Raw genomic sequence first — 70,754 nt, forward strand, 5'->3', positions numbered from 1 at the left:
GGCCTGGAAAAACTGAAGAAGACCAAGTGGTTGGGCCCCTCACCCGAGTGCTGTCCTCAGAGAAGCTCCTGACTTGTGGCATGGGACCAGTGCACCTCCAGCCACTGTGGCCATTTGGGGAGTCAAGCAGCAGACGGAAGACCCCTCTCTCAGTCTCTCGCTCTCTCAGTAACTCTGACTCAAATATATAAATAAATACATCATTTAAAGAAAGAAATGAGGTTTTTGTGTGTATCGCTCCGAGCAGACGGCATGTGATTTATTTGTTTCAACAAGCACCCTTTTCAGAGCACACACATGATGTGGCTGATGATTACAGCAGCACCGCAGCCTCACACGGATGCATCTTCCCTATCCAGCCCAGTAGCTTCCCCTGAGAGTGGACTTGCAGAATCCAAGAACAACTTGGTAAATCCTGTTTACTCAGGAATGCATCAGAGATGTTAATGCCTATGATGACCTTGGCCAGGATCTGATTAGGATTAGGCACTGTTTTTTTTCTGTTTTTACTCTCTAATACATTTTGTTTTTAAGGTTGAGCTGGGAAACTGAGTGTCTAGTTTAAATGGCAGTAGGTTTCCTACTTCGAGTTACAAAACTTTGAATTGTGTACTCAGAAATGTTAAGGGTGCCTAATGACAGAACATGAAAATAGGGATGATGAAGGTTCTGCTTGATTGGCTTAGGTGTAGGCAGCACATGCCTTAGGGTGGGGCCCTGTGGGTGGAGCCTGTGTCCTGAGCACTATAAAAGGCCAGAGACTCAGAGCTCCAAGTCCCTTCAGGGAGGAGCCCAGAGCAGGAGAGGTGAGGGATCTGGCAGGGGCCTCTCAGACCTCCAAGCAAGTCTCCAGCTCAAGGTGAGTTGTCTGTCTTCTGGGCCAGATCCGCAGCCCATTTCTCTTTGGCGACCACTTGTTTTCCCAACTCTCTTGCCTTTGGATGTTAGGAAGGGAAGAGCCAGTCTGTCCTAGTCCACAGAGCTCTGCTCAGACAGGCAGTGTGGACAGTGAGAGAGAGACAGAGAGAAAGGTATTCCTTTTCAGTTGGTTCATCCCCCAAATGAAGCTAGGACCGGCTTGCTTCTGTTGCCACACCGAGCTGATCTGAAGGCTGGAGCCAGGTGCTTCTCCTGGTCTCCCATGCAGATGCAGGGCCCAAGCACTTGGGCCATCCTCCATTGCCTTCCCAGGCCACAGCAGAGATTGGACTGGGAGAGGAGCAACCAGGACAGAATCCGGTGCCCCAACCGGGACTAGAACCCAGGATGACCGCCCTGCAGGCAGAGGATTAGCCAAGTGAGCCATGGCACCAGCCAACACTTTATTTTTTAAGTTTTAGTTATTTATTTGAGGGGTGGAGTTACAGACAGCGAGAGGGAGAGACAGCGAGACAGGTCTTCCTTCTGCTGGTTCACTCCCCAGTGGACGCAATGGCCGGAGCTATGGGGATCCAAAGCCAGGATCCAGGTGCTTCTTCCTGGTCTTCTGTGCGGGTATGGGGCCCAGGAACTTGGGCCATCTTCCACTGCATTCCCAGGCCCCAGCAGAGAGCTGAATTGGAAGAGGAGCATCCTGGACTAGAACCAGAGCCCATATAGGATGCAGGCAAGCAGGCAGAGGGTTAAGTTATTGACACATGATGCATCACTCATAAAAATTGTCCAAGTTTTCACTTAAAACCTAAAGTAAAGGCACGTACTATTTTTACTAACTTCATGATACCTAACTAAAACATTTTTCATTGATGGATAATTAGATTCTGATCATAACACCATAAAACAACTGGCTATGCATGGTCAGGTTTCAACTCAGCTTTTTTGAATGTGTCCCATGATGAGTTAGGCAAGCTCTTTCAGACTGTGAAAATATACCATGATAAATTTGCCTTAAAAAGAAGGATGCAGTTGTGTGTGTCTGTGGGATTTTTGTTGTTGTTGCTGCTGTTGATTAAAATTATTTGCATTATTATCATATTTTAAAAACATTTCAAAGGTGTTTAAAACAGTGATTATGCACACTCTAGGATAGTGTGGCATTTTCAACACATTTGAAAGGAAAGAGTCATTTTTTTAAAGTCATAGAAACCGTGAGGGATAGAGAGAGAAAGAGATCTCCCCTCAATGGGTTCAGTTCCCCTGATGACCTCAGCCCCTGGGCTTAGGCCAGGCTGAAGCCACGACCCAGGAACTCCATGCAGGTCTACCACCGGGGTGGCAGGAACCCAGGTATTTGAGCCATCTTCTGCTGCTTTCCTAGGCTCATTAGCAGGGAGCTGGATCAGAAGTGGAGCAGATAAGCCTCCAACGGCTGCTCCAATTAGGATGCCAATGACATGCAGCCCCCTTGCATCAGGTTTATACACAGTGTGCTGCTCAGGGGACAGTGCTGTGGCCTACTGGGGAAAACTGCCGCCTGCAGTGCCAGCATCACATATGGGTGCCAGTTTGAGTCCCAGCCGCTCTTGTTCTAATCCAGCTCTCTGCTGTGGCCCAGGAAAGCAAATTCTTGGGACCCTGTACCATGGGGGAGACCCAAAAGAAGCTCCAGGTTCCTTTCTTTGGATTGGCCCAGCTCCAGTGGTTGTGGCTTTTGGGGAGTGAAACAATAGACTGAAGACCTTTCTTTCACTCTCTGTAGATAAATAAATATTTATTTGTATTGATCGATTCTTGATATTTAATGTTTCCCTTTCTTTGTCTTTACTTGGAATAAGATAATGCTATATAAGGAAGCTTACATGTTTTGTGACTTCCAATTCTCTATGTTCCCTGTCTGCATTTGCAGAGTTTAGTGGAATCACTGAGCATGGGAACCTCTGAAATGTGTCATTGGCTGGAGCTGAGAGAAGATGCTGAAGGCTCCCTGGTGGTTCTTGTCCTCCTTTTCAACAGTGTGGCCTTGGTTGCATCCATGGCTTAATCCTTGGACTGTGATAGTGACTGGTCTTTCTTGTGTGATTCGATTATCCAACCACAACAGAATGTGGGATTTGTGAAGTCTTGGTGGGAGCTCTGCCAGTTATTCATGCAGGTCCTTTTGCAGGGAGATCTTCAGGATTTGACGCTCACAGGGGCTGGGCAGACTTCAGTGCTGGTTCTGATCATGGGGCTTTCCCTCCTCCAGTCAGCCATGCCCAGCTGTCAGAGTTAATCCATCCAGAGAATGCTAACCATGGACAGAAGGCCAGGGAGGAGGCTCTAGGTGAACTGGAGGTTCTGAAACTGTGGGAGCAGCTGGAGGGACTGGGGGCATCTTCTGGGTCAGGAGCGTATTCTTGGCTGGTGCTCAGCTTCTTCTTATAGAGGAGTTGATGGCAATGATGATATTTTTATTCAAATTCACTCAAGGATTAGATTTTTTAGAATTTTTCAGCATTTCTTCTGATGCTGCTTTGTCAGTAGAATTAATTCAACCACGACATTCATCTTGCAGTGGATTTTGCTGTGAAGATGTTACATGATTTTCTGTACATTCTGGTTGCATTTCGATGAGGAAATTCTTTCTTCTGGACTGCAGGTGACCAGCGCCATACTGACTGGGGTGGAGACTGCATCCTATCAAGGTCTCATGGAACACCCACCTGGGCTCAGTTCCCACACAGAGACGCACTAGTCAGAGCAGACAGCTCCTTCTGGGAGAGACCCCAAACAAGAACCCACACAAGGTAAGCTGCCTTGTGGCAATGACAATCTCTTCTGTCCTCTTTCTCTTGTCATCACTTGGACTTTGGGGCGTTTTTGAGTGTTTCCATTACAAGTGATTCCATTACTAGGACTCTCTGGACTGGATGTCACCTCCATGTTTCTGCATCCATTTATGTTCTTTAATTTGCATTGATTTAGATACGTCCTGATCACTGCAGAGCAGACGGTGCACTGAGGGCTCCTGACCAACTCCAGAAGCTGCTAAAGGGAACTGCCACCAGGTCACTGCCAAGGCCTGCTCCCCCGCTCCCCTGGGACCATGGCTAAGAACCTGCTAACAGCGACCACCTGTCCAATTTGCCTGGGATATTTCTCATGTCCCGTCTCTCTCTCCTGTGGACATGTCTTCTGCTTAGATTGCCTTCACGTCTGGGGGTTAGGAAGAGAGGATTTCGTGCTGGTTTGCCCCACATGTCGCTCAGTCAGCGAGAGGGCACCTGTGGAAGAGTGGCACATCGGAAAGCTGACCAATCTAACCCGGCATCACGGTGGTCTCCTGGAGCAGAGTCTGCTCCTTACTGAGGAGGTTCTGAGGTTCCAGGAGGATGAGGTCCTGGACACCGCTACTGCCCTCTCCTTCATTGAACTCTCCAGCAATCAGAGGAGTGTTGAATGTGGGAAGACCTGCCACAACCCGCTGGAAGACCCAATTAGGCTCAGTTCCCTGGTCTGTGTCCTGGGAAACACCTGCTTCTCCTGGGGCCGCCATTACTGGGAGGTTGAAGTAGGAGAAGCCAAAGAGTGGACCCTGGGTGTCTGGCAAGAGTCAGACAACACAAAGAGAAATGGTGATTTAACCTCCGACCAAGGTTTCTGGATCATCTGCGTAGAGGCAGGACTCATTCACCCCAGCACCAACATAGAGGTAATGGTTCCTGCAAGCCCTAGTCTTCACCGCGTAGGAGTTTTCCTGGATGTGGATTTGGGAGAGATCAAGTTTTTTGATGTTGGAAATAAAGCTCTCATCTACATGCACAGGTTCCTCTCCACCGTGGAGCCTTTTCGTCCATTCTACTGTTTTGTACATTTTTGAATGTGCCACTGGTGCCCCACGGAGGATCTGCCTAGAACGTTCAGCCCATCTGCAAGATCTCAACTGAGAAAGACCTTTGGCCCTTGGTCAGGATGGCCAGGAAGACACAATGTTAGCAAATACTGTCAACATTTGGTAGACAGTTTATAAATTGTAGATTCTTGTGGAGCAATAATTGTATAGCATTTTTGAACTAGTCAGTAGATTTGCAACTAAATGACCTCTGTATTTTGAGTAGGTTTCCTCACTAACTAAGGAAATATTTGGGGACACTAGGCACTGAGACCTCTGTTTGCTCACCTCTGAATGGGAATGAAGATCTCTAAGAGCCAAAACGTTTTGACGATTGTGAGACAACGCTATACGCTTTTTTCATAGTCGATAGAAACAAAGAATATTAGTTTTAAGTCAATTGTACATTTTATGGGTAGAAATGTTTCTTCATGAATGTATTCTCTTTTCTACATAATTCCCAATAATAATAGTTCTCAGGAGATAAAGTATGAAGCTTCCCATTTGTATATTCTCAAAACACAGCTGCACAGGAATTCCTGAAAGATGAAAACTGTTCTAAGTTATATTGGTGCTGCCTCATGCTTATTCTCCTGGAATTGCCCTGGGCCCCCTTCAAGGAGTAACTTAGTGTGTGGTTGTCAAAAGGGCACTGAAGTGGCCGGCTCTGAGGCACAGCGTAGAAAGCCTCCACCTGCATTGCAGACATCCCACATGGGCACCAGTTCAAGTCCGGCTGCCAGGCCTTGGAAAGCAGAAGATGGCCCAATTCCTTGAGCCCCTTCACCCACGTGGGAAACCCGGAAGAAGCTCTTGGCTCATGGCTTCCGATCGGCTCAGTTCTGGCTTTAGCGTCCAACTGGGGAGAAAATCAGCGGATGGAAGACCTCCCTCTCCCTCTCTCATTCTCAGTCTCTCTGCCTCTCCTTCTCTCCCTGTGTAACCCTGAATTTCAAATAAATAAATAAATCTTTAAAAAATAAATGGCACTGTCATGTGACAGGTAATGTGGTGGCCATGTGCTCATCAGAATGTCAAGGTGGGGAAATGGCAGAGCATTCTGGGCCTTCTGACACTGTTGCACAGGGAGAAATGGGTGCTCTGACCTTGGATCCCTGAACCCCTGCCCATGGGTGTGCTTTCACCTGCAGAAACACCTGCCCCCTCTGAGGTCAAAGAGCATCTCCCAGCCAGTTCCAGCCTCAGGACACTGCTGCTCATGCTCCACTGTAAGAATTCTTGTCACTCATGTTAACTCTTTTGTTGTTGTTGTTGTTGACAGGCAGAGTTAGAGAGAGAGAGCGAATGTCAGAGAGAAAGGTCTTCCTTCCATTGGTTCACCCACCAGATTGCCACTACAGCTCACATGCTGGGCCGATCCAAAGCCAAGAGCCAAGTGCTTCCTCCTGGCCTCCCATGTGGGTGCAGGGCCCATCCTCCATTGCCCTCGGGACCACAGCAGAGAGCTGGACTGGAAGAGGACAGAATCCAGTGCCCCGACCTGAACTAAACCCAGGTGTCCGCAGCACAGGTACAGGATTATCCTAGTGAGCCAAGGCGCCGGCCCTCGTGTTAACTCTTTAACATCTATACATCAAAAATGCTTTTTGAGGTTGCTTTTGCACTTACGGTTTACTACTATCATTTATAGAATTGAAGATTTTTGTTTGCAATAAAACATATAAAACGCCGGCTGTAGCGGCCATTTGGGGAGTGAACCATCAAATGGAAGATCTCCCTCTCTGTCTCTACCTCTCTCTGTAACTTGCTTTTCTAATAAATAAAATATATCTTTTAAAAGTTTTAAAAATTGGATGTATGAGCATTAAAAATAAATCTTAAAAACAGTCTTATTTGAAAATCTCATGGTCTGCAGTCAACCTGTGTTTACTTCCAATCCAGCTCTCTGCTGTGCCCTGGGCAAGCACAGAAATGGCCCAAGTCCTTGGTCCCCTGCACTATGTGAGAGATACCGAAGAAGCTCCTGCCCCTGCCTTCAAATCAGCACAGCTCTGGCCGTTTTGGACAATTGGGGAGTGAACTCATGTGAACTCTTTGACATCTATACTCCAAAAATGGTTTTGGAGGTTGCTTTTGCACTTGTGATTTTATTTTCATTTGTACAATTGATGTTTTTGTTTGCAATAAAACATAGAAAACACCTGGTGTTTTTCTTGGTTATTCTATTTCATGTCCTTCCCACACCCAGTTTAAAGTTGGGCCCCTGGTACCCTACCTCACCTGCATTTGGAATCCTTAGACCCAGTGAAGCCTCTCATTGATCTGTCCATCTTTTGTCTTGTGTTTTTCTGATCCTGAGTTAAATACTTCTCAGTTGATATCTGCCCAAACTGGGCAGGTTTGCCGGCATGTTCTAGAATCTTTCATTGACTTCCTTCCCAAAGAGACTTAGAATTGCAGCTCAAGTAATTACATTCCTACCTGAAAAGAGATGCAGCCTTTGATCCTGACCCAGGGGAAAAACCAGTTGATGGGAGATTCTATTGCTCTTTCTCCAAATAAATTCACAAAGAATTTGTTAAAAGTAGAAAAAAGGGGCTGGTGCCATGGCTCACTTGGTTAATCCCCCGCCTGTTGTGCTGGCATCCCATATGGCCATCGGGTTCTAGTCCCGGCTGCTCCTCGTCCAGTCCAGTTCTCTGCTGTGGCCCAGGAGGGCAGTGGAGGAAGGCCCAAAGTGCTTGCGCCCCTGCACCTGCATGTGAGTACAGGAGGAAGCACCTGGCACCTGGGAGTGAACCAATGGAAGGAACACCTTTCTCTGTCTCACTCTCTCACTGTCTAACTCTATCAGTCATAAAAAAAAAAAAAAAAAGTAAAATCAACCAGGGCTCTCCTCACCTGCAGCCCCTCTATTCTCTCCCTACACTCTGCCTCTATACTATGCTAAAATCTTGTGAAAAAGAAAAATCTTAGACTAATAAATTCAGCTTTCACTTTTACAATCACAAACAAGACAGAACGAAACAGAACCAAACAAAATGATTCTTGAATCTGGATGTCTACAGAGTGAAGCAACTTCACAAAACTTCCACCAAAACGTGTTCCGGCGGCACTTACAGGAAACTCACAGGTGGGTTAAAGACAGCATCGCTGCTAACAGCTTAACTGGCTAACTGGCTCCAAGCCTCCTGCAGTTAACGAAGGCACAGCCACTGCAGCTCAGCTCCCCATGGGCTTGCAGTGTCTGAGTCCACATCAATGGCCTCCTGCCAATTTCCTCTCACGCCTGCCCGGGCCAGGAGTCCTCCGCACTGACTAGGGGGCCCATGTTCAGAGGCACTGATGGTCTCCAAGCTTCAGTCTGAGCCTCGGTCTAGCAGCAGGTTCTGCACATTCTGAGCAGCAGGGCAGTCCCCGGCCTCCTGGCTCGGCTCTGGCACAGCACTCCCTCAGAGGGCTTCTGTATCTTGAGGAGTTTCCTCAGTCCCCAGGGAGTCTGCTCTGGGCTCCTGGTCAGTCTGCTCCTCTGCGGGCCTGTTGTCTCTCAGCGTGGGGTGATCATCGGGCTTGCTCCCACAAGGAGAGGAACCATCCTTTTCAGAAGGGGCTGCATTGTAGAGATCACAGATGTGTAGTAACTTTCCAAACCAATAGCAAGGTGAAAATGAATACATACTCCTTTGGAGAGCTGCTTAGTGTCAAAGGGGAAGTGAGCCCTTGGAAAACTCAGAATATTTGTTGCCCAGAGCATCCTGTGTATGGCCTTGCTGCCAAAGCTGACCAGAAATTAGAATGGGAGTTTTGTAATATCACGTTACAAAATCATTTGATTTCTCTGCTTGGGTGAAGAATCGTGCTTATTTGCTATGATTTCCCGATATTTGTTTTATGTATGCGGCGACTGCAAACACTGGGCAGAAATTGTATTTAAAAGATAAATTTATTTTGGTGAAGAAAAGTTGAAATCCATACATATGTGAGTTCTTAAAAACTCATGGAAAATAAATATGAAAAATCTGTGTTTGGATTCCAGTTTTTTGCATCAAAATAAGCACCTTTAAATAATATTTTCCATGACCTTTTGAAGTACCCTCATATAATGTATATTACACTAATTTTAATTAATATGTACATTTTAAGGTGATGTCCCAAACAAAATTTTTTATCATTTTTTCTATGGAAAAAGTTTCTCATTAACACAAATTGTACTTTGATAAATATTTAGGATGGTTTCTGTAGTGTATACATAGTTTGAGTTGTTATGCCTTATTTAAGATTTATTCATATTGAAAGCCACAGTTACAGAGAGAGGGTGAGAGGAGAGGTACAGAAGGAGAGAGAGAGAAAGAAGCTTCTAACTTCTGGTTTTCACCCCAGATGGCCACAACCACCACTGGTTGGCCAGGGCAACTCCAAAAGCTTCATCCTGGCCTCTCACCTGGGTGGCAGGGTCCCAAACACTTGGGCCATTTTCTGCTGCTTTCTCAGGCTCATTAGCTGCAGCTGAATGGGAAGTGGAGCAGCTGGGACAGGATCCGGTGCCTATATGAGATGCCACCATCATAGGTGATAGCTCCAATACCTCACATTTTTATTTATTTCTTTAATTTCTTCCTCCAAACAGCTTTAGTGGAGATACATAAATGGTAGTTGTATAGCTTCCCCATTTCGGATTTTATGTTTTGTTTATATAAAGGGAACACATTTCATAGACTGTCAAAAGAGCATAATACCTTCTTCCCTCCTACCTTTCTTTTCTTTTCGTTTTTACAATGACATGCTTTCAAATTGTTTTATAATGACAAGCTTAACCATCACTTACATTTTTAAATGAGACAATACATGCACAGGATACATACTGAAGTTTTTCACTTGGGGCCCGCACTGTGGCACAGTGCATAAAGCCACCGCCTGTGTGCCAACATTCCATATAGGCACCGGTTCCAGTCTCAACTGCTCCACTTCCAATCGAGCTCCCTGCTACCGCCTGAATGCAGGAGAAGATGGCACAAATACTTGGGCCCTTGCACCGGTGTGAGAGACCCAGAAGAAGCTCCTGGTTCCTGGCTTCAGATTGGCACAGCTCTGCCTCTTGCTCCAATTGCGGAGTGAGCCAGCAGATGGAAGACCTCTCTACCTAATATCATATAAATATATAATATAAAATACATAATATAAATGAATATTACCAAGCGAAAAAAGCAAGGTAGAAAGCAATACCTGAACTAAATTAACATTTAGGTAACATACATACATAATCACATAGAACACCTCTCCATGAATCCCAAGCAATTGGTACCAGAACGAGGTGAATGCAGACAAGTCGCAGCTTCTTTTCCTTTCTTTACTTTTCTTCTCTTTTCTTTTCTTTTTCAAAGATGTATTTACTTGAAAGTCAGAGTTTCACAGAAAGCGAAACAGAGGCAGAGGGAGAGAGAGACACAGAGAGGTCTTCCATTCATTGGTTCACTACCAAATTGTCAAGAAGGGCTGGAGCTGTCCCGATTTGAAGCCCAGATCCAGGAGCTTCTTCCAGATCTCCCATGTAGTGCAGGGGCCCAAGGACTTGGGCTATTTCTGTGCTTTCTCGGGCCTCAGCAGGGAGCTGGATGGGAATGGGAGCAGCCGGGACTGGAACCTGCACCCATATGGGATGCCGGCACTGCAGGCATTAACCTACTGCACCATGGTGCCGGCCCCTCACCTGTAGCTCTTAAACCACAGAGAATAAAGCCCCACAGGAGGCGGAGGGTATCAAGTGCGTCCTAGTTGCTGACAGACTCACCCAAGTGGATTTACACTGTGCCCTTGGGCCTCTGCCCAGGGCCTAGAAAAGGATGAACCCAATTGCAGTGACTAAGGCTACCTGATTACTTGATGGTGGCAAACATAGGCTCAGCAACAGCAGGTGAAGGTACATTCAGGCCACACCAAGAGCTGGCAAAAGATGTAAAACTCAAGGAGAACCATGGTTTTGCCGTTGTTAACACTTTGAGAGCCCATTAGTTATACTGTGGTAGAGAACACTCTGATTTGAAATAATTTTGCCAACAAAAAATTAAATGGAAACAGCGAAGATAATCTCACTTTATTTGGAAGAGGAAGAAGAATGTTTCATATTAAGCCACAGCATGTGCATTAGTTTTGAGATGGCAGAACCCATACAAATGATGGCTGGCTTCATCCTTAGGGACCTTTGTTGCCCAGAAACCAAGACTTGCTGCTGCTGGGAGGAATTATGGAACTTGGTGTGGAGCAGGGGTCCTTGACAAGCAGTCAGAGGGACCCTGGGATGCAGAGACCCTCTGAGAGAAGATCTGCAAGGTCCTCCATTTTCCCCCTAAATGCCTGTGGCCAGTAAGCTTCTCTTCACTAAAGCCAATCCAAGCACCATCTCAACAGATCCAGCCACAGAAAATGTAGGATTTCAGTCATCTTATAACACACAGTAATCATAGATTTTTTTGTGATCACGTTTTCTATTGCATGATGATAGCCTGAAATCACAGAAGCTTGAGTGGTGCCTTAACAACACTACGTTTGTTGCCAAAGTCAGAAATCCTTTGAGTATGAAAGACAAGCAAGCAGTACATAACAGAGACTTTTAGCCAATAATGGCATTAGAGGGGAGCCTAGATTGATCAGCACAGGCTTTGAGGATTCGCTCTAGATTCCGGGGCATGGGTTTATGAAACAGCCAGTATCTGCTGATAGACCACAGTGTCCAGCCTCAGATCCTGCTCCTAAGGTGCACCTGCTCCCGAATCTGAGAACTGGAGACTCACATTTACAGTGTAACAGGTAGAGCGGTGCAACCTTCCACAATTATATAGAAGCCAGAAAGAAAAACTAAGCGGTCACTCGGTGTCACTTTTGCTTTTTTAATAATGCCTAGTTTTCAGTCATAGATTAATTTTTCCAAGGTCCATGGAGCCAATCAAAGGCCTTTGGATGTCCTTCTTTTTAGCACTCTTCTTCTTCTTCTTCTTTTTTTTTTTTTTGAGAAACTAGTTAACTTTAAAGAAGAACCCAAGAATGATAGATTTTTTGCGAGCACTTAGACATAACTATAAATTATGAGACATAAGAATATCTCCTACTTAATACACTAAAATGAAATAAAAGTTTGAGAACAAATTTTACTGTTACTCTCATAATACAACTCATTGAAGTCATAGGTCCTGCATTGGAGGTTAATGCACGGGGACTCCTGTTGTGTATCTAAAAATGCGTTCCTGATTTCAAGATAACTTATGCAAGATCATGTGTCATGATATTGCATCAAAGGAGCTTTTGGGCCTGGTGTTGTGTAGATGGGAAGGCTGCCACCTGCAATGCTGGCATCCCAGATGGGTGCCAGTTTGTGTCCCGGGTGCTCCACTTCTGATCCAGCTCCCTGCTGATGGCCTGAGAAAAGCAGCCAAAGATGGCTCAAGCATTTGGGTCCTTGCCACACATGTGGGAGATCTGGAAGAAGCTCTTGGCTCTTGGCATTTGGTGTGAACCAACTGATGGAAGATCTGTCTCCCTCTCTCTGTATCTGACTTTCAATTAAATACATAAATATCTTTTAAAAAGGAAAAAAATAAGATCAGAGTGTTATTTAAAACAATTGTCATTCTATGAGCCACTGTATGGACTGGTTATCATGTTGGAGAAGTCGCTCCTTTTAAATATTATGTACTATTATTCTTACCAAACCTTACTCCTATTTATATGATCACTTCAACACTTAATTCTATCTATATGATTATATCTATATGATCATTTAATCCTATCCATAGGATTACTTTAACACTTAAAGTTCTATTTTTACCACCTAACTAAAGGGGACTTGGGGTCCCATGGCAAGGTTTTAAACTGTACCCTTAGAAGTAATGACATTGGAATGTCTTCAGAACTATACAGTTTTACAGTTACAAACGTCATACATAATTACAACTTTAGAAACATGGTAGAAATCAGACCTTTGTCAAATAGAAATTATAAATGTTTTAGGGTTAAAATAAAATGATGAAACTTTCTGCTGTAGGTATTTAAGGTATAGAAACTCACCAAGTTAAAAAAAAATCATTGTGGGACCAGTGCTGTGTCATAGCAGGGAAAGCCGCTGCCTGTGGCAGTGGCATCTCATCTGGGCACTGGTTCATGTCCTGGCTGCTCCTCCTCTGATTCAGATCCCTGCTAATGCACCCTTCTAAGCAGCAGAAAAATATCCCACCTTCTTGGGGTTTTGCACACATGTGGGAAACCTGGAAGAAGTTCCTGGCTCCTAGCTTTGATCTGGCCAACTCTGGCCATTGTGGCCATTTAGGGGTGTGAACCAGCAGTTGCAAGATCTCTCTCCACTTCTCCCTCCCTCTCTTTCTCTGTCTAACTCTGCTGCCCAATAACATACATACATTTAACTGCATAAGGCATCCTCTGCTGCATTCACAGTTCTGTGCTGACTCTGCTAATTAGTCATTAGCTATGGCTTTGCAATGATGCCACTCTAAGGAAAGCACTCTTAGATTTTTTACAAAACCAGGGAGAGACTGAAATTTCTTTTTAAGATTTATTGTATTTATTTGAAAGACAGAGTTACAGAGAAGTATAGACAGAAAGCAAGGTCTTGCATCAGCTGGTTCACAACCCAAATGATTACAACAGCTGGTGCTGGGCCAGGCTCAAGCCAGGGTCCAGGACCCTCTTCCCCTTGTCCCACATGGTGGTAGGGGCCCAAGGACATGGACCAGCCTCCGTTGCTTTCCCAGGCACATTAGCAGGTGGCAGGACTGGAAATGGAGCAGCCAGGACTCAAATAGGAACCCATATGTTATGCCGGCACCAGAGGCCTGTGCTTTAACCCACTGTGCCACTTTGCCCGCACCTAGTGTCCCCAGATTATCTAAATGACATGTGTACTCTTTTTTAATCATGAAAGCAAGGAAACAAATTTCATTTGAGATTTAATCTTCATCATGGAACAATTAATGATAATTAAAAATTATTCTAAAGTTTAAAAAAGATAATGCATTTTGATACGCTGTTCTAAGGCTATTAAGGTATCAGAGATAAGTGGCTCCATATATTTCCAAAACGTTAACATAATAATGAGATTTCTCCCTAAATTCAGTGTTACTGCAGTAATGAGGAATTTGGAAATTAATGTGAATATTTCTGGAAAGATAATTCTCCTGGCAAACATAGGCTCCACAACAGCATGTGAGGGTACACACAGGCCACACCAAGCGTGGGCTGAAAATGTAAAACTCAAGGAGAACCATGGTTTTGCCATTGTTGACACTTTGAGGGCCTATTGTTATGCAATGGTTGAACACAATCTGATCTGAAATAATCTTGAAAACAAAATAAATGGAAACAGTGAAGATAATCTCACCTGATTTGGAAAAGGAAAAAAAAAAGTTTCATATTAAGCCACATCATGTGCATTAGTTTTGAGATGGCAGAAGCCATATAAATGATGGCTGGCTTCGTCCTTAGAGTCTCTGGTTGCCCAGAAACCAAGACTTGCTGCTGCTGGGAGGAATTATGGAACTTGGTGTGGAGCAGGGGTCCTTGACAAGCAGTCAGAGGGACCCTGGGATGCAGAGACCCTCTGAGAGAAGATCTGCAAGGTCCTCCATTTTCCCCCTAAATGCCTGTGGCCAGTAAGCTTTTCTTCACTAAAGTCAATCCTAACACCATCTCAACAGATCCAGCTACAGAAAATGTATGATTTCAGGCATCTTCTCGTATGCAGGAATTACAAGGTTTTGTAAAACAAAAATTATAAAGCATATTGAGGTTAAAATAAAAACAATAATTTGAGACATTCTGCGGTAGATATTAATGTATGGAAATTCACCAGGTTAAAAAAAAAAAAAAACATTGCTGTGGGAACAGCACAGTGGTTTAGCAGGCTAAACTGCCGCCTGAGGCAAGGGCATTCCATAGGGACACTGGTTCCTAATCCGACTGCCTCCCCTTCTGATCTAGATCCCATCTAAGGCAACTGGGAAAGCAGCAGAAGATGGCCCAAGTCCTTGGGCCCCTTCTCCCAAGCAGGAGACCTGGAAGAAGCTGCTGGCTCCTGGCTTTGGTCAGTCCTACTCCAGCCATTGTGGTCATTTAGGGGGTGACTTCATCTGGGGGGTGATTTCAGGCATTTTCTAGTACATAGGAATCACAGAGTTTGCAAAACAAAAATTATAAGTTTCTGAGGGTAAAATTTAAAAACAAACATTTGAGACTTTCTGTTGAAGGTATATAATGTAAGGAAATTCACCAGGCTAAAAACATTTGCTGTGGGACTGGTGATGTGTCATAGCAGGATGAGCCACTGCCTTTGGCAATGGCTTCCAACATAGATGCTGGCTCAAGTCCTAGCTGCTCCACTTCTGACCCAGCTCCCTGCTAAATTCACCTGGGACAGCAGTGGAAAATGGCCCAAGTGCTTGGGTTTTTACACCCAAGTGGCAGATGTGGAAGAAGCTCCTGGCTCCTGGCCTTGCTCTTGCCCATCTCTGGCCTTTTCAGCCATTTGGTGAGTCAACCAGTGGATAGAAGATCTCTCTCTCTCTCTCTCTCTCTCTCTCTCTCTCTTTCCTTCTGTCTCTCTGTCCCTCTCTCTGTAACTCCTAGTTCATAGAAAATAAATACATCTTTTAAAAGCATTGCTGTGTGTTTGGTGTCATAGAAAAAACAGGAACCCTAAGTCATTCAGGTTATTGGAACCGGTGCTGTGATATAGCAGGTAAAGCCTCTGCCTGAGGTGCAGGCATCCTATAGTGCACTGGCTCAAGTTAGGCCCCCCACTTCCATCCAGCTCCCTCCTGCTGGCCTGGAAAAACTGAAGAAGACCAAGTGGTTGGGCCCCTCACCCGAGTGCTGTCCTCAGAGAAGCTCCTGACTTGTGGCATGGGACCAGTGCACCTCCAGCCACTGTGGCCATTTGGGGAGTCAAGCAGCAGATGGAAGACCCGTCTCTCAGTCTCTCGCTCTCTCAGTAACTCTGACTCAAATAAATAAATAAATGCATCATTTAAAGAAAGAAATAAGGTTTTTGTGTGTATCGCTCCGAGCAGACGGCATGTGATTTATTTGTTTCAACAAGCACCCTTTTCAGAGCACACACATGATGTGGCTGATGATTACAGCAGCACCGCAGCCTCACACGGATGCATCTTCCCTATCCAGCCCAGTAGCTTCCCCTGAGAGTGGACTTGCAGAATCCAAGAACAACTTGGTAAATCCTGTTTACTCAGGAATGCATCAGAGATGTTAATGCCTATGATGACCTTGGCCAGGATCTGATTAGGATTAGGCACTGTTTTTTTTCTGTTTTTACTCTCTAATACATTTTGTTTTTAAGGTTGAGCTGGGAAACTGAGTGTCTAGTTTAAATGGCAGTAGGTTTCCTACTTCGAGTTACAAAACTTTGAATTGTGTACTCAGAAATGTTAAGGGTGCTTAATGACAGAACATGAAAATAGGGATGATGAAGGTTCTGCTTGATTGGCTTAGGTGTAGGCAGCACATGCCTTAGGGTGGGGCCCTGTGGGTGGAGCCTGTGTCCTGAGCACTATAAAAGGCCAGAGACTCAGAGCTCCAAGTCCCTTCAGGGAGGAGCCCAGAGCAGGAGAGGTGAGGGATCTGGCAGGGGCCTCTCAGACCTCCAAGCAAGTCTCCAGCTCAAGGTGAGTTGTCTGTCTTCTGGGCCAGATCCGCAGCCCATTTCTCTTTGGCAACCACTTGTTTTCCCAACTCTCTTCCCTTTGGATGTTAGGAAGGGAAGAGCCAGTCTGTCCTAGTTCACAGAGCTCTGCTCAGACAGGCAGTGTGGACAGTGAGAGAGAGACAGAGAGAAAGGTATTCCTTTTCAGTTGGTTCATCCCCCAAATGAAGCTAGGACCGGCTTGTTTCTGTTGCCACACCGAGCTGATCTGAAGGCTGGAGCCAGGTTCTTCTCCTGGTCTCTCATGCGGGTGCAGGGCCCAAGCTCTTGGGCCATACTCCATTGCCTTCCCAGGCCACAGCAGAGATTGGACTGGGAGAGGAGCAACCGGGACAGAATCCGGTGCCCCAACCGGGACTAGAACCCAGGATGACCGCCCTGCAGGCAGAGGATTAGCCAAGTGAGCCATGGCACCAGCCAACACTTTAATTTTTAAGTTTTAGTTATTTATTTGAGGGGTGGAGTTACAGACAGTGAGAGGGAGAGACAGCGAGACAGGTCTTCCTTCTGCTGGTTCACTCCCCAGAGACGCAATGGCCAGAATTGTGGGGATCCAAAGCCAGGATCCAGGTGCCTCTTCCTTGTCTTCTGTGTGGGTACGGGGCCCAGGAACTTGGGCCATCTTCCACTGCATTCCCAGGCCCTGGCAGAGAGCTGAATTGGAAGAGGAGCATCCTGGACTAGAACCAGAGCCCATATGGGATGCAGGCAAGCAGGCAGAGGGTTAAGTTAATGACACATGATGCTGGCCCCATTCAGCTCACTTTTCATGTGAAAATGCATTTTTATTCAAGAGGAGGGGAGGATGAGGATAAGTGTGTGCAGCACGAATCCCATCTTCCTTTTCTAGCATCACTCATAAAATTTGTCCAGGTTTTCACTTAAAACCTAAAGTAAAGGCACGTACTATTTTTACTAACTTCATGATACCTAACTAAAACATTTTTCATTGATGGATAATTAGATTCTGATCATAACACCATAAAACAACTGGCTATGCTTGGTCAGATTTCTACTCAGCTTTTTTGAAAGTGTCCCATGATGAGTTAGGCAAGCTCTTTCAGACTGTGAAAATATACCATGATAAATTTGCCTTAAAAAGAAGGATGCAGTTGTGTGTGTCTGTGGGATTTTTGTTGTTGTTGCTGCTGTTGATTAAAATTATTTGCATTATTATCATATTTTAAAAACACTTCAAAGGTGTTTAAAACAGTGATTATGCACACTCTAGGATAGTATGGCATTTTCAACACATTTGAAAGGAAAGAGTCATTTTTTTAAAGTCATAGAAACAGTGAGGGATAGAGAGAGAAAGAGATCTCCCCTCAATGGGTTCAGTTCCCCTGTTGACCTCAGCCCCTGGGCTTAGGCCAGGCTGAAGCCACGACCCAGGAACTCCATGCAGGTCTTCCACCGGGGTGGCAGGAACCCAGGTGTTTGAGCCATCTTCTGCTGCTTCCTAGGCTCATTAGCAGGGAGCTGGATCAGAAGTGGAGCAGATAAGCCTCCAACGGCTGCTCCAATTAGGATGCCAATGACATGCAGCCCCCTTGCATCAGGTTTATACACAGTGTGCTACTCAGGGGACAGTGCTGTGGCATACTGGGGAAAACTGCCGCCTGCAGTGCCAGCATCACATATGGGTGCCAGTTTGAGTCCCAGCCGCTCTTGTTCTAATCCAGCTCTCAGCTGTGGCCCAGGAAAGCAAATTCTTGGGACCCTGTACCACGTGGGAGACCAGAGGAAGCTCAAGGTTCCTTTTTTGGATTGGCCCAGCTCCAGTGGTTGAAGAATTTGGGGAGGGAAACAGTGGACTGAAGACTTTCTTTTTCTCTCTGTTGATAAATAAATATTTATTTGTACTGATCGATTCTGGATAATTAATGTTTCCCTTTCTTTGTCTTTACTTGGAATAAGATAATGCTATATATATATATATATATAGGAAGCTTACATGTTTTGTAACTTCCAATTCTCTATGTTCCCTGTCTGCATTTGCAGAGTTTAGTGGAATCAATGAGCATGGGAACCTCTGAAATGTGTCATTGGCTGGAGCTGAGAGAAGATGCTGAAGGCTCCCTGGTGGTTCTTGTCCTCCTTTTCAACAGTCTGGCCTTGGTTGCATCCATGGCTTAATCCTTGGACTATGATAGTGACTGCTCTTTCTTGTGTGATTCCATTATCCAACCACAACAGAATGTGGGATTTGTGAAGTCTTGGTGGGAGCTCTGCCAGTTATTCATGCAGGTCCTTTTGCAGGGAGATCTTCAGGATTTGACGCTCACAGGGGCTGGGCAGACTTCAGTGCTGGTTCTGATCATGGGGCTTTCCCTCCTCCAGTCAGCCATGCCCAGCTGTCAGAGTTAATCCATCCAGAGAATGCTAACCATGGACAGAAGGCCAGGGAGGAGGCTCTAGGTGAACTGGAGGTTCTGAAACTGTGGGAGCAGCTGGAGGGACAGGGGGGCATCTTCTTGGTCAGGAGCATCTTCTTGGCTTCTTCTTATAGAGGAGTTGATGGCAATGATGATATTTTTATTCAAATTCACTCAAGGATTAGATTTTTTAGAATTTTTCAGCATTTCTTCTGATGCTGCTTTGTCAGTAGAATTAATTCAACCAAGACATTCATCTTGCGGTGGATTTTGCTGTGAAGATGTTACATGATTTTCTGTACATTCTGGTTGCATTTCGATGAGGAAATTCTTTCTTCTGGACTGCAGGTGACCAGCGCCATACTGACTGGGGTGGAGACTGCATCCTATCAAGGTCTCATGGAACACCCAACTGGGCTCAGTTCCCACACAGAGAAGCTCTAGTCAGAGCAGACAGCTACTCCTGGGAGAGACCCCAAACAAGACCCCACACAAGGTAAGCTGCCTTGTGGCAATGACAATCTCTCCTGTCCTCATTCTCTTGTCATCACTTGGGTTTTGGTGAGTTTTTGAGTGTTTCCATTACAAGTGATTCCATTACTAGGACTCTCTGGACTGGATGTCACCTCCATGTTTCTGCATCCATTTATGTTCTTTAATTTGCATTGATTTAGATACGTCCTGATCACTGCAGAGCAGACGGTGCACTGAGGGCTCCTGACCAACTCCAGAAGCTGCTAAAGGGAACTGCCACCAGGTCACTGCCAAGGCCTGCTCCCCCGCTCCCCTGGGACCATGGCTAAGAACCTGCTAGCAGCAATCACCTGTCCAATTTGCCTGGAATACTTCTCATGTCCTGTCTCTCTCTCCTGTGGACATGTCTTCTGCTTAGAATGCTTCGAAAACTACAATTCAGAAAGAGAGCAGGTCTGCCACATCTGTCGCTCAATCAACGGGAAGCCACTTGTGCAAGAGTGCAGAATCAAAGCTCTGACCAATAACTTCAGGCAGCATGGTCCTGTCCTGGAGCAGCATCTGCACCTCAGTGAAGAGCTGAGGTTCCAGGAGGACGTGACCCTGGACGCAGCTACCGCCCACTCCGATCTTGTGCTCTCCAGCGATCTGAGGAGCGTCCAGTGTGGGAAGACCCGCCACAACCAGCTGGAAGACACCAGGAGGTTCACTCACCTGGTCTGCGTCCTGGGCAACCCCTGCTTCTCCTGGGGCCGCCATTACTGGGAGGTTGAAGTAGGAGAAGCCAGGGAGTGGGCCCTGGGTGTCTGCCAGGAGTCAGTCGACAGGAAGTGGAAGGGTGATTTAACCTCCGACCACGGTTTCTGGATCATCTGCATGAAGGCAGGACTCATTCACCCCTGCTCTGTCCCAGATGTAATCGTTCCTGCAAGCCCTAGTCTTCACTGCGTAGGAGTTTTCCTGGATGTCGATTTGGGAGAGATCAAGTTTTTTGATGTTGGAAATAAAGCTCTCATCTACATGCACAGGTTCCTCCCCACCTTGGAGCCTTTGCGTCCGTTCTTCTGTCTGGAACTTCCAAGAGAAGGTGCCACTGGTGCCCCACTGAGCATCTGCCTAGAAGTTTCAGCCCTTCCGCAAGCTCTCAAGTGAAAAAGACCTTTGGCCCTTGGTCAGGATGGCCAGGAAGACACAATGTTAGCATATACTGTCAACATTTGGTGGACAGTTTATAGATTGTAGATTCTTGTGGTGCAACAATTGCATAGCATTTTTGAACAAGTCGGTAGTTTTGCAACTAAACGACCTCCGTATTTTGAGTAGATTTCCTCACTAAATAGCTATGTAGCCTATGGGGACACTAGGCACTGAGACCTCTGTTTGCTTGTCTCTGAACGGGAATCTAGATCTCTAAGAGCCAAAACTTTGTGATAATTGCAAGATGTGTGTTTCATAGTCGATAGCAAAGAGGGAATATTAGTTTTAAGTAGATTGCACATTTTGTGGGTAGAAATGTTTTTTCATGGATCTATTCTTCTTTCTACATAATTTCTGATAATGATAGTTCTCAAGAGATAAAGTATTAAGCTTCCCATTTGTATATTCTCAAAACACAGCTCCATAAAATTTCTTGAAAGATGAAAACCGTGACTGAGTTATATCAGTGCTGCCTCATGCTTATTCTCATGGAGTTGCCCTGGGCCCCCTTCAAGGAATAACTTAGTGTGTGGTTGTCAAAGTGGCACTGTCATGTGACAGGTAATGTGGTAGCCGTGTGCTCATCAGAATGTCAAGGTGGGGAAATGGCAGAGCATTCTGGGCCTTCTGCCATTGTTGCACAGGGAGAAATGGGTGCTCTGACCTTGGATCCCTGAACCCCTGCCCATGGGTGTGCTTTCACCTGCAGAAATGCCTGCCCCCTCTGAGATCAAAGAGCATCTCCCAGCCAGTTCCAGCCTCAGGACACTGCTGCTCATGCTCCACTATAAGAATTCTTGTCACTCATGTTAACTCTTAGACATGTATAAACAAAATGGTTTTTGAGGTTGATTTTGCATGTATGATTTTATTTCCATTTGTACAATTGACGTTTTAGTTTGCAATAAAACATAGAAAATGCCTGGTGTTTCTTGGTTATTCTATTTCATGTCCTTCCCACACCCAGTTTAAAGTTGGGCCCCTGGTACCCTACCTCACCTGCATTTTGAATCCTTAGACCCAATGAAGCCTCTCATTGATTTGTCCAAGTCTTCTGTCTTGTATTTTTCTGATCCTGAGTCAACCACTTCTCAGCTGATTTCTGCCTCAAAGTAAGCTGGTTTTTCAGTATGTTCTAGAATCTTTCTAGAAATCCTTCCCAAAAGACTTAGCATTGCAGCTCAAGTAATGATATTCCTACACCCGCAAGGGAGACCTGGATAGAATTCCAGCCTTTGATCCTGACCCAGGGGAATGAACCAGTTAATGGGAGATTCTATTGTTCTCTCTCCAAACAAATTCACAAAGAATTTATTAAAGGTGGAGAAAGAGGGGTCGGCACCGTGGCTCACTTGGTTATTGCTCCCCTTATTCCAGCGTCATCCCATATGGGCACCGGGTTCTAGCCCCGGCTACACCTCTTCCAGTCAAGCTCTCTGCTGTGGCCCAGGAGGACAGTGGAGGATGGTCCAAGTGCTTGGGAACCTACACTACGTGAAGATACCGAAGAAGCTCCTGTCCCCTGGCTTCAAATCAGCACAGCTCTGGCCATTTTGGACAATTGGGGAGTGAACTCATGTGAACTCTTTGACATCTATACTCCAAAAATGGTTTTGGAAGTTGCTTTTACACTTGTGATTTTATTTTCATTTGTACAATTGATGTTTTTCTTTGCAATAAAACGCCTGATGTTTTACTTTGTTATTCTATTTCTTGTCCTTCTGCACACAGTTTTAAGTTGTGGCCCCTGGTACCCTACCTACCTGGGATTTCCTATTGCTCTCTCTCCAAATAAATTCAGAAAGAATTTGTTAAAAGTAGAAAAACAGGGGCTGGTGCCATGGCTCACTTGGTTATTGCTCCCCTTATGCCAGCGTCATCCCATATGGGCGCCGGGGTCTAGCCCCAGCTGCTCCTCTTCCAGTCCAGCTCACTGCTGTGGCCCAGGGGGGCAGTGGAGGATGGTCCAAGAGCTTGGGAACCTGCACCTGCATGGGAGAACAGGAGGAAGCACCTGGCTCCTGGCTTCAAATCCAAACAGCACCGGCCGTAGCTTTCTTTTAGGGAGTGAACCAATGGAAGGAACACCTTTCTGTCTGTCTCACTCTCTCACTGTCTAACTCTTATCTGCAAAAAAAAAAAAAAAAAAAAAAAAAAAAGTAAAATCAACCAGGGCTCTCCTCACCTGCAGCCCCTCTATTCTCTCCCTACACTCTGCCCCTATACTATGCTAAAATCTTGTGAAAAAGAAAAATCTTAGACTAATAAATTCAGCTTTCACTTTTACAATCACAAACAAGACAGAACCAATCAGAACCAAACAAAATGATTCTTGAATCTGGATGTCCACAGAAGTGAAGCAGCTTCACAAAACTTCCACCAAAACGTGTTCCGGCAGCACTTACAGGAAACTCACATGTGGGTTAAAGACAGCATCGCTGCTAACAGCTTAACTGGCTAACTGGGTCCAAGCCTCCTGCAGTTAACGAAGGCGCAGCCACTGCAGCTCAGCTCCCCATGGGCTTGCAGTGTCTGAGTCCACATCAATGGCCTCCTGCCAATTTCCTCTCACGCCTGCCCGGGCCGGGAGTCCTCCGCACTGACTAGGGGGCCCATGTTCAGAGGCACTGATGGTCTCCAAGCTTCAGTCTGAGCCTCGGTCTAGCAGCAGGTTCTGCACATTCTGAGCAGCAGGGCAGTCCCCGGCCTCCTGGCTCGGCTCTGGCACAGCACTCCCTCAGAGGGCTTCTGTATCTTGATGAGTTTCCTCAGTCCCCAGGGAGTCTGCTCTGGGCTCCTGTCAGTCTGCTCCTCTGCGGGCCTGTTGTCTCTCAGCGTGGGGAGATCATCGGGCTTGCTCCCACAAGGAGAGGAACCATCCTTTTCAGAAGGGGCTGCATTGTAGAGATCACAGATGTGTAGTAACTTTCCAAACCAATAGCAAGGTGAAAATGAATACATACTCCTTTGGAGAGCTGCTTAGTGTCAAAGGGGAAGTGAGCCCTTGGAAAACTCGGAAGATTTGTTGCCCAGAGCATCCTGTGTATGGCCTTGCTGCCAAAGCTGACCAGAAATTAGAATGGGAGTTTTGTAATATCACGTTAGAAAAATCATTTGATCTATCTGCTTGGGTGAAGAAGCGTGCTTATTTGCTATGCTTACCTGATGTTTGTATTATGTATGCGGCTACTCCAAACACTGGGCAGAAATTGCATTTAAAAGATAAATTTATTTTGGTGAAGAAAAGTTGAAATCCATACATATATGAGTTCTTAAAAACTCATGGAAAATAAATATGAAAAATCTGTGTTTGGATTCCAGTTTTTTGCATCAAAATAAGCACCTTTAAATAATATTTTCCATGACCTTTTGAAGTACCCTCATATAATGTGATATTACACTAATTTTAATTACTATGTACATTTTCAAGGTGATGTCCCAAACAAAATTTTTTATCATTTTTTCTATGGAAAAAGTTTCTCTTTAACACAAATTGTACTTTGATAAATATTTAGGATGGTTTCTGTAGTGTATACATAGTTTGAGTTGTTATGCCTTATTTAAGATTTATTCATATTGAAAGCCACAGTTACAGAGAGAGGGTGAGAGGAGAGGTACAGAAGGAGAGAGAGAGAAAGAAGCTTCTAACTTCTGGTTTTCACCCCAGATGGCCACAACCACCACTGGTTGGCCAGGGCAACTCCAAAAGCTTCATCCTGGCCTCTCACCTGGGTGGCAGGGTCCCAAACACTTGGGCCATTTTCTGCTGCTTTCTCAGGCTCATTAGCTGCAGCTGAATGGGAAGTGGAGCAGCTGGGACAGGATCCGGTGCCTATATGAGATGCCACCATCATAGGTGATAGCTCCAATACCTCACATTTTTATTTATTTCTTTAATTTCTTCCTCCAAACAGCTTTAGTGGAGATACATAAATGTTAGTTGGATAGCATCCCCATTTCATATTTTTTTTGTTTATATAAAGGGAACACATTTCATAGGCTGTTTTAAGAGCATAATACCCTTCCTCCCTCCTACCTTTCTTTTCTTTTCGTTTTTACAATGACATGCTTTCAAATTGTTTTATAATGACAAGCTTAACCATCACTTACATTTTTAAATGAGACAATACATGCACAGGATACATACTGAAACAGTCATTTGGGACTGGCACTGTGGCGTAGTACATAAAGCCACTGCCTGCAGTGCCAACATCCCATATGGGCACCAGTTCAAGTCTCAACTGCTCCACTTCCAATCCAGCTCCCTCCTCCACCTGAAGGCAGGAGAAGATGGAACAAGTCCTTGGGACCCTGCACTAGCGTCTTCCGGATCTCCCACGTAGTGCAGGGGCCCAAGGACATGGGCCATTTCTGTGCTTTCCCAGGCCACAGCAGAGAGCTGGAAGGGAAGTGGAGCAGCCAAGACTGGAACCCGTGCCCGCATGGGATGCCCAGATGCTGGCACTGCAAGTGGTGGTTTTACCCATGAGCCACTGTGCCGGCCCCATTTGGTAGTATTTAGAGACTGACTTTAAATGGCCTTTCCCTGCAACTTAAATAATTCAGATGTCCTTTACTGTTGTTTTGTCGTTCATCAGTTAATTGTGCAAAAAAACTCTCAATCACACTTATACATGTAAATTTTCTCTGAAGTTTTGCAAGGAAGTCATTAGCACCTCCCTGAAACTGTGTGACGCCATGACTGCCATCAAAGAACCCCTGGAAGTTCTACTGATTACAAAACAAAAGTAATCACAGGTTGACCACAGACCATGAGTCTTTCAAATAAGACTTTTCTTAAGATTTATTTTTAATGCTCATAAATCCAATCGCTTTAATTTCTTAAAGATTTATTGACTGATTGATTTTAAAAAACCAGAGTTGCACAGAGAAAGAAGGAGAGGCATAGAAAGAGAGAGTCATAGAGAGAAAGAGAGAGAGAGAGAGAGAGGGCTTCCATCCACTGGTTCTCTCCCCAATTGGATGCCAAAGCCAGAGCTGTGCTGATCCAAAGCCAGGAGGCAGAAGCTTCTTCCAGGTATCCCACGTGGGTGAAGAAGACCAAGAAATTGGGCCATCTTCTACTGCTTTCCCAGGACTAGCAGCCAGGACTTGAACCAGCGCCCACATGGGATGTCTGCACTGCTCACGGAGGCTTTACATGCTGTGCCACAGAGCCGGCCACTTCAGTGCCCTTTGACAACAACACACTAAGTTATTCGTTGAAGGGGGCCCAGGGCAACTCCAGGAGAATAAGCATGAGTCAGCACCAATATAACTTAGTCACAGTTTTCATCTTTCAGGAATCCTTGTGCAGCTGTGTTTTGAGAATTACAAATGGGAAGCTTCATACGTTATCTCCTGACAACTATCATTTTTGGGAATTGTGCAGAAAAGAGAATACATTCATGAAAAACATGTCTACCCATAAAATGTACAATCAACGTAAAACTAATATTCTCTGTCTCTATCTACTAAGAAACAAGTGTACGGTGTTGTCTCGCCATTGTCACAACGTTTTGGCTCTTAGAGATCCTTACTCCCATTCAGAGACGTGCAAACATAGGTCCCAGTGCCTAGTGTCCCCTAAGACTACAGAGCTATTTAGTGAGGAAATCTACTCAAAATACAGACGTCAGTTAGTTGCATATCTACCGCCTTGTTCAAAAATGCTATGCAATTATTCCACCACAAGAATCTACAATCTATAAACTGTCTATCAAATGTTGACAGTATATGCTAACATTGTGTCTTCCTGGTCATCCTGACCAAGGGCCAAAGGTCTTTTTCACTTGAGATCTTGCAGATGGGCTGAACGTTCTAGGCAGATGCTCAGGGGGGCACCAGTGGCACATTAAAAAGGTACAAAACAGAAGAACGGATGAAAAGGCTCCACGGTGGAGAGGAACCTGTGCATGTAGATGAGAGCTTTATTTCCAACATCAAAAAACTTGATCTCTCCCAAATCCACATCCAGGAAAACTCCTACGCGGTGAAGACTAGGGCTTGCAGGAACGATTACTTCTGTGTTGGTGCTGGGGTGAATGAGTCCTCCCTCTACAAAGATGATCCAGAAACCGTGGTCGGAGGTTAAATCACCATTTCTCTTTGTGTCAGCTGACACTTGCCAGACACCCAGGGACCACTCCTTGGCTTCTCCTACTTCAACCTCCCAGTAATGGCGGCCCCAGGAGAAGCAGGTGTTTCCCTGGATGCAGACCAGGTGAGGGAAACTACTGGGGTCTTCCAGCAGGTTGTGGCAGGTCTTCCCACATTCAACGCTCCTCAGGTCGCTGGAGAGCTCAAGGAGGGAGTGTGCGGTAGCTGTGTCCAGGACCTCGTCCTCCTGGAACCTCAGAACCTCCTCACTAAGGAGCAGACTCTGCTCCAGGAGACCAGCATGATGCCTGGTTAGCAAGGTCAGGTTTCTGATTTGCCACTCTTCCATAGGTACTCTCTCGCTGACTGAGCGACATGTGGGGCAAACCAGCACGAAATCCTCTCTTCCTGACACCCAGACTCGAAGGCAATCTAAGCAGAAGACATGTCCACAGGAGAGAGAGACGGGACATGAGAAATATCCCAGGCAAATTGGACAGGTGGTCGCTGCTAGCAGGTTCTTAGCCATGGTCCTGGAGGAGCGGAGGAGCAGGCCTTGGCAGTGACCTGGTGGCAGTTCCCTTTAGCAGCTTCTGGAGTTGGTCAGGAGCCCTCAGTGCACCGTCTGCTCTGCAGTGATCAGGACGTATCTAAATCAATGCAAATTAAAGAACATAAATGGATGCAGAAACATGGAGGTGACATCCAGTCCACAGAGAGTCCTAGTAATGGAATCACTTGTAATGCAAACAAAAATGCCCCAAAGCCCTAGTGATGACAAGAGAATGAGGACAGGAGAGATTGTCATTGCCACAAGGCAGCTTACCTTGTGTGGAGTCTTGTTTGGGGTCTCTCTCAGGAGTAGCTGTCTGCTCTGACTAGAGCTTCTCTGTGTGGGAACTGAGCCCAGGTGGGTGTTCCATGAGACCTTGATAGGATGCAGTCTCCACCCCAGTCAGTATGGCGCTGGTCACCTGCAGTCCAGAAGAAAGAATTTCCTCATCGAAATGCAACCAGAATGTACAGAAAATCATGTAACATCTTCACAGCAAAATCCACTGCAAGATGAATGTCTTGGTTGAATTAATTCTACTGACAAAGCAGCATCAGAAGAAATGCTGAAAAATTCTAAAAAATCTAATCCTTGAGTGAATTTGAATAAAAATATCATCATTGCCATCAACTCCTCAATAAAATAAGCTGAGCACCAACCAAGAAGACGCTCCTGACCAAGAAGATGCCCCCAGTCCCTCCAGCTGCTCCCACAGTTTCAGAACCTCCAGTTCACCTAGAGCCTCCTCCCTGGCCTTCTGTCCATGGTTAGCATTCTCTGGATGGATTAACTCTGACAGCTGGGCATGGCTGACTGGAGGAGGGAAAGCCCCATGATCAGAACCAGCACTGAAGTCTGCACAGCCTCTGTGAGCATCAAATCCTGAAGATCTCCCTGCAAAAGGACCTGCATGAATAACTGGCAGAGCTCCCACCAAGACTTCACAAATCCCACATTCTGTTGTGGTTGGATAATCGAATCACACAAGAAAGACCAGTCACTATCACAGTCCAAGGATTAAGCCATGGATGCAACCAAGGCCACACTGTTGAAAAGGAGGACAAGAACCACCAGGGAGCCTTCAGCATCTTCTCTCAGCTCCAGCCAATGACACATTTCAGAGGTTCCCATGCTCAGTGATTCCACTAAACTCTGCAAATGCAGACAGGTAAAATAATAGAATATGTTCCCACATGGAACTTAAAGACTTTGGAAGCTATAACACATATAAGTTTCCTGACATCGCATTATCCTATTCCAAGTAAAGACACAGAAAGGGAAACATTAATTATCCAGAATCGATCAGTACAAATAAATATTTATTTATCTACAAAGAGAGTGAAAGAAAGGTCTTCAGTCTATTGTTTCACTCCCCAAATGCCACAACCGCGGGAGCTGGGCCAATCCAAAGAAAGGAACCTGGAGCTTCCTCTGGTCTCCCACGTGGTGCAGGGTCCCAAGAATTTGCTTTCCTGGGCCACAGCTGAGAGCTGGATAAGAAGAAGAGCAGCCGGGACTCAAACTGGCACCCATATGTGATGCTGGCACTGCAGGCGGCAGTTTTCCCCAGTATGCCACAGCACTGTCCCCTGAGCAGCACACTGTGTATAAACCTGATGCAAGGGGCCTGCATGTCATTGGCATCCTAATTGGAGCAGCCGTTGGAGGCTTATCTGCTCCACTTCTGATCCAGCTCCCTGCTAATGAGCCTAGGAAAGCAGCAGAAGATGGCTCAAACACCTGGGTTCCTGCCACCCCGGTGGATGACCTGCATGGAGTTCCTGGGTCGTGGCTTCAGCCTGGCCTAAGCCCAGGGGCTGAGGTCATCGGGGGAACTGAACCCATTGAGGGGAGATCTCTCTCTCTATCCCTCACGTTTTCTCTGACTTTAAAAAATAACTCTTTCCTTTCAAATGTGTTAAAAAATGCCACATTATCCAGAGAGTGCTTAATCACTGTTTTAAACACCTTTGAAGTATTTTTTAAAATTTGATAAAAATGCAAATAATTTTAATCAACAACAACAAACCAACAGACACACACAACATGCATCCTTCTTTTTCAAACAAATTGACCACGGTGTTTTTTCAGTCTGAAAGAGCTTGCCTGTCTTACCATGGGATACATCCAAAAAACCTGAGAAAACTAACCATGCACAGCCAGTTGTTTTATGGTATTATGATCAGAATCTAATTATCTATCAATGAAAAATGTTTTAGTTAGGTATCATGAAATTAGTAAAAATAGTACACGCATTTACTTTAGGATTTAAGTAAAAACCTAGAAAATTTTTATGATTTAATGCTAGAAAAGGAAGATGGGATTCATGCTGCACACATACTTATGCTGCACACACTTATCCTCCTCCTCCCCCTCCTCCTAAAGAAAAATGCATTCACATATGAAAAGTGACCTGAATGGGGCCAGCATCATGGCCCAGTAATTCAATCCTCTGCCTGGTTGCCTGCATCCTATTTGGGCTCTGGTTCTAGTCCAGGATGCTCCTCTACCAATCCAGCTCTCTGCTGTGGCCGGGGAAAGGAGTGTTAGATGGTCCAAGTTCCTGAGCCCCTGCACCCGTACAAGAGTCCAGGAAGAGGTTCCTGGCTCCTGGCTTCAGATTGGCACAGCTGCGGCTGTTACGCCCTTTTGGGGAGTGAAGCAGTAGAAGGAAGACCTTCCTCTCTGTCTCTCCCTCAAACTGTCTGTAAATCTACCTCTCAAATACATAAATAAAATATTTAAAAAAAAAAAGTGACCTGAAGTGAAACTAAACTTTTAAATGATGTTGGAGTGGAAGCTGAGCAGAGCTCTGTGAACTAGGACAGACTGGCTCTTCCCTTCCTAACATCCAAAGGCAAGAGAGTTGGGAAAACAAGTGGTCGCCAAAGAGAAATGGGCTGTGGATCTGGCCCAGAAGACAGACAACTCACCTTGAGCTGGAGACTTGCTTGGAGGTCTGAGAGGCCCCTGCCAGATCCTTCACCTCTCCTGCTCTGGGCTCCTCCCTGAAGGGACTTGGAGCTCTGAGTCTCTGGCCTTTTATAGTGCTCAGGACACAGGCTCCACCCACAGGGCCCCACCCTAAGGCATGTGCTGCCTACACCTAAGCCAATCAAGCAGAACCTTCATCATCCCTATTTTCATGTTCTGTCATTAAGCACCTTTAACAAATTTTGAGTACACAATTCAAAATAGCAAACCTACTGCCATTTAAACTAGGCACTCTTGTTTCACAGCTCAACCTTAAAAACAAAATATATAAGAACGTAAACACACACACACACACAAGTGCCTAAACATATCAGAAACAGGCCAAGGTCAACATAGGCATTAGCAACTCTGATGCATTCCTGAGGAAACAGGATTTACAAAGTTGTTCTTGGATTCTGCAAGTCCACTCTTCGGGGGAGCTACTGGGCTGGATAGGAAAGATGCATCCGGATGAGGCTGCTGTGTTGCTGTAATCATTAGCCACATCACGTTTGTGCTCTCAAAAGGGTGCTTGTTGATACAAATAAATCACATGCCGTCTGCTCTTAGCAATACCCTCAAAAACATCATTAAAGCACATGGTGTGGCTTACTATGAAACATTTCTCTTCCTCTTCCAAATAAAGTGAGAGTATCTTCACTGTTTCCATTTAATTTTTTTGTTGACACAATTATTTCAAATCAGAGTGTTCTCAACCACACTATAACTAATGGGCTCTCAACGTGTCAACAATGGCAAAGCCGTGGGTCTTCTTGAGTTTTACATTTTCAGCCCGCTCTTGGTGTGGCGTGAGGGTACCTACTCCGGCTGTTTCTGAGCCTACGTTTGCCAAGAGAAAGATGTTTCCAGAAATGTTCACTTTAATTCCCAAATCCCCATTACTGCAGTAACACTGAAGTTAGGGAGAAATCTCATTTTATTATGTTCCTGCTTTGGAAATATGTGGAGCCACTGGTCTTGTCAGTGACACACTAATATCCTCATAACAACACATCAAAAAAGCATGATTTTTTAAAATTAGAATAATTTTTAATTATCATTAGTGGTTACATGAGATAAGGTTAAAAATCAAATGAAATTTGTCTCCAGAGATTCTTCATTAAACTAGAAAGCAGCTTGCACGTATATCAGTTAGGCAAGGTGCAGCTGGGGTTGATGGCGGTGAGGCGGAGACTAACCAGCGTGGCAGGAGTCTGGGATCCTGAAAGGAATGATATCCCTGCAAAACCCAGTTCACACAAGGCAGCCGCTCCTGGGGGCGGCTTGTCACAAGCAGCTTCCATCCCCATTGTGGGGCAGCCAAGGGCACGCGACCTCCTGTGCCTCCAGGCTGAGTCCTCACTTCCCCTCTGCTGCCCATCACACAATCAAGACAGAAGACAGAGGGCACCTCTGAGTTACTAGCACCAAACGCCTGCTGATGCCCTCCCTCGCTGTCCTTAGGAAGCGCTGCTGTTAGGGTGCAGTGGGTGAAGAAGCCACAGGCATCCCGCTCTGAGCACCGGTTTGAGTCCCAGCTGCTCCACTTCTCACCCAGCCCCCTGAGAATGCGCCTGGGAAGCAATGGAAGCTGACTCCAGTGCTTGGGCCCCTGCCTCCCGTGAGGGAGACCCAGATGCAGCTCCAGTCTCCTGGCTTCATCCAGGCCCTGCTCCATCCATTGTGGTCATTTGGAGAATGAACCAGAGAACGGACAATCTCTCTTTCCCTGTCTCTCCTTCCCAGTCGCTCTGACTTTCAAATAAATAAGACTTTTTAAAAACTGTTAGGAAAAATATTGACTATGTCTGTGTGCTTTATGTACAAGGTGTGCTCCAATGTGTGTAGGATCTGCAAACACATTTCCTCGTCTTCCGCGTGTAAAAATGACAGGCTCGGCGCCGCAGCTCACTAGGCTAATCCTCCGCCTAGCGGCACTGGCACACCGGGTTCTAGTCCCGGTTGGGGCGCCAGGTTCTGTCCCGCTTGCCCCTCTTCCAGGCCAGCCCTCTGCTGTGGCCAGGGAGTGCAGTGGAGGATGGTAGGTGCTTGGGCCCTGCACCCCATGGGAGACCAGGAAAAAGCAGCCCGCCAGCCGCGGTGGCCACTGGAGGGTGAACCAACGGCAAAGGAAGACCTTTCTCTCTGTATCTCTCTCTCACTGTCCACTCTGCCTGTCAAAAAAAAAAAAAAAAAATGAGAGGCTCTAGCCTGAGTCCCTGTATCAGTTTCCTTGACCTTGGGCCACCATCAAGTAATCAGCTAGCCTGAGTCACCACAGTTGGGTTCATCCTTTTCCAACCCTGGGCAGAGGCCCGAGGGCATGGTGTAAATCCACTCGGGTGAGTCTGTCAGCAACTAGGACACAGAGGGAGACCCCCGCTCCCCAGCAGTCAGTTTACAGGAAGTGGAAGGGTGATTTAACCTCCGACCACGGTTTCTGGATCATCTGCATGAAGGCAGGACTCATTCACCCCTGCTCCATCCCAGAGGTAATGGTTCCTGCAAGCCCTAGTCTTCACTGCGTAGTTTTCCTGGATGTCGATTTGGGAGAGATCAAGTTTTTTGATGTTGGAAATAAAGCTCTCATCTACATGCACAGGTTCCTCCCCACCTTGGAGCCTTTGTGTCCGTTCTTCGGTCCGGAACTTCCAAGAGAAGGTACCACTGGTGCCCCACTGAGCATCTGCCTAGAACGTTCAGCCCATCTGCAAGCTCTAAGTGAAAAACACCTTTGGCCCTTGGTCAGGATGATCAGGAAGACACAATGTTAGCATATACTGTCAACATTTGGTAGACAGTTTATAAATTGTAGATTCTTGTGGAGCAATAATTGTATAGCATTTTTGAGCAATTGGTAGATTTGCAACTGAATGACCTCTGTATTTTGAGTAGATTTCCTCACTAAATAAGGAAATATTTGGGGACATTAGGCACTGAGACCTCTGTTTGCTCACCTCTGAATGGGAATAATGATCTCTAAGAGCCAAAACGTTATGACGATTGTGAGACAACACCGTACATTTGTTTCATAGTCGATAGAAATACAGAATGTTAGTTTTAAATAGATTGTATATGTTGTTGGTAGAAATGTTTTTTCATGAATGTATTCTCCTTTCTACATAATTCCCAATAATGATAGTTGTCAGGAGATAAAGAATTAAGATTCCCATTTGTATATTCTCTAAACACAGCTGCATAAAGTTTCTTGAAAGACAAAAACTGACAAAGTTATGTTGGTGCTGCCTCATGCTTATTCTCATGGAATTCTCTGGGCCCTCTTCAAAGAGTAACTTAGTGTGTGGTTGTCAAAAGGGTACTGAAGGGGCCGGCTCTGTGGCACAGCGTGGAAAGCCTCCGCCTGCATTGCAGACATCCCATATGGGCACAAGTTCGAGTCCCAGCTGCTAGGCCTGGGAAAGCAGAAGATGCCCCAGTTCCTTGAGCCCCTTCACCCACGTGGGAAACATAGAGAAAACTCTTGCTCATTGCTTCTGATCCACTCAGCTCTGGATTTGGCATCCAATTGGGGAGAAAACCAGCAGATGGAAGACCTCCCTTTCTGTTTCTCTGACTCTCTTTCTCTCTCTCTCTCTCTCTCATTCTCACTCTCTCTGCCTCTCCTTCTCTCCCTGTGTAACCCTGAATTTCAAATAAATAAATAAACCTTTAAAAAATAAATGCCACTGTCATGTGACAGGTAATGTGGTGGCCGTGTGCTCATCAGAATGTCAAGGTGGGGAAATGGCAGAGCATTCTGGGCCTTCTGACACTGTTGCACAGGGAGAAATGGGTGCTCTGACCTTGGATCCCTGAACCCCTGCCCATGGGTGTGCTTTCACCTGCAGAAACACCTGCCCCCTCTGAGGTCAAAGAGCATCTCCCAGCCAGTTCCAGCCTCAGGACACTGCTGCTCATGCTTCCACTGTAAGAATTCTTGTCACTCATGTTAACTCTTTGACATGAATAAACAAAATGGTTTTTGAGGTTGCCTTTGCACTTGTGATTTTATTTTCATTTATACAATTGACGTTTTTGTTTGCAATAAAACATAGAAAACACCTGGTGTTTTTCTTGGTTATTCTATTTCATGTCCTTCCCACACCCAGTTTAAAGTTGGGCCCCTGGTACCCTACCTCACCTGCATTTGGAATCCTTAGACCCAGTGAAGCCTCTCATTGATCTGTCCATCTTTTGTCTCGTGTTTTTCTGATCCTGAGTTCAATACTTCTCAGTTGATATCTGCCCCAAAGAAAATGGTTTAATGGGCATGTTCTAGAATCTTTCTAGAAACCCTTCCCAAAAGACTTAAAATTGCAGCTCAAGTAATGATATTCCCACACCCGCAAGGGAGACCTGGATAGAGCTCCATCCTTTGATCTTACCCAGGTGAATGAACCAGTTGACGGGAGATTCTATTGCTCTCTCTCCAAATAAATTCGGAAAGAATATTTTTAAAGTAGAAAAACAGGGGCCAGCAACATGGCTTACTTCTTTAATACTCCACCTTTTGCGCCGGCATCCAATATGGCCATCAGGTTCCAGTCCCAGTTGCTCCTCTTCCAGCCCAGCTCTCTGCTGTGGCCCAGAGAGGCAGTAGAGGATGGCCCAAAATGCTTGGGCCCTGCACCCTCATAGGAGACCAGGAAGAAGCACCTGGTTCCTGGCTTCAGATCCAAACAGTGCCAGCCATAGCTGCCTGTTGCGGAATGAACCAACGGAAGGAAGACCTTTCTCTCTCTCTCTCTCTCTCTCTCTCTCTCTGTCTAACTCTATCTGTCAAATAAAAAAAAAAAAAAGTAGAAAAACAACCAGGGCCCTCCAAACCTCCTATCCCTCTATTCTCTCCCTACACTCTGCTCCTATAATATGCTAACATCTTGTGAAAAAGAAAAATCTTAGACTAATTAAATTCAGCTTTCATTTTTACAATCACAAACAAGACAGAACAAAACAGAACCAAACAAAATGATTCTTGAATCTGGATGTCCACAGAAGTGAAGCAGCTTCACAAAACTTCCACCAAATTGTGTTCACATCAATGGCCTCCTGCCAATTTCCTCTCATGCCTGCCCGGGCCAGGAGTCCTCCGCACTGACTAGGGGGCCCATGTTCAGAGGCACTGATGGTCTCCACACTTCAGTCTGAGCCTCGGTCTAGCAGCAGGTTCTGCACATTCTGAGCAGCAGGGCAATCCCCGGCCTCCTGGCTCGGCTCTGGCACAGCACTCCCTCAGAGGGCTTCTGTATCTTGATGAGTTTCCTCAGTCCCCAGGGAGTCTGCTCTGGGCTCCTGGTCAGTCTGCTCCTCTGCGGGCCTGTTGTCTCTCAGCGTGGGGAGATCATCGGGCTTGCTCCCACAAGGAGAGGAACCATCCTTTTCAGAAGGGGCTGCATTGTAGAGAACACAGACGTGTAGTAACTTTCCAAACCAATAGCAAGGTGAAAATGAATACATACTCCTTTGGAGAGCTGCTTAGTGTCAAAGGGGAAGTGAGCCCTTGGAAAACTCGGAAGATTTGTTACCCAAGCATCCTGTGTATGGCCTTGCTGCCAAAGCTGACCAGAAATTAGAATGGGAGTTTTTATAAAATCACGTTAGAAAAATCATTTGATCTATCTGCTTGGGTGAAGAATCGTGCTTATTTGCTGTGATCACCTGATGTTTGTATTATGTATGCGGCGACTGCAAACACTGGGCAGAAATTGTATTTAAAAGATAAATTTATTTTGGTGAAGAAAAGTTGAAATCCATACATATGTGAGTTCTTAAAAACTCATGGAAAATAAATATGAAAAATCTGTGTTTGGATTCCAGTTTCTTTGCATCAAAATAAGCACCTTTAAATAATATTTTCCATGACCTTTTGAAGTACCCTCATATAATGTGATATTACACTAATTGTAATTAATATGTACATTTTAAGGTGATGTCCCAAACAAAATTTTTTATCATTTTTTCTATGGAAAAAGTTTCTCTTTAACACAAATTGTACTTTGATAAATATTTAGGATGGTTTCTGTAGTGTATACATAGTTTGAGTTGTTATGCCTTATTTAAGAATTATTTATATTGAAAGCCACAGTTACAGAGAGACGGCGAGAGGGGAGATACAGAAGGAGAGAGAGAGAGAGAGAGAGAATCTTCCATCTTCTGGTTTTCTCCCCAGATGGCCACAACCACCACTGGTTGGCCAGGGCAACTCCAAAAGCTTCATCCTGGCCTCTCACCTGGGTGGCAGGGTCCCAAACACTTGGGCCATTTTCTGCTGCTTCCTCAGGCTCATTAGCTGCAGCTGAATGGGAAGTGGAGCAGCTGGGACAGGATCCGGTGCCTATATGAGATGCCACCATCATAGGTGATAGCTCCAATACCTCACATTTTTATTTTATTTCTTTAATTTCTTCCTCCAAACAGCTTTAGTGGAGATACATAAATGGTAGTTGTATAGCTTCACCATTTCGGAATTTATTTTTTATTTATATAAAGGGAACACATTTCATAGGCTGTTTTAAGAGCATAATACCCTTCCTCCCTCCTACCTTTCTTTTCTTTTCATTTTTACAATGACATGCTTTCAATTTCTTTTATACTCTCAAGCTTAACCATCACTTACATTTTTAAATGAGACAATACATGCACAGCATACACACTGAAATTTTCACTTGGGCCAATGCTGTGGTGTAGTGCATAAAGCCCGCCTGCAGTTCCAACATCCCATATGGGCACTAGTTCAAGTCCCGACTGCTCCACTTCCAAACTGGTTCCATGCTTGGCCAGGCAAATTAGTAGAAGATGGCCCAAGTCCTTGGGCCCCTGCACCAGCCTGTTTGATCCAGAGGAAGCTCCTGGTTCCTGGCTTCAGATTGGCACAGATCTGAACTTTGGGGCCAAATGGGGAGTGAACCAGCAGATGGAAGACCTCTCTACCTAATATCATATAAATATATGATATATAATATAAATAAATATTACCAAGTGAAAAAAGCAAGGTAGAAAGCAATACCTATACTAAATTAATACTTAGGTAGCATACATACATATACACATAGAACATCTCTCCATGAAACCCAAGATTGTGGTTCCAGAACTAAGTAAATGCAGAAAGTGACAGCTTCTTTTCTTTTCTTTTTTTAAATATTTATTTATTTGCTTGAAAGTCAAGTTACACAGAGAGAGAAGCAGAGGCAGAGGGAGAGAGAGACACACAGAGGTCTTCCATTTGTTGGTTCACACCCCAATTATCAAAAACAGCCCAAGATGCAAGCCCAGATCAAGGAGCTTCTTCCAGGACTCCCACGTAGTGCAGGGGCCCAAGGACATGGGCCATTTCTGTGGCCATCTTTCCCAGGCCACAGCAGAGAGCTGGAAGGGAAGTGGAGCAGCCAAGACTGGAACCCGTGCCCGCATGGGATGCCCGGATGCCGGCACTGCAAGTGGTGGTTTTACCCATGAGCCACTGTGCCGGCCCCATTTGGTAGTATTTAGAGACTGACTTTAAATGGCCTTTCCCTGCAACTTAAATAATGCAGATGTCCTATACTGTTGTTTTGTCGTTAATCAGTTAATTTTGTGCAAAACAACTCTCAATCACACTTATACATGTAAATTTTCTCTTAAGTTTTGCAAGGAAGTCATTAACACCTCCCTGAAAATGTGGGATGCCATGACTGCCTTCAAAGAACCACTGGAAGTTCTACTGATTACAAAACAAAAGTAAGCACAGATTGACAACAGACCATGCGTATTTCAAATTAGACTTTTGTTAAGATTTATTTTTAATGGTCATAAATCCAATTTTTAAAAATTTTTTAAAAGATGTTTTTATTGATTGGAAAAGCTGAGTTGCAGAGAGAGGTAGAGACAGAGAGGGAGATCTTCCATTTGATGGTTCACTCCCCAAATGGACATACAGCCGGCGTTTGATGTTTTATTGCAAACTAATTGTACAAATGAAAATAATAAATCATAAGTGCAAAAGAAACCTCTAAAACTATTTTTGGTGTATAGATGTCAAAGAGTTAACATGAGTGACAAGAATTCTTACAGTGGATGCATGAGCAGCAGTGTCCTGAGGCTGGAACTGGCTGGGAGATGCGCTTTGATCTCAGAGGGGGCAGGCATTTCTGCAGGTGAAAGCACACCCATGGGCAGGGGTTCAGGAATCCAAGGTCAGAGCACCCATTTCTCCCTGTGCAACAATGGCAGAAGGCCCAGAATGCTCTGCCATTTCCCCACCTTGACATTCTGATGAGCACAAGGCCACCACATTACCTGTTACATGACAGTGCCATTTTGACAACCACACACTTAGTTACTCCTTGAAGGAAGCCCAGGGCTATTCCATGAGAAAAAGCATGAGTAGGCACCAATAATTTGGTCAGTTTTCATCTTTCAAGAAATTTTATGGAGCTGTGTTTTGAGAATTAAAAATGGGAAGCTTAATACTTTATCTCCTGGCAACTATCATTATCAGAAATTATGTAGAAAGGAGAATACATTCATGAAAAAATATTTCTACCCACATCATGTACAATCTGCTTAAAACTAATATTCTCTCTTTGCTATTGACTAAGAAATGTGCAATGTTGTGTAGCAATCATCACAATGTTTTGGCTCTTAGAGATCCAGATTCCCGTTCAGAGACAAGCAAACAGAGGTCTCAGTGCCTAGTGTCCCCATAGGCTACATAGCTATTTAGTGAGGAAATCTACTCAAAATACAGAGCTCGTTTAGTTGCAAATCTACCGACTTGTTCAAAAATGCTATACAATTATTCCACCACAAGAATCTACAATCTATAAACTGTCTACCAAATGTTGACAGTATATGCTAACATTGTGTCTTCCTCGTCATCCTGACCAAGGGCCAAAGGTCTTTATCACTTGAGAGCTTGCGGAAGGGCTGAAACTTCTAGGCAGATGCTCAGTGGGGCACCAGTGGCACCTTCTCTTGGAAGTTCCGGACAGAAGAACGGAAGCAAAGTCTCCACGGTGGAGAGGAACCTGTGCACGTAGATGAGAGTATTATTTCCAACATCAAAAAACTTGATCTCTCCCAAATCGACATCCAGGAAAACTCCTACGCGGTGAAGACTAGGGCTTGCAGGAACGATTACTTCTGTGTTGGTGCTGGGGTGAATGAGTCCTGCCTTCATGGAGATGATCCAGAAACCGTGGTCGGAGGTTAAATCACCCTTCCACTTCCTGTCGACTGACTCCTGGCAGACACCCAGGGCCCACTCCCTGGCTTCTCCTACTTCAACCTCCCAGTAATGGCGGCCCCAGGAGAAGCAGGTGTTTCCCAGGACGCAGACCAGGTGAGTGAACCTCTTGGGGTCTTCCAGCAGGTTGTGGGAGGTCTTCCCACACTGGACGCTCCTCAGATCGCTGGAGAGCACAAGGAGGGAGTGGGCGGTAGCTGCGTCCAGGGTCACGTCCTCCTGGAACCTCAGCTCTTCACTGAGGTGCAGACGCAGCCCCAGGACAGGACCCTGCTGCCTGAAGTAATGCGTGAAAGCTCTGATTTGCCACTCTTCCACAAGCGGTTTCTCATTGACTGAGCGACAGATGGGGCAGACCTCCTCTCTTTCTGAAGTCCAGCTTTGAATGCAATCAAAGCAGAAGACATGTCCACAGGAAAGCGAGACAGGATTTAGGAAATCTTCCAGGCAAATTGGACAGGTGGTATGTGTTAGCAGGTTCTTAGCCATGGTCCCAGGGGAGCGGAGGAGCAGCCCTTGGCAGTGATCTGGTGTCAGTTCCCTTTAGCAGCTTCTGGAGTTGGTCAGGAGCCCTCAGTGCACCGTCTGCTCTGCAGTGATCAGGATGTATCTAAATCAATGCAAATTAAAGAACATAAATGGATGCAGAAACATGGAGGTGACATCCAGTCCACAGAGAGTCCTAGTAATGGAATCACTTGTAATGGAAACACTCAAAAACTCCCCGAAATCCAAGTGATGTCAAGAAAGAGGACAGGAGAGATTGTCATTGCCACAAGGCAGCTTACCTTGTGTGGGGTCTTGTTTGGGGTCTCTCCCAGGAGTAGCTGTCTGCTCTGACTAGAGCTTCTCTATGTGGGAACTGAGCCCAGGTGGGTGTTCAATGAGACCTTGGTAGGATGCAGTCTCCACCCCAGTCAGTATGGCGCTGGTCACCTGCAGTCCAGAAGAAAGAATTTCCTCATCGAAATGCAACCAGAATGTACAGAAAATCATGTAACATCTTCACAGCAAAATCCACTGCAAGATGAATGTCTTGGTTGAATTAATTCTACTGACAAAGCAGCATCAGAAGAAATGCTGAAAAATTCTTAAAAAAAATCTAATACTAGAGTGAATTTGAATAAAAATATCATCATTGTCATCAACTCCTCTATAAAAAGAAGCTGAGCACCAGCCAAGAAGACGCTCCTGACCAAGAAGATGCCCCCCAGTCCCTCCAGCTGCTCCCACAGTTTCAGAACCTCCAGTTCACCTAGAGCCTCCTCCCTGGCCTTCTGTCCATGGTTAGCATTCTCTGGATGGATTAACTCTGACAGCTGGGCATGGCTGACTGGAGGAGGGAAAGCCCCATGATCAGAACCAGCACTGAAGTCTGCCCTGCCTCTGTGAGCGGCAAATCCTGAAGATCTCCCTGCAAAAGGACCTGCACTGAATAATTGGCAGAGCTCCCACCAGGACTTCACAAATCCCACATTCTTTTCCGGGATCACACAAGAAAGAGCAGTCACTATCATAGTCCAAGGATTAAGCCATGGATGCAGACTGTTAAAAAGGGGGACAAGAACCACCAGATAGCCCGCAGCCTCTCCTCGCAGCTCTAGCCAACGACAGATTTAGAGGTTCCCATGCTCTTGACTTGCATCAGACTATGCAAATGCAGGTGTGTAAGATAACAGAATATCTTTCCACATGGAACTTAAAAACTTGGAAGTTATAACCCTTGTAAGCTTCCTTACATTGTATTATCTTATTCCAAGTAAATACACAGAAAGGGAAACATTAAATATCCAGAATCTATCAGCAGTTTTTTTTGTTGTTGTTATTATAAAGATTTATTTATCTACAGAGTAAGAGTAAGAGAGGTCTTAGTCTACTGTTTCACTCCTGAAATGCTGAACTATTGGAGTTGGGCCAATCCAAATCCAGGAGCCAGGAGTTTCTTCTGGGTCTCAAATGTGGTGCAGGGACCCAAAAACTTGCTTTCCTGGGCCACAGCAGAGCAGAGAGCTGGATAAGAAGAAGAGCGGCCAGGTCTCAAACTGGTACCCATATGTGATGCTGGCACTGCAGGCGGCAGTTTTCCCCCAGTATGCCACAGCACTGTCGCCTGATCAGCACACTGTGTATAAACCTGATGCAATGGGGCCTGTGTGGCGAATGGTAGTCCATGACACCACTTGGACACTGGCATCCTATCATGGAGCAGCCATTGGAGGCTTATCTGCTCCACTCCTGATCCAGCTCCGTGCTAATGAGCCTGGGAAAGCAGCAGAAGATGGTGCAAATACCTGGGTTCCTGCCACCCCGGTGGTAGACCAGCATGGAGTTCCTGGGTTGGGGTTTCAGACTGGTCCAAGCCCAGGGGCTGTGGTCATCTGGGGATTGAACCCATTGATGGGAGATCTCTTTCTCTCTCTATCCCTCAGGGTTTCTCTGCCTTTAAATAAAAAAATCTTACTTTTACAATGTGTTGAGAATTCCACATTATCGAGAGAGTACATAATCGCAGTTTTAAACACCTTTGAAGTGTTTTTTAAAATATGATAATAATGTAAATAATTTTAATCAACAGCAACAACATCAAAAAAGAAACCCCACAGAAACACACAACAGGCATCCTTCTTTTTAAGGCAAATTGATCATGGTGTTTTTCAGTCTGCAAGAGCTTGGCTAACACACCATGGGATACATCCAAAAAACCTGATAAAGAAACCTGACCATGAATAGCAGTTGTATTATGGTATTATGATCAGAATCTAATTATCCATCAATGAAGAAATGTTTTAGTTAGGTATCATGAAATTAGTAAAAATAGTACATGCCTTTACTTTAGGATTTAAGTAAAAACCTAGAAAATTTTTATGATTTAATGCTAGAAAAGGAAGATGGGATTCATGCTGCACACATACTTATGCTGCACACACTTATCCTCCTCCTCCCCCTCCTCCTAAAGAAAAATGCATTCACATATGAAAAGTGACCTGAATGGGGCCAGCATCATGGCCCAGTAATTCAATCCTCTGCCTGCTTGCCTGCATCCTATTTGGGCTCTGGTTCTAGTCCAGGATGCTCCTCTTCCAATCCAGCTCTCTGCTGTGGCCCGGGAAAGGAGTGTTAGATGGTCCAAGTTCCTGAGCCCCTGCACCCGCACAGGAGTCCAGGAAGAGGTTCCTGGCTCCTAGCTTCAGATTGGCGCAGCTGCGGCTTTGCATCCTTTGGGGAGTGAAGCAGCGGAAGGAAGACCTTCCTCTCTGTCTCTCCCTCTCACTGTCTGTAACTCTACCTCTCAAATACATAAATAAAATGTTTGAAAAAAAGTGACCTGAAGTGAAACTAAACTTTTAAATGATGTTGGAGTGGAAGCTGAGCAGAGCTCTGTGAACTCGGACAGACTGGCTCTTCCCTTCCTAACATCCAAAGGCAAGAGAGTTGGGAAAACAAGTGGTCGCCAAAGAGAAATGGGCTGCGGATCTGGCCCAGAAGACAGACAACTCACCTTGAGCTGGAGACTTGCTTGGAGGTCTGAGAGGCCCCTGCCAGATCCTTCACCTCTCCTGCTCTGGGCTCCTCCCTGAAGGGACTTGGAGCTCTGAGTCTCTGGCCTTTTATAGTGCTCAGGACACAGGCTCCACCCACAGGGCCCCACCCTAAGGCATGTGCTGCCTACACCTAAGCCAATCAAGCAGAACCTTCATCATCCCTATTTTCATGTTCTGTCATTAGGCACCCTTAACAAATTTTGAGTACACAATTCAAAATTTCGTAACTCAAATAGCAAACCTACTGCCATTTAAACTAGACACTCTTGTTTCACAGCTCAACCTTAAAAACAAAATGTATTAGAATGTAAACACAAACACACACACACACAAGTGCCTAAACATATTGGAAACTGGCCCAGGTTATCACAGGCATTAACATCTCTGATGCATTCCTGAGTAAACAGGATTTACCAAGTTGTCCTTTGATTCTGCAAGTCCACTCTCAGGGGAAGCTACTGGGCTGGATAGGGAAGATGCATCCGTGTGAGGCTGCGGTGCTGCTGTAATCATCAGCCACATCATGTGTGTGCTCTGAAAAGGGTGCTTGTTGAAACAAATAAATCACATGCCGTCTGCTCGGAGCGATACACACAAAAACCTCATTTCTTTCTTTAAATGATGTATTTATTTATATATTTGAGTCAGAGTTACTGAGAGAGTGAGAGACTGAGAGATGGGTCTTCCATCTGCTGCTTGACTCCCCAAATGGCCACAGTGGCTGGAGGTGCACTGGTCCCATGCCACAAGTCAGGAGCTTCTCTGAGGACAGCACTCGGGTGAGGGGCCCAACCACTTGGTCTTCTTCAGTTTTTCCAGGCCAGCAGGAGGGAGCTGGATGGAAGTGGGGGACCTAACTCGAGCCAGTGCCCTATAGGATGCCTGCACCCCAGGCAGAGGCTTTACCTGCTATATCACAGCACCAGTCCCAATAACCTGAATTACTTAGGGTTCCTGTTTTTCTATGACACCAATGCTTTTAAAAGATGTATTTATTTTATTTAACAGAGGAGTTACACAGAGAGGGAAGCAGAGATAGAAGGAGAGAGATATAAAGAGAGAGAGAGAGAGAGAGAGAGAGAGAGACAGAGAATCTTCTTTTCACTGGTTGACTCACCAAATGGCTGAAAAGGCCGGAGCTGGACAAGACTGAGGTCAGGAGCCAGGAGCTTCTTCCACACCTGCCACTTGGGTGCAAAAACCCAAGCACTTGGGCCATTTTCCACTGCTGTCCCAGGTGAATTTAGCAGGGAGCTGGGTCAGAAGTGGAGCAGCTAGGACTTGAGCCAGCATCTATGTTGGAAGCCATTGCCAAAGGCAGTGGCTCATCCTGCTATGACACATCACCAGTCCCACAGCAAATGTTTTTAGCCTGGTGAATTTCCTTACATTATATACCTTCAACAGAAAGTCTCAAATGTTTGTTTTTAAATTTTACCCTCAGAAACTTATAATTGTTTTTTGCAAACTCTGTGATTCCTATGTACTAGAAAATGCCTGAAATCACCCCCCAGATGAAGTCACCCCCTAAATGGCCACAATGGCTGGAGCAGGACTGACCAAAGCCAGCAGCTTCTTCCAGGTCTCCTGCTTGGGAGAAGGGGCCCAAGGACTTGGGCCATCTTCTGCTGCTTTCCCAGTTGCCTTAGATGGGATCTAGATCAGAAGGGGAGGCAGTCCGATTAGGAACCAGTGTCCCTATGGAATGCCCTTGCCTCAGGCGGCAGTTTAGCCTGCTAAACCACTGTGCTGTTCCCACAGCCATGTTTTTTTTTTTTTTTTTAACCTGGTGAATTTCCATACATTAATATCTACAGCAGAATGTCTCAAATTATTGTCTTTATTTTAACCTCAATATGCTTTATAATTTTTGTTTTACAAAACCTTGTAATTCCTGCGTACGAGAAGATGCCTGAAATCATACATTTTCTGTGGCTGGATCTGTTGAGATGGTGTTAGGATTGACTTTAGTGAAGAAAAGCTTACTGGCCACAGGCATTTAGGGGGAAAATGGAGGACCTTGCAGATCTTCTCTCAGAGGGTCTCTGCATCCCAGGGTCCCTCTGACTGCTTGTCAAGGACCCCTGCTCCACACCAAGTTCCATAATTCCTCCCAGCAGCAGCAAGTCTTTGTATATTGGCAACCAAAGACTGTAAAGATGAATGCAGCCATCATTTCTATGGCTTCTGCCATCTTAAAACTAATGCACATACTATAGCTTAATATGAAACATTTTTCTTCCTCTTCTAAATAAAGTGAGAGTATCTTCACTGTTTCCATTTAATCTTTTTGTTGACACAATTATTTCAAATCAGAGTGTTCTCAACCACACTGTAACTAATGGGCTCTCAACGTGTCAACAATGGCAAAGCCGTGGGTCTTCTTGAGTTTTACATTTTCAGCCCGCTCTTGGTGTGGCTTGAGGGTACCTACTCCGGCTGTTTCTGAGCCTATGTTTGCCAAGAGAAAGATGTTTCCAGAAATATTCACTTTAATTCCCAAATCCCCATTACTGCAGTAACACTGAAGTTAGGGAGAAATCTCATTTTATTATGTTCCTGCTTTAGAAATATTTGGAGCCACTGGTCTTGTCAGTGACACACTAATATCCTCATAACAACACATGAAAAAAAACATGATTTTTTAAATTAGAATAATTTTTAATTATCATTAGTGGTTTCATGAGATAAGGTTAAAAATCAAATGAAATTTGTCTCCAGAGATTCTTCATTAAACTAGAAAGCAGCTTGCACGTATATCAGTTAGGCAAGGTGCAGCTGGGGTCGATGGCCATGAGGCAAGGACTAACCAGCGTGGCAGGAGTCTGGGATCCTGAAAGGAATGATATCCCTGCAAAACCCAGTTCACACAAGGCAGCCGTTGTTGGGGGCGGCTTGTCACAAGCAGCTTCCATCCCCAATGTGGGGCAGCCAAGGGCACGCGACCTCCTGTGCCTCCAGGCTGAGTCCTCACCTCTCCTCTGCTGCCCATCACACAATCAAGACAGAAGACAGAGGGCACCTCTGAGTTACTAGCACCAAACGCCTGCTGCTGCCCTCCCTCGCTATCCTTAGGAAGCACTCTGTTAGGGTGCAGTGGGTGAAGAAGCCACAGGCATCCCGCTCTGAGCACCGGTTTGAGTCCCAGCTGCTCCACTTCTCACCCAGCCCCCTGAGAATGCGCCTGGGAAGCAATGGAAGCTGACTCCAGTGCTTGGGCCCCTGCCTCCCGTGAGGGAGACCCAGATGCAGCTCCAGTCTCCTGGCTTCATCCAGGCCCTGCTCCATCCATTGTGGTCATTTGGGGAATGAACCAGAGAACGGACAATCTCTCTTTCCCTGTCTCTTCTTCCCAGTCGCTCTGACTTTCAAATAAATAAGACTTTTTAAAAACTGTTAAGGAAAAATATTGACTATGTCTGTGTGCTTTATGTACAAGGTGTGCTCCAATGTGTGTAGGATCTGCAAACACATTTCCTCGTCTTCCGTGTATCATGTGTTGAAATGACAAGCTCTAGCCTGAGTCCCTGTGTCAGTTTCCTTGACCTTGGGCCACCATCAAGTAATCAGCTAGCCTTAGTCACCTCAAGGGGTTCATCCTTTTCCAACCCTGGGCAGAGGCCCGAGGGCATGGTGTAAATCCACTCGGGTGAGTCTGTCAGCAACTAGGACACAGAGGGAGACCCCCGCTCCCCAGCAGTCAGTTTACAGGAAGTGGAAGGGTGATTTAACCTCCGACCACGGTTTCTGGATCATCTGCATGAAGGCAGGACTCATTCACCCCTGCTCCATCCCAGAGGTAATGGTTCCTGCAAGCCCTAGTCTTCACCACATAGGAGTTTTCCTGGATGTGGATTTGGGAGAGATGAAGTTTTTTGATGTTGGAAATAACGCTCTCATCTACGTGCACAGGTTCCTCTCCACCGTGGAGCCTTTGCTTCCGTTCTTCTGTTTTGTACCTTTTTAATGTGCCACTGGTGCCCCACTGAGCATCTGCCTAGAACGTTCAGCCCATCTGCAAGCTCTAAGTGAAAAAGACCTTTGGCCCTTGGTCAGGATGATCAGGAAGACACAATGTTAGTATATACTGTCAACATTTGGTAGACAGTTTATAGATTGTAGATTCTTGTGGAGCAATAATTGTATAGCATTTTTGAGCAATTGTAGATTTGCAACTGAATGACCTCTGTATTTTGAGTAGATTTCCTCACTAAATAAGGAAATATTTGGGGACACTAGGCACTGAGACCTCTGTTTGCTCACCTCGGAATGGGAATAATGATCTCTAAGAGCCAAAACGTTATGATGATTGCGAGACAACACCGTACATTTGTTTCATAGTCGATAGAAATACAGAATGTTAGTTTTAAATAGATTGTATATGTTGTTGGTAGAAATGTCTTTTCATGAATTTTTTCTCTTTTCTACATAATTCCCAATAATGATAGTTGTCAGGAGATAAAGAATTAAGATTCCCATTTGTATTTTCTCAAAACACAGCTGCATAAAGTTTCTTGAAAGACGAAAACTGACAAAGTTATGTTGGTGTTGCCTTATGCTTATTCTCATGGAATTCTCTGGGCCCCCTTCAAGGAGTAACTTAGTGTGTGGTTGTCAAAAGGGTACTGAAGGGGCCGGCTCTGTGGCACAGCGTGGAAAGCCTCAGCCTGCATTGCAGACATCCAATATGGGCACAAGTTCGAGTCCCAGCTGCTAGGCCTGGGAAAGCAGAAGATGACCCACTTCCTTGAGCCCCTTCACCCACGTGAGAAACATGGAGGAAGCTCTTGCTCATTGATTCTGATCCACTCAGCTCTGGATTTGGCATCCAATTGGGGAGAAAACCAGCAGAGGGAAGACCTTCCTTTCTCTTTCTCTCACTCTCTCTCTCTCTCATTCTCACTCTCTCTGCCTCTCCTTCTCTCCCTGTGTAACCCTGAATTTCAAATAAATAAATAAACCTTTAAAAAATAAATGGCACTGTCATGTGACAGGTAATGTGGTGGCCGTGTGCTCATCAGAATGTCAAGGTGGGGAAATGGCAGAGCATTCTGGGCCTTCTGACACTGTTGCACAGGGAGAAATGGGTGCTCTGACCTTGGATTCCTGAACCCCTGCCCATGGGTGTGCTTTCACCTGCAGAAACGCCTGCCCCCTCTGAGATCAAAGAGCATCTCCCAGCCAGCTCCAGCCTCAGGACACTGCTGCTCATGCTTCCACTGTAAGAATTCTTGTCACTCATGTTAACTCTTTGACATGAATAAACAAAATGGTTTTTGAGGTTGCCTTTGCACTTGTGATTTTATTTTCATTTATACAATTGACGTTTTTGTTTGCAATAAAACATAGAAAACACCTGGTGTTTTTCTTGGTTATTCTATTTCATGTCCTTCCCACACCCAGTTTAAAGTTGGGCCCCTGGTACCCTACCTCACCTGCATTTTGAATCCTTAGACCCAGTGAAGCCTCTCATTGATCTGTCCATCTTTTGTCTTGTGTTTTTCTGATCCTGAGTTAAATACTTCTCAGTTGATATCTGCCCCAAAGAAAATGGTTTTATGGGCATGTTCTAGAATCTTTCTAGAAACCCTTCCCAAAAGACTTAAAATTGCAGCTCAAGTAATGATATTCCCACACCCACAAGGGAGACCTGGATAGAGTTCCATCCTTTGATCTTACCCAGGTGAATGAACCAGTTGACGGGAGATTCTATTGCTCTCTCTCCAAATAAATTCAGAAAGAATATTTTTAAAGTAGAAAAACAGGGGCCAGCAACATGGCTTACTTCTTTAATACTCCACCTTTTGTGCCGGCATCCAATATGGCCATCAGGTTCCAGTCCCAGTTGCTCCTCTTCCAGCCCAGCTCTCTGCTGTGGCCCAGAGAGGCAGTAGAGGATGGCCCAAAATGCTTGGGCCCTGCACCCTCATAGGAGACCAGGAAGAAGCACCTGGTTCCTGGCTTCAGATCCAAACAGTGCCAGCCATAGCTGCCTTTTGCGGAATGAACCAACGGAAGAAAGACCTTTCTCTTTCTCTCTCTGTCTAACTCTATCTGTCAAATAAAAAAAAAAAAAGTAGAAAAACAACCAGGGCCCTCCAAACCTCCTATCCCTCTATTCTCTCCCTACACTCTGCTCCTATACAATGCTAACATCTTGTGAAAAAGAAAAATCTTAGACTAATTAAATTCAGCTTTCATTTTTACAATCACAAACAAGACAGAACCAATCAGAACCAAACAAAATGATTCTTGAATCTGGATGTCCACAGAAGTGAAGCAGCTTCACAAAACTTCCACCAAATCGTGTTCACATCAATGGCCTCCTGCCAATTTCCTCTCACGCCTGCCCGGGCCAGGAGTCCTCCGCACTGACTAGGGGGCCCATGTTCAGAGGCACTGATGGTCTCCAAGCTTCAGTCTGAGCCTCGGTCTAGCAGCAGGTTCTGCACATTCTGAGCAGCAGGGCAGTCCCCAGCCTCCTGGCTCAGCTCTGGCACAGCACTCCCTCAGAGGGCTCCTGTATCTTGATGAGTTTCCTCAGTCCCCAGGGAGTCTGCTCTGGGCTCCTGGTCAGTCTGCTCCTCTGCGGGCCTGTTGTCTCTCAGCGTGGGGGGATCATCGGGCTTGCTCCCACAAGGAGATGAACCATCCTTTTCAGAAGGGGCTGCATTGTAGAGATCACAGATGTGTAGTAACTTTCCAAACCAATAGAAGGTGAAAATGAATACATACTCCTTTGGAGAGCTGCTTAGTGTCAAAGGGGAAGTGAGCCCTTGGAAAACTCAGAATATTTGTTGCCCAGAGCATCCTGTGTATGGCCTTGCTGCCAAAGCTGACCAGAAATTAGAATGGGAGTTTTGTAATATCACGTTAGAAAAATCATTTGATCTCTCTGCTTGGGTGAAGAATCGTGCTTATTTGCTATGATTACCTGATGTTTGTATTATGTATGCGGCTACTCCAAACACTGGGCAGAAATTGTATTTAAAAGATAAATTTATTTTGGTGAAAAAAAGTTGAAATCCATACATATGTGAGTTCTTAAAAACTCATGGAAAATAAATATGAAAAATATGTGTTTGGATTCCAGTTTTTTGCATCAAAATAAGCACCTTTAAATAATATTTTCCATGACCTTTTGAAGTACCCTCATATAATGTGATATTACACTAATTTTAATTACTATGTACATTTTCAAGGTGATGTCCCAAACAAAATTTTTTATCATTTTTTCTATGGAAAAAGTTTCTCTTTAACACAAATTGTACTTTGATAAATATTTAGGATGGTTTCTGTAGTGTATACATAGTTTGAATTGTTATGCCTTATTTAAGAATTATTTATATTGAAAGCCACAGTTACAGAGAGAGGGTGAGAGGGGAGATACAGAAGGAGAGAGAGAGAGAGAGAGAGAATCTTCCATCTTCTGGTTTTCTCCCCAGATGGCCACAACCACCACTGGTTGGCCAGGGCAACTCCAAAAGCTTCATCCTGGCCTCTCACCTGGGTGGCAGGGTCCCAAACACTTGGGCCATTTTCTGCTGCTTTCTCAGGCTCATTAGCTGCAGCTGAATGGGAAGTGGAGCAGCTGGGACAGGATCCGGTGCCTGTATGAGAAGCCAAGATCATAGGTGATAGCTCCAATACCTCACATTTTTATTTTATTTCTTTAATTTCTTCCTCCAAACAGCTTTAGTGGAGATACATAAATGTTAGTTGGATAGCATCCCCATTTCATATTTTTTTATTTATATAAAGGGAACACATTTCATAGGCTGTTTTAAGAGCCTAATACCCTTCCTCCCTCCTACCTTTCTTTTCTTTTCATTTTTACAATGACATGCTTTCAAATTGTTTTATAATGACAAGCTTAACCATCACTTACATTTTTAAATGAGACAATACATGCACAGGATACATACTGAAACAGTCATTTGGGACCGGCACTGTGGCACAGTACATAAAGCCACTGCCTGCAGTGCCAACATCCCATATGGGCACCAGTTCAAGTCCCAACTGCTCCACTTCCAATCCAGCTCCCTCCTCTACCTGAAGGCAGGAGAAGATGGCACAAGTCCTTGGGACCCTGCACTGGCATCTTCCGGATCTCCCAGGAGTGCAGGGGCCCAAGGACATGGGCCATTTCTGTGGCCATCTTTCCCAGGCCACAGCAGAGAGCTGGAAGGGAAGTGGAGCAGCCAAGACAGGAACCCGTGCCCGCATGGGATGCCCAGATGCCGGCACTGCAAGTGGTGGTTTTACCCATGAGCCACTGTGCCGGCCCCATTTGGTAGTATTTAGAGACTGACTTTAAATGGCCTTTCCCTGCAACTTAAATAATTCAGATGTCCTATACTGTTGTTTTATCGTTAATCAGTGAATTTTGTACAGAACAACTAGCAATCACATGGATACATGTAAATTTCCTTTTAAGTTTTGCAAGGAAGTCATTAGCACCTCCCTGAAACTGTGTGATGCCATGACTGCCATCAACGAACCGCTGGAAGTTCTTTTTTTTTTTTTTTTTACTTTTATTTAATGAATATAGATTTCCAAAGTACAGCTTATGGATTACATTGGCTCCCTCCCCCCAATGACTTCCCTCCCACCCTCCCACCTGCAACCCTCCCCTTGGACGTTCTACTGATTACAAAACAAAAGTAAGCACAGGTTGACCACAGACCATGAGTCTTTCAAATAAGACTTTTCTTAAGATTTATTTTTAATGCTCATAAATCCAATCGCTTTAATTTCTTTAAGATTTATTTATTTGAAAACCAGAGTTGCACAGAGAAAGAAGGAGAGGCATAGAAAGAGAGAGTCATAGAGAGAAAGAGAGAGAGAGAGAGAGGGCTTCCATCCGCTGGTTCTCTCCCCAATTGGATGCCAAAGCCAGAGCTGTGCTGATCCAAAGCCAGGAGGCAGAAGCTTCTTCCAGGTTTCCCACGTGGATGAAGAAGACCAAGAAATTGGGCCATCTTCTACTGCTTTCCCAGGACTAGCAGCCAGGACTTGAACCAGCGCCCACATGGGATGTCTGCACTGCTCACGGAGGCTTTACATGCTGTGCCACAGAGCCGGCCACTTCAGTGCCCTTTGACAACAACACACTAAGTTAGTCCTTGAAGGGGGCCCAGAGCAACTCCAGGAGAATAAGCATGAGTCAGCACCAATATAACTTAGTCACAGTTTTCATCTTTCAGGAATCCTTGTGCAGCTGTGTCTAGAGAATTACAAATGGGAAGCTTAATACATTATCTCCTGACAACTATCATTTTTGGGAATTGTGCAGAAAAGAGAATACGTTCATGGAAAAACATGTCTACCCATAAAATGTACAATCGACTTAAAACTAATATTCTCTGTCTCTATCTACTAAGAAACAAGTGTACGGTGTTGTCTCGCCATTGTCACAACGTTTTGGCTCTTAGAGATCCTTACTCCCATTCAGAGACGAGCAAACATAGGTCCCAGTGCCTAGTGTCCCCTAAGACTACATAGCCATTTAGTGAGGAAATCTACTCAAAATACAGACGTCATTTAGTTGCATATCTACCGCCTTGTTCAAAAATGCTATACAATTTTTCCACCACAAGAATCTACAATCTATAAACTGTCTATCAAATGTTGACAGTATATGCTAACATTGTGTCTTTCTGGTCATCCTGACCAAGGGCCAAAGGTCTTTTTCAATTGAGAGCTTGCAGATGCGCTGAACGTTCTAGGCAGATGCTCAGTGGGGCACCAGTGGCACATTAAAAAGGTACAAAACAGAAGAACGGATGAAAAGGCTCCACGGTGGAGAGGAACCTGTGCATGTAGATGAGAGCTTTATTTCCAACATCAAAAAACTTGATCTCTCCCAAATCCACATCCAGGAAAACTCCTACGCGGTGAAGACTAGGGCTTGCAGGAACGATTACTTCTGTGTTGGTGCTGGGGTGAATGAGTCCTCCCTCTACGAAGATGATCCAGAAACCGCGGTCAGAGGTTAAATCACCATTTCTCTTTGTGTCAGCTGACACTTGCCAGACACCCAGGGACCACTCCTTGGCTTCTCCTACTTCAACCTCCCAGTAATGGCGGCCCCAGGAGAAGCAGGTGTTTCCCTGGATGCAGACCAGGTGAGGGAAACTACTGGGGTCTTCCAGCAGGTTGTGGCAGGTCTTCCCACATTCAACGCTCCTCAGGTCGCTGGAGAGCTCAAGGAGGGAGTGTGCGGTAGCTGTGTCCAGGACCTCGTCCTCCTGGAACCTCAGAACCTCCTCACTAAGGAGCAGACTCTGCTCCAGGAGACCAGCATGATGCCTGGTTAGCAAGGTCAGGTTTCTGATTTGCCACTCTTCCATAGGTACTCTCTCGCTGACTGAGCGACATGTGGGGCAAACCAGCACGAAATCCTCTCTTCCTGACACCCAGACTCGAAGGCAATCTAAGCAGAAGACATGTCCACAGGAGAGAGAGACAGGACATGAGAAGTATCCCAGGCAAATTGGACAGGTGGTCGCTGCTAGCAGGTTCTTAGCCATGGTCCCAGGGGAGTGGGGGAGCAGGCCTTGGTAGTGACCTGGTGGCAGTTCCCTTTAGCAGCTTCTGGAGTTGATCAGGAGCCCTCAGTGCACCGTCTGCTCTGCAGTGATCAGGACGTATCTAAATCAATGCAAATTAAAGAACATAAATGGATGCAGAAACATGGAGGTAACATCGAGTCCACAGAGATTCCAGTAATGGAATCACTTGTAATGGAAACACTCAAAAACGCCCCAAAGCCCAAGTGATGACAAGAGAATGAGGACAGGAGAGATTGTCATTGCCACAAGGCAGCTTACCTTGTGTGGGGTCTTGTTTGGGGTCTCTCCCAGGAGTAGCTGTCTGCTCTGACTAGAGCTTCTCTGTGTGGGAACTGAGCCCAGGTGGGTGTTCCATGAGACCTTGATAGGATGCAGTCTCCACCCCAGTCAGTATGGCGCTGGTCACCTGCAGTCCAGAAGAAAGAATTTCCTCATCGAAATGCAACCAGAATGTACAGAAAATCATGTAACATCTTCGCAGCAAAATCCACTGCAAGATGAATGTCTTGGTTGAATTAATTCTACTGACAAAGCAGCATCAGAAGAAATGCTGAAAAATTCTAAAAAATCTAATCCTTGAGTGAATTTGAATAAAAATATCATCATTGCCATCAACTCCTCTATAAAACGAAGCTGAGCACGAGCCAAGAATACGCTCCTGACCCAGAAGATGCCCCCCAGTCCCTCCAGCTGCTCCCACAGTTTCAGAACCTCCAGTTCACCTAGAGCCTCCTCCCTGGCCTTCTGTCCATGGTTAGCATTCTCTGGATGGATTAACTCTGACAGCTGGGCATGGCTGACTGGAGGAGGGAAAGCCCCATGATCAGAACCAGCACTGAAGTCTGCACAGCCTCTGTGAGCATCAAATCCTGAAGATCTCCCTGCAAAAGGACCTACAATGAATAACTGGCAGAACTCCCACCAAAACTACACAAATCCCACATTCTGTTGTGGTTGGATAATCGAATCACACAAGAAAGAGCAGTCACTATCACAGTCCAAGGATTAAGCCATGGATGCAACCAAGGCCAGACTGTTGAAAAGGAGGACAAGAACCACCAGGGAGCCTTCAGCATCTTCTCTCAGCTCCAGCCAATGACACATTTCAGAGGTTCCCATGATCATTGATTCCACTAAACTCTGTATATACAGACAGGTAAGATAATAGAATATGTTCCCACATGGAACTTAAAGACTTTGGAAGCTATAACACATATAAGTTTCCTGACATCGCATTATCCTATTCCAAGTAAAGACACAGAAAGGGAAACATTAATTATCCAGAATCGATCAGTACAAATAAATATTTATTTATCTACAAAGGGAGTGAAAGAAAGGTCTTCAGTCTATTGTTTCACTCCCCAAATGCCACAACCGCTGGAGCTGGGCCAATCCAAAGAAAGGAACCTGGAGCTTCTTCTGGTCTCCCACGTGGTGCAGGGTCCCAAGAATTTGCTTACCTGGCCCAGAGCTGAGAGCTGGATAAGAAGAAGAGCAGCCGAGACTCAAACTGGCACCCATATGTGATGCTGGCACTGCAGGCAGCAGTTTTCCCCAGTAGGCCACAGCACTGTCCCCTGAGCAGCACACTGTGTATAAACCTGATGCAAGGGGCCTGCATGTCATTGGCATCCTAATTGGAGCAGCCGTTGGAGGCTTATCTGCTCCACTTCTGATCCAGCTCCCTGCTAATGAGCCTAGGAAAGCAGCAGAAGATGGCTCAAATACCTGGGTTCCTGCCACCCCGTGGAAGACCTGCATGGAGTTCCTGGGTCGTGGCTTCAGCCTGGCCTAAGCCCAAGGGCTGAGGTCATCGGGGGAACTGAACCCATTGAGGGGAGATCTCTTTCTCTCTCTATCCCTCACGGTTTCTCTGACTTTAAAAAATAACTCTTTCCTTTCAAATGTGTTAAAAATGCCACATTATCCAGAGAGTGCCTAATCACTGTTTTAAACACCTTTGAAGTGTTTTTTAAAATTTGATAAAAATGCAAATAAGTTTAATCAACAACAACAAAAAACCAACAGACACACACAACATGCATACTTCTTTTTCAAACAAATTGACCACGGTGTTTTTTCAGTCTGAAAGAGCTTCCCTATCTCACCATGGGATACATCCACAAAACCTGAGAAAACTAACCATGCAAAGCCAGTTGTTTTATGGTATTATGATCAGAATCTCATTATCCATCAATGAAGAAATGTTTTAGTTAGGTATCATGAAACTAGTAAAAATAGTACACACATTTACTTTAGGATTTAAGTAAAAACCTAGAAAATTTTTATGATTTAATGCTAGAAAAGGAAGATGGGATTCATGCTGCACACATACTTATGCTGCACACACTTATCCTCCTCCTCCCCAACCTCCTAAAGAAAAATGCATTCACATATGAAAAGTGACCTGAATGGGGCCAGCATCATGGCCCAGTAATTCAATCCTCTGCCTGCTTGCCTGCATCCTATTTGGGCTCTGGTTCTAGTCCAGGATGCTCCTCTTCCAATCCAGCTCTCTGCTGTGGCCCGGGAAAGGAGTGTTAGATGGTCCAAGTTCCTGAGCCCCTGCACCCGCACAGGAGTCCAGGAAGAGGTTCCTGGCTCCTGGCTTCAGATTGGCGCAGCTGCGGCTGTTGCGTTCTTTTGGGGAGTGAAACAGCGGAAGGAAGACCTTCCTCTCTGTCTCTCCCTCTCACTGTCTGTAACTCTACCTCTCAAATACATAAATAAAATATTAAAAAAAAAAAAAGTGACCTGAAGTGAAACTAAAATTTTAAATGATGTTGGAGTGGAAGCTGAGCAGAGCTCTGTGAACTAGGACAGACTGGCTCTTCCCTTCCTAACATCCAAAGGCAAGAGAGTTGGGAAAACAAGTGGTCGCCAAAGAGAAATGGGCTGTGGATCTGGCCCAGAAGACAGACAACTCACCTTGAGCTGGAGACTTGCTTGGAGGTCTGAGAGGCCCCTGCCAGATCCCTCACCTCTCCTGCTCTGGGCTCCTCCCTGAAGGGACTTGGAGCTCTGAGTCTCTGGCTTTTTATAGTGCTCAGGACACAGGCTCCACCCACAGGGCCCCACCCTAATGCATGTGCTGCCTACACCTAAGCCAATCAAGCAGAACCTTCATCATCCCTATTTTCATGTTCTGTCATTAAGCACCCTTAACAAATTTTGAGTACACAATTCAAAATTTCGTAACTCAAATAGCAAACCTACTGCCATTTAAACTAGGCACTCTTGTTTCACAGCTCAACCTTAAAAACAAAATGTATAAGAACGTAAACACACGCACACACACAAGTGCCTAAACATATCAGAAACGGGCCAAGGTCAACATAGGCATTAGCAACTCTGATGCATTCCTGAGTAAATAGGATTTACCAAGTTGTCCTTTGATTCTGCAAGTCCACTCTTCGGGGGAGCTACTGGGCTGGATAGGAAAGATGCATCCGGATGAGGCTGCTGTGTTGCTGTAATCATTAGCCACATCACGTTTGTGCTCTCAAAAGGGTGCTTGTTGATACAAATAAATCACATGTGATCTGCTGTTAGCAATACCCTCAAAAACATCATTAAAGCACATGGTGTGGCTTACTATGAAACATTTCTCTTCCTCTTCCAAATAAAGTGAGAGTATCTTCACTGTTTCCATTTAACTTTTTTGTTGACAAAATTATTTCAAATCAGAGTGTTCTCAACCACACTATAACTAATGGGCTCTCAACGTGTCAACAATGGCAAAGCCGTGGGTCTTCTTGAGTTTTACATTTTCAGCCCGCTCTTGGTGTGGCGTGAGGGTACCTACTCCGGCTGTTTCTGAGCCTATGTTTGCCAAGAGAAAGATGTTTCCAGAAATGTTCACTTTAATTCCCAAATCCCCATTACTGCAGTAACACTGAAGTTAGGGAGAAATCTCACTTTATTGTGTTCCTGTTTTGGAAATATTTGGAGCCACTTGTCTTGTCAGTGACACACTAATATCCTCATAACAACACATCAAAAAAGCATGATTTTTTAAATTAGAATATTTTTTAATTATCGTTAGTGGTTTCATGAGATAAGGTTAAAAATCAAATGAAATTTGTCTCCAGAGATTCTTCATTAAACTAGAAAGCAGCTCGCAGGCACGCAGGTTAGGAAAGGTGCAACCAGGGTTGAAGGCAGTGAAGCTAGGACATAAAAGCGTGGGCAGGAGGAGTCTGGGATCCTGAAAGGAATGATATCCCTGCAAAACCCAGTTCACACAAGGCAGCCGCTCCTGGGGGCGGCTTGTCACAAGCAGCTTCCATCCCCATTGTGGGGCAGCCACGGGCACGCGACCTCCTGTGCCTCCAGGCTGAGTCCTCACCTCCCCTCTGCTGCCCATCACACAATCAAGACAGAAGACAGAGGGCACCTCTGAGTTACTAGCACCAAACGCCTGCTGATGCCCTCCCTTGCTGTCCTTAGGAAGCACTCTGTTAGGGTGCGGTGGGTGAAGAAGCCACAGGCATCCCGCTCTGAGCACCGGTTTGAGTCCCAGCTGCTCCACTTCTCACCCAGCCCCCTGAGAATGCGCCTGGGAAGCAATGGAAGCTGACTCCAGTGCTTGGGCCCCTGCCTCCCGTGAGGGAGACCCAGATGCAGCTCCAGTCTCCTGGCTTCATCCAGGCCCTGCTCCATCCATTGTGGTCATTTGGAGAATGAACCAGAGAACGGACAATCTCTCTTTCCCTGTCTCTCCTTCCCAGTCGCTCTGACTTTCAAATAAATAAGACTTTTTAAAAACTGTTAAGGAAAAATATTGACTATGTCTGTGTGCTTTATGTACAAGGTGTGCTCCAATGTGTGTAGGATCTGCAAACACATTTCCTCGTCTTCTCACAGGAGCCGTCTCATTCTTCCATGATAGATACAATAGTAGTCACAGTTATTAACATGATCCCATATTCAGTCGGTAGTTCCTTCACGTTAGTAAATGAAACCTTGGCCAACACTGCAGTGCCAGCATCCCTTATGGGCTACGGATCGAGTCCCAGCTGCTCCACTTCCAGTCCCGCTCTCTGCTCTGGCCTGGGAAAACAGTAGAAGATGGCCCAAGTGCTTGTGCCCCTGCACCCACATGGGACACCCAGAAGAAGCTCCTGGCTCCTAGCTTTGGATCGCCTCAGCTCCGGCTGATATGCTATCTGGGGAATGAACCAGCAGATGGAAGATATTTTCGTCTGTAACTGTACCCATCAAGTAAATAAATAAAATCTTGAATAAGTAAATAACTAGACCCTCCTGAGCACTTACTTGCTGAGGGGAAGGAAGCACCTTTTCCATCTTCATCTCCGATCGTGAATTCCAGCCCACCCACCACTGCAAGCTGTGTGCTTAGTAAGCCCTCTCTGTTGCCTACATTTGGTCATCTTTCCCGTGGCACAGAAATAGACATCCATCCTGCTCAAATAAGTGCATTTTACCATAGTTCTGGTTTTTGTGTTCAAGCCAAGGAAGAGCCCATTAAAATGCATGCCAATCTAATTCCCATAGCTTCTTGGAAATATGGATCCATGCTGCTTTGGCGATCATCTTCTCTCTACACCCCTCGTCCAGGAACCTGGAAATGCAGGTTGCCACTTCATCTGCTTCTCTGTTTTTCATGTCCTCACTGAAGACCTGGAGTTGGCGCACTGGATGTGCTAGACTTCTAAACATCTTTGCCAGTACTTGCCCACCTGGGCATCACTCTCCCAGGTTTTGTAAAAATTCTATTAGTGACTTCCTTAGCATGGCGATGTTGCAGACAAGGAGAGCAAGGACTGATCAGCAGAGGCAGCACAGTCCTGTGAGTGCAGCAGAGAACGCCTTATGCAGTTAAATCTTTCAATCACCAATCACCCAGACACAGCAGAGCAGCTTAGCAGCCTGCTGCCCATGGGCATGCGGCCAGTCAAAACAGCCCAATCCAATCCCCATTCCCCTCCACAAGTTGCCAGAAAAACTAGCAATACCCCAAGCTTTGCCAAAAAGTGCGATTATCATTGAAGTACTCTGTTAAATACTAGGGAAGCCCTTCAAAAACAAAACAAAACAGTTAGTGTATGAGTGACACAGTTGAAGACTTTTACGTTACAGTATAATGAAGGCGAATGGCATCAAATGTGTGAAAAGCGGGAGGCCTCTGGCCTGGCAGAATAGAGCAACTCCTCTGTTGCCTACATTCCTCATCCCAGTGCCTGCGTCAGAGTCCCAGCTGGGCTCCTGACCTGGACGTTATGCTGATGGGCACCTTGGGGAGCTGATGTTAATGGCTCAAGTCTTAGAGTTCCTGCCAGCCACATGGGAGACCTGGACTGAGCTCCCAGCTACTAGCTTGGGTTTGACCCAGTGCTGGCAGCTGTGGGCATTGAGAGAGTGAACAAGTGGATTGGAGATGTCACTCTTCCTGTCTGTCTGTCTCTCTGCTGATCTAATAGATAAAATTAATTAAAAAAAATTAAGATATTCACTAAGTGGAAGGCACTTGGCCTGGGGGTTGGGACACCCCCACATCAGAATGTGTGGGTTCAGCACCTGTCTCCAGCTCCTAACTCCACTTCCTCCTGATAGGGATCCTGTGGAACCTCAAAATGGTTAGCATATGAGAGTAAACGGCTCAGCTGGCGTTGTGGCGCAGTGGGTTAAGCCACCCCTACAACGCCTGCATCCCATATGAGTGCCAGTTTGAGACCCCGCTGCTCCGTTTCAGATCCAGCTCCCTGGATGGGCTGAGAAGGCAGCATTGTCATCGTGGCCCAAGTGCTTGGGCCCCTGCCAGCCACATGGACTCCTGGTTTGGGCCTGGTCCAGCCCTAGCTCTTGTGGGCATTTGGGAAGAGAAGAAGCAGATAAAGATAATTTTCTTTTTATCACTCCTTCTCTCTGTCTCCTTCTGCCTTTCAAATAAATAAATCTTCTTCTTAGAAGAATTGCAAACAGCAACCGGGAACCAGGGACATGGCTGAGATTACTATGAATGCTACAGAGAGTGAGAAAGAAGGACTTAGGTTAGTGCCCCCAAAACACCAGCACTTCCCGGAAGGAGCAAACCCCCAAAAGACAGTGTATCAGACTCTGAAGAGAGACCCCTGCAAACAGCCACCCACCTGTGGAATCTCAAGACCTCAAGACCAACAGAAACTGCCCAGTGGTCTCAGCTAAGTGGTCAACCTGGATATTAGCACTGCGAACCAGAACAGAAGTCAAACCTGGGCGTTGCAGGAGATTGTGGCACTGGAAGAAGCTCTACAGTCTAAAAGGACAAGAAGGCTGGGTTCTAGTCCCGGTCGGGGCGCTGGATTCTGTCCCGGTCGCCCCTCTTCCAGTCCAGTTCTCTGCTGTGGCCCCGGAGTGCAGTGGAGGTTGGCCCAAGGCCTTGGGTCCTGCACTCCATGGGCGACCTGGAAGAAGCACCTGGCTCCTGGCTTCGGATCAGCATGGTGCGCCGGCCATAGCGGCCATTTGGGGGGTGAACCAATGGAAAAAGGAAGACCTTTCTTTCTGTCTCTCTCTCTCACTGTCCACTCTGACTGTCAAAAAAAAAGACATCTAGTTTGCTCACTGGAGTACCTGGATGCAAATCTACTCTCCAGTTTCTAACTTATAGCGAATGCACACTCTGGGACGTAGCAGTGAAGATGCAGTAACTGGGTTCCTGGATTGAATTTGGCCCTGGCCATGTGGGCATCTGGGGAATGAATCAGCAAATGCAAGCTCTTTCTCTCTCTCCACCTACTTTTTTCTCTGCCCCTCAAATAAATTAGTAAATGTTAAAAAAGTGAGAAAGGGCCTGGCGCGGTGGTGCAGCGGGTTTAAACCCTGGCCAGAAGCACCGGCATCCCATATGGGCGCAGGTTCTAGTCCCAGCTGCTCCACTTCCCATCCAGCTCTCTGCTGTGGCCTGGGAAAGCAGTAGAAGATGGCCCAAGTCCTTGGGCCCCTGCACCCGCGTGGGAGACCCGGAAGAAGTTCCTGGCTCCTTTCCTCAGATCAGCGGAGTTCCAGCCGTTGCGGCCATCTGGAGAGTGAACCATCAGATGGAAGACTTCGCTCTCTGTCTACCTCCCTCTGTAACTCTGTCTTTCAAATAAATAAAATAAATCTTTTTAAAAAAATGAGAGAGAATGATATTCCAGAAGAATATCAAATACTTGTTTATAAGTAAACAGACCTACATGAATCTTTTCTTTAACTTACTCAGATACATAATCCAGCTATCTTAACTGGAATTGCATGCTTTGCGATTTGATTTTAAAAGCCCAGAATGTCTTTTTGTCTGCTCTCTGGGATGCCAAGAAAAGCGATTGCAAATTGTATGAACTGATTTGCCCTCACTCAGGAAATTTCCCACGATTTTATCCTAGAACCCCTACACTGATCAGCTCACGACTCTGGATGAACTAGGTAGCTGCATACTTGCGCATCTTTTTCTGATATTCATGAAACCTCCCGCTTACCAAAGGCACGTGACTCTCATTGATGGGTTCTGTGCTTGCCCACAAGGTCTGGGATGATGAACGCGCAAGTCAGGGGCGCCTGTCCCCGCAGATGCACGGTAGATGGCGCTGTGCCCCAGACTCCCAAGCCCCTCCACCTTGCAGGGGCAGCCGACCAAAAAGATTCCATCTCTGGGCAAGGATGCTGCTTTTCCCAGCCCATGTGAGGAACAGCTTGTCCTCCTAGGAAGTGATTTCCCTACGTAAAATTGGTTTTGTTAAATCAGTAAGCCGCAATAACTTGAATTTCTCTGATGCCAAAGAACGTTAAGCTTCTCTAATGTAAGACTGAAAAAACAATCTGTGTTATGTAACTCTTCTTCATGCATAGCATAATCTTTCAGGTATATGGTGTGCTGCTTCCCCATGCTCCGTATTTTAATGTTTAAAAACATGACGGGAAACCTCTGAATAAGCAGTCTGAACATTTGATAAGCAAACAGGACTGGCTGGCGCCGTGGCTCACTAGGCTAATCCTCCCCCTGCAGCACCGGCACCCCAGGTTCCAGTCCCGGTTGGGGTGCCGGATTCTGTCCCAGTTGATGCTCTTCCAGTCCAGCTCTCTGCTGTGGCCCGGGAGAGCAGTGGAGGGTGGTCCAAGTGCTTGGGTCCCTACACCAACATGGACGACCAGGAGGAAGTACCCAGCTCCTGGCTTCGGATCGGTGCAGAGCCGGCCGTAGAGACCATTAAGGGAGTGAACCAACGGAAGGAAGACCTTTCTCTCTGTCTCTCTCTCACTGTCTATAACTCTGTGTGTGTGTGTGTGTGTCTCTCTCTCTCTCACTGTCTAACTCTGCCTGGCCAAAAAAAAAAAAATTCCAGGCTTCAACTGTTGGAGGTGTTCATTCCCCTTATGCCTGAACTGACCTTTCAGGAAACCCCAGATTCTGTACAGTTATAGGAGGCTCACGCCTTTCACTGTGAACACCCAGAGTTCTCATCACTCAAGGGAGTGGATATTTGGCACAGTGAGTAAGACGGCACTTAGGATGCCCACATCCCATATCACAGTGCCTGGGTTCGAGTCCTGTCTCTGCTCCTGGTTCCAATGTTCTGAGAATGTGCACCCTTGGGAAACAGCAGGTCATGACTCAAGTACTTAGGTCCCTGCCACCAACATTAGAGGCTCAGACTCAGTTCTGGGCTCCTGGAGTCGGCCTCATTCAGCCCAGCCTCTTGTAGGCATTTGGGAAGAGAACTAATAGATGAGCATCCTCTCTGTCTGTGTTTCTCTCTGTCTCTCTGTTTCATATAAGTAAATTCTTTAAAAAAAAAAATGATAGATTCTCCCTGCCCCACAAGGAGATGCATTTGTAGAAAAGGAAAATATTTTGTCTATATGACAACTCAAATATTTATTTATTTGAAATGTGGTTTCATAGAGAGAGAGGCAGACAGGCAGAGATCTCTGGTTCATTCCCCAAATAGCCACAATGGCCTGGGCTGGGCCAACCCAAAGCCAGGAGCCAGGAATTCCATCGGGGTCTCCCATGTGGGTACAGGAGCCCAAGCCCTTGGACCATCTTCTGCTGCTTTCCCAGGCACATTAGTAGGGAGTTGGATTAGAAGCAGAGCAGCTAGAACTTGAACAAGCACTTATATGGGATACCAGCATCAGGTGGTAGCTTAATCGGATGTGCCACAACACCGTCCCCAAGTATTTATTTATCTCACTTTTTTGAGATAGTTTCTAGGAAGGACATGGTCAAACAAAATATCATTTGAACCCTTCACTCTTTTTTTAAGATTTATGTCTTTATTTGAGAAGCAGAATTACAGACAGAGAGGGAGAGACAGAGACCTTCCATCTACCTGTTCACTCCTCAAATGGCCGCAACAGTCAGAGCTGGGCAGATCCAAAGCCAGGAGCCAGGAGCTTCTTCCAGGTCTCCCACGTCGGGGCATGGGCCCAAGCACTTGGGCCATCCTTCCCCATTTCCCAGGCACATTAGCAGGGAGCTGGATAAGAAGTGGAGCAGCCGGGACTCAAACTGGCACCATATGGGATGCTGGCGTCTCAGGCAGAGACTTAGCCCACTACGCCACAGCAGCAGCCCCAGAGCCCCTCTCTGTAAACATCCCCTGCCATAGTTAGGCTCACACACAGCTTCAGCCAGAAGCCCTCCAGGCCTCTCCTTGCCTTTCTCTCCTCACCGCCCACCACCATCCACATCCCCACTACCCCGGGCTAAATCACTGCTGTCTTGGCTTCAACTGCCTTGGCAGCCTCCTGGCCTGCATCCACTCTGTCTTCAGGCTTTTGATCACTCAGTCCCACCACTCCCTGCCCCATGGCTAAACTTCATCAGTAGATTCCCATTCGTTGCTAAGGCAAAGATCAAAGTCCTTAGCCAAGCCTGTAAGGCCATGTGTTGCCAGTGTCTGGGAGCCATCTGCCTCTTGGGTCTTCTGTCCCATCACTCCCAACTTAGATTCTCCATGCACGGTCCTTCCTTTACTTCTGAGATGTGCTAACTCCTCCCTCCCCGCAGTGCCTGACTGTCCTGATAAAATGCTCCGTTGGCCTGGATGCTTCCTCCCTCCCTTCAGCCCCTGATCTACTTCTCCCCACCCTTTAAACATTACTTCTGGGAAGCTTTTCCTGAGCCCAGGCCTACGTCTCTTCCCGTTGATAAACCATCTCTGCGAACCTCATTCTTTTCCTTTGGAATATTTACCTGAGTCTGTAAGTATTATTCCTATTGTGACTGTATTCTATCAAGTAATTAAGCCACTTAACGTGACTACTAGTTTAGAGTCTATATGTCCTAGCAGACTATGAGTTCCATGAAGACAAGAACAGCTTCTGCTCACAGCTTCTTGGCTGTGTGATCTACACAGCTGCAGAGAGAGGTACAGAAGTACTCCAGGCCTTTCCCTCCTGCTCTCATTGTGTTAGAATTCTTAATTTTTTTTAACAAGGGGCATTTTGAACTAGGAGCTACAAACTATGTGGGCTGTTCTGCAGCTAGCCTAGTGCTTGATACATGGAAGGTATTCAACAACTATATCTTCAGCAAATAAATAATCACATGCAAAATAACCTATACACAGGGGACTATGCAGCCAATCTTACGAAAGATACAATTTCATGGAATTCATGTAAAAAAGGAAGCCCATCCAATAATCTACACCCGGGATTCCCATAACATGGCTAAAACAATTTATTGACAGTTAGAGGAGGGCAGATGGTAGGTACAGCAATTAAGATACCACTTGTGACATCTCGATCCCAAATTAGAGTGCCTGATTTCAAGTTTAGCCCCACTTCTAATTCCTGCTTCCTTCTTGTGTGCATCCTGGGAGGCAGCAGGTGATGGCATAAGCAGTTGCGTCCCTACCATCTATGTGGGAGATATGAAATGAGTTCTGGGCTCCAAGCTTCAGCTTGGCCTGGCTCCAATTATTGCAGCCATTTGGGGAGTGAAGCAGCAGATGGAAGATCTCTCTTCTATCTGTCTCCGTCTCTATCTTTATCTCTCTCTCCTTCTATTCCTCCTTTTCTTTTTTTTAAATATTTTTATTAATTTATTTGAAAGGCAGAGTTATTAGGAGATCAAGGGGGAAGGAGAGAGATATTTTCTGTCTGCTGGTTCACTCCCCAGATGGCTGAACGGCTGGGGCTGGGACAGGCCAAAGCCAGGGATCCAGAACTCCATCCAGGTCTCCCACATGGGTGCAGGGGACCAGGTACTTGGGCCATCTTCCACTGCTTTTTCAGGCACATTAGCAGGGAGCTGGATCACAAGTGGAGTATCCAGGACTCAAAATATTTTCATATGGGATGCCAGCATCACAGGCAACAGTTTAACCAAAAGGGGCATGATGCCAGCCCCATCTCCCTTTCAAATACATACATACAATACATACAGAATCAATTTTAAAAGTAAGCAGTTGGAGGAAAGCTAAAAACTTCAGATCTCTCTGAGAAATAATAACAAACTCAAGTTCACTGAAGCATACATGAGAGCACTTCAAAAAGTTGATGGAGGGACCAGCATTGTCACATAGAAGGTTAAGCCACCACCTATGAAGCCAGTGTGCCATATGGGCACCAGTTTGTATCCTGGCTGCTCTGCTTCCAATCCAGCTCCCTGTTAATGGCCTGGGAAGAGCAGCAGAAGATGGCCTGGGTGCTTGGACCCCTGCACCCACATGGGAGACCCTGATGAAGCTCCTAGCTCCTGGCTTCAGCCTAGCCCAGCCCTGGCCATCTGCCATCTGGGGAGTGAACCAGCGGATGGAAGATATCTCTCTCTTTCTGTCTCTCCTTCCCTCTCCGTAACTCTGACTTTCAAATAAATAAACAAATGTTTTCAAAAAGTTGATGGTAAATGGAATTTAAAAGGCTCATTTTTGTGCAAAAAGTTTTTTAATCTATTCATGGTTTCTTCATGTTACACATTTTCTGTGAACTTTTTGAAGACCCTCCTGTGTATGAATTTCCAAATTTTTTGTACCAAAGTAAACTTATCTTTTAATACACTTTCTATCTTTTTTTAAGCAACGTCATTGATCTGATAACATGACTGACATCGAATCAAAGTATGTGGAGGGATGATGGAGAGAACTATGGCCTAGTGCTATATTGAATATAATCAAGAGGCTGGAAGTGCTGAAGTCACCCTCTCCTGCTTTATGCTTGTATATAGAAGCAACCCTGGCAGGCGCCGAGGCTCACTAGACTAATCCTCCGCCTTGCGGCGCCAGCACACCAGGTTCTAGTCCCGGTCGGGGAGCCGGATTCTGTCCCGGTTGCCCCTCTTCCAGGTCAGCTCTCTGCTGTGGCCAGGGAGTGCAGTGGAGGATGGCCCAAGTCCTTGGGCCCTGCACCCCATGGGAGACCAGGATAAGTACCTGGCTCCTGCCATCGGATCAGCGTGGTATGCCGGCCACAGAGCGCCAGCTGTGGCGGCCATTGGAGGGTGAACCAACGGCAAAAGGAAGACCTTTCTCTCTGTCTCTCTCTCTCTCTCACTGTCCACTCTGCCTGTCAAAAAAAAAAAATTAAAAAAAAAGAAGCAACCCTACCACCTGTCAAGTATATTGTGCCTTCATTAGTCACACTGAGGCATGTACAAGTTTGAACATGGAAAATTTTAGAAATGATATCCAGACTGACCGCTCATTATCCATTCATTCAACCATTGATTCATGGCAACAGTAATTGAAGTGAATTAATAAGGATCTGCTCTATAACACAAAAGTTGATAGGTGCTAAAGGCATAAAATGAGTGGCTTCAGCTTTGGCTTGAGAAACTCACACTTGAGAATGGTTAACTCATTAACCATAATGGAGTATTTGGTTGTCCTATTCCCAGCATGGAGCAAAAGACATTTTAATCAGAAGAAGGAGCCTCTAGTTCGCGTCAGTGATGAGTAAGGAAGCCACGATAGCACTATTTACAACTCCCAGATGGAAAAGTCCAGATTCTACCTAACATTGGAGGAATTTGCTTATGTGTCTTCTGTAGGTCACATTCTCCTTACAAACCAGGAGGGTACATTCTACTCCTCCATCTGCCCCCCAACATAGTCCTGCACAATGCCCAGTATAGCATTATTAAATCTCTAATTGGAATGACTTGAAATACAACGTGCCTTGAGGAAAAAAAAATTGATGTTTTAAGTATAAGTAGAATGACTGAGTGAATGGAGAGGTGAGTGTTTCAAATGTAACAAGTAACTGGAGTAAAATTTTAAAATTATTTATCTTGCCAATGAACTGTTGAAAATTAGTCTTTCTGGGTCCGTATACCTGCTAACTGACACATGCTTAAAAATGATGACCCTACTAAAAGTGGAACAGTCAAATTTGTAACAGGCTTCTTTTTGTTTTATTTTTTAAGGTGAATTTCTATTAAATGACTTTTTATATTTTTAAAGGAAGAAGCATCAAAGACTTGTTTTGAAATCATCCTCAAAAATTCACATATGTGAACATGCCCAGTCCCCTGAGCTATTTGACCTACTAAAACTCAAAGAATCTGCATTAGCTCATTCAGTCATGGAATTTTTCTTTCAGATTTATAAAGCAAGACTCTAGTGTGAATAGACAGTGAGGGAACTTTTTATGAATAGCTCATCTATTATCATGGTTCATGACATTTTACAATGCAATTATTGTAAAATGTATCACAACATAATTGAAAGTCTAGAAATGGAAATGGGAGGTAATAGGAGGGGCAAAATTACACTAGAAAAATGCAAATGCTATTTTATTTGCAAATTAAATTTAAAACATAATGAAGTGGGTGTAGAAATTGATTGAAAAATTAATTGAGAGAAACAAATTTGTAATATTTCTGTAAAGGACATTGGTAGTAAATTCTGCTCTGATATAGTTCCTCAGAAAGTAAAGCTCTTCCTGTTAGTTGTAACTTGAACCCAGGTTAAAGATCTTTAGAACATGTCAGAATAACCCAGTTTCTACCATAAAGTCAATTGATGAGCTCATGAATTTGGCTAGACTTGAACAGGCAACAGGGAATTTTTTCCATTGCAAGCTCCATTCAATTTCTCTCTCTCTCTCTATGGGCCCCTATACCTACATGGGAGACCCAAAAGAAACTCCTGGCTCCTGGCTTCGGATCAGCCCAGCTCAGGCCATTTCAACCATTTGGGGAGTGAACCAGTAGATGGAAGACCTCTCTCTGTGTCTCTCCCTCTCTCAGTCTATAACCTGCCTCTCAAGTAAATAAATAAATCTTTTATTTAAAAATGACATTTTTGATAAGTCCTCATCATTTGACTTGTAGAATGTTCTCCATCTGGATTTGTCTGATTGTACCCTCATAATTAGATTCAGATCAAATTTAACCAGAGTTTTAAAACAGTATCATAATAGTGTTTACTACCATTATCTTTAAGTGGAAAGACAATTCTTTAAGAGGAGAATTTGGTCTTCTTTCAGTATTAAAAGTATCAAAGGGAAGAGATAAAGAATTGGTCATCTGTTTTGGTGCAGGGTTTTTTTTTACATTAGATCCAAATGATATATTTGTGAGATGTGTGTGAATCTTGAAACTTCTGAGCCTGTTGTTAAGTGATTCATCCAGCCTATCTTTTATTCCTACACTCAGGGATTTTTTGAACTTAAGAATTTAGAAAGTGATTGTTCATTATCCAAATCCTTTTAGGAGAGAAAAAATATTGGGCAACACGCTAAAGGAAGAATGTTAGTTGCTGGGATAAGAGACAAAATTGATGACTTTCCCACTGATTCGTCAGCCAATTTCGCCCCTCCCCAGTACCCAGTTCTCCAGAGATTAAAACATGCTTGAATTGGAGTAGGCATTTCCTTCCTTCTGTTCAGTGCCAGTTCTCAGAGGAAAGCATTCATTCTGCTTTTTGATTCTTGTAGCTCAGAGACAGTAATGAAAAGACCTGCTGCTTCTTAGAGTGTAAGGATTTCATTTGGGGGCTTCAGGGCAGGAAAGAGAAGGGGTGGGCGTATCAGGCGTGGGTGTGAGAATGATTTTCTCCAGGGCCAGTTATTGGGCCACAGCCCAGAGTGAACTATTCATCCACCTTACACTGCACCAGGAAACCACAATGGATGATGGGGAAGTCACTAAATGACACTGCCACTCGCTGTCAGCTTTCGTTATGTCTCCCGGATGCAGATGTCCTGGAAGTGGATGCAATTTTCTGTTTGCACCCACAGGGGGAGTAAAAGCTGCACTTCTCAGTAGGTTGATAAACTGACTGAAGTAAAACAAAATGAGGATAACCCTCTCATAAATATCTAGAAGTTGGGTCTGTTCCCATAGTGCTGTGGTCCTACATTACCAAATGCAAAAAGGTTAAAGCCTGCGTTCATTAAGTCCTACTTTTAAATACTGTTGGGATGGGGAAGATAAAGGATCTCTTGACACAGGCAAGGAACCTATTCAGACATCTGGCGCTCTAAAGGTAGACCCTACTTGATCCGTTTTGATCTGAGAATGTTTACTTTTACTATTCAGCGTCACAATAGAAGAAAAAGAAACTTGAAATAAAGTACATATATCTTACTGGGCTCCTTGCAACATGAAATTGCTGCCTGTTTCCAATTAAGGACACATGAGTTGAAAGCACAGGGTTGGTTTAGGGGTTTTGTTTTGTTTCCTATTATTTGAAGCAAAGAGAATATTTTGGTCAGGCCACACGGTGGATTTGGCCAAGCCAAGGAGTTTCCAAGACAAGGGACTTTCATTGATAAAACCAGGGCAGACTCACAGAAACTTAAACAACTGGTCATCCTAGCAAGCCTAAAATGTGCAAAGCTCCCAAAACACAGACTACATCACCTACTTGAATTATTATAATTTTTACCTTATCTCTAATTTAGTAAAGCAAAGATACACATTCCTACCGGACTTACATTGCAGAGAGTTTTGGGTAAATATGAGTGCCCTGGAACACGTCACCTGGGCTTTAATATGAAATATTTGAATAGTTTGGAAAATAACCCCCATGCCTTTTTCAAGACCGACTTTATGATGTTTGTTTCTAAGAACACTTAAATTTATTCTCTCTTAATTCTTTCCCTTAAGCTAAAAGAAAAAGCCACTTTGAAATCTACAACTCTGCTGGGCCTGGTTTTCTAGGTGAATGACCACAGACAACGGAGATGGAGAAAGGAATTTCCTCTGGTGACCAGGGTATCTGTCAATTCTCTAGTTTTCCTGTGCCACAGAGAACATTTGCTAATCATGTCAGCAGTAAAAACTTCCATGTTCACAAAACGGACTTCATTAAGATGATTAGATACTTCAGCCACAGCTCAGTACCCACTGTCCATCTCGGCAGCAGGCAGGCAATAG

General features: G+C 45.3%; 3 protein-coding genes, 1 long non-coding RNA gene and 1 other non-coding gene across 7 annotated transcripts; 2 read left to right on the plus strand and 3 right to left on the minus strand.

Annotated features, from left to right (window-relative positions):
• Positions 1-725: 725 nt before the first annotated feature.
• Positions 726-6,497, plus strand: LOC100353933 (ret finger protein-like 4B). Of its 2 annotated transcripts, none has more exons than XM_089332752.1 (3): positions 726-859; positions 3,518-3,665; positions 3,844-6,497. In XM_089332752.1, the coding sequence occupies exon 3, from the start codon at positions 3,965-3,967 to the stop codon at positions 4,736-4,738; it is 774 nt and encodes a 257-aa protein (XP_089188878.1). In that variant the 5' UTR covers positions 726-859; positions 3,518-3,665; positions 3,844-3,964; the 3' UTR covers positions 4,739-6,497. The 2 variants fall into 2 exon arrangements, with proteins under 2 accessions (XP_089188878.1, XP_089188879.1); XM_089332753.1 differs by having other exon boundaries at positions 763-859; positions 3,434-3,665.
• A 9,764-nt stretch (positions 6,498-16,261) lies between these two features.
• LOC100353687 (ret finger protein-like 4B) lies at positions 16,262-21,391 on the plus strand. Its single transcript, XM_089332754.1, has 3 exons — positions 16,262-16,395; positions 19,157-19,304; positions 19,483-21,391. Exon 3 carries the CDS (start codon positions 19,604-19,606, stop codon positions 20,432-20,434), a length of 831 nt encoding a protein of 276 aa, XP_089188880.1. The 5' UTR covers positions 16,262-16,395; positions 19,157-19,304; positions 19,483-19,603; the 3' UTR covers positions 20,435-21,391.
• A 3,902-nt stretch (positions 21,392-25,293) lies between these two features.
• Positions 25,294-30,163, minus strand: LOC149126516 (uncharacterized). The gene is made up of 3 exons (XR_016233411.1): positions 30,065-30,163; positions 27,405-27,552; positions 25,294-27,228 (listed from the first exon to the last, which is right to left on the minus strand). It is a non-coding gene; the product is annotated as an uncharacterized LOC149126516 (long non-coding RNA).
• A 7,857-nt stretch (positions 30,164-38,020) lies between these two features.
• RFPL4B (ret finger protein like 4B) lies at positions 38,021-42,956 on the minus strand. Of its 2 annotated transcripts, none has more exons than XM_070074503.2 (3): positions 42,827-42,956; positions 40,116-40,263; positions 38,021-39,937 (listed from the first exon to the last, which is right to left on the minus strand). In XM_070074503.2, exon 3 carries the CDS (start codon positions 39,814-39,816, stop codon positions 38,986-38,988), a length of 831 nt encoding a protein of 276 aa, XP_069930604.2. In that variant the 5' UTR covers positions 39,817-39,937; positions 40,116-40,263; positions 42,827-42,956; the 3' UTR covers positions 38,021-38,985. The 2 variants fall into 2 exon arrangements, with proteins under 2 accessions (XP_069930604.2, XP_089188487.1); XM_089332361.1 differs by having other exon boundaries at positions 40,116-40,347; positions 42,827-42,907.
• An 8,629-nt stretch (positions 42,957-51,585) lies between these two features.
• On the minus strand, positions 51,586-56,474 carry LOC127493234 (uncharacterized). The gene is made up of 3 exons (XR_016234537.1): positions 56,372-56,474; positions 53,702-53,849; positions 51,586-53,522 (listed from the first exon to the last, which is right to left on the minus strand). It is a non-coding gene; the product is annotated as an uncharacterized LOC127493234 (transcript).
• Between the last annotated feature and the right edge of the window lie 14,280 nt (positions 56,475-70,754).

The sequence above is a fragment of the Oryctolagus cuniculus genome, chromosome 5 (genome assembly GCF_051225735.1).
Source record: "Oryctolagus cuniculus isolate XC-2025 breed Fujian yellow rabbit chromosome 5, ASM5122573v1, whole genome shotgun sequence".
NCBI lineage: Eukaryota > Metazoa > Chordata > Mammalia > Lagomorpha > Leporidae > Oryctolagus > Oryctolagus cuniculus.

Excerpts from the sequence above, each read along its gene's own strand:
- LOC100353933 (XM_089332752.1), top strand. The coding sequence starts at position 3,965 with ATGGCTAAGAACCTGCTAACAGCGACCACCTGTCCAATTTGCCTGGGA.
- RFPL4B (XM_070074503.2), bottom strand. The coding sequence starts at position 39,816 with ATGGCTAAGAACCTGCTAACACATACCACCTGTCCAATTTGCCTGGAA.
- LOC100353687 (XM_089332754.1), top strand. The coding sequence starts at position 19,604 with ATGGCTAAGAACCTGCTAGCAGCAATCACCTGTCCAATTTGCCTGGAA.